The following is a 72,089-nucleotide window of genomic DNA, read 5'->3' as shown; positions in this document are numbered from 1 at the left end:
GGAGATCCTTTGTCCTACCTATCTGAAAGCTGGGAGGTCCAATTCTTTGGAGTGGTAGTAATAAAATGCTTGAATCATTTTGTGCCATGGCGGGGCGGGGGGAATGCTAAAGTTACAAGTCAGTCTCCCAAAGCAATCCACAGGTAACAAGAACAAACGGAAAAAACAAAAATGAAGGAACTAAGTCCAGATCAGTTATGAGAAAAATTAGAAGCAACCCATGCAATAAATGAAGCTTGTAACAGTGAAAATAAATAGAATAACTAAACTAGTTTTTCTCTCACAGAATTGAAATCCAGGCATCTCAGTGGTCCCTGGCTAAGAGAGATGTTATCACTGTGCCACGAAAAAAGAAGGCAGGTCTAAGAGCCCCTCAAGAAGGATGCACAGTCAAGGGACTCTTGAACAGGTTTACCCAAAGGCTGACTCAGTCTGTGTGGCAGTTCAGTCCAGGGTGAAGGAGACATAGTAAGCTACACATCAATTAAAACAGCAAAGCAGCTCACAGCCTCAGCCTCAACATTAGGAAAAGTCAACGTAGCAAAGGTAGCAAGCCACAGAGGGAAGGTGGAAACAGAAAAGGAAAATATAAAAAGGGATGAACTGGATCAAATGGAGAACTGAGACCAAAAGAGAGTGACTTGCCCATGGTCATCTGGTGAGTGGGCAACTTGTGGCTCTCCTGATGCTGTAGCCTGCAACGCCCATCATCCTTCATCACTGGCTATGATGGCTTTGCCTAATGGAAGTTGTAGGCCACAAATTGCCTACTCCTCCTTAATTTAATAACCGAACAGGAAATTTACAACCCTATAGGTGTGAGCTACCTGTTGTTTTTCACATGTTGAGCTGTCATCTGTATCTTCCAGCAAATGCAGAAGATTTCAAGAGGTATGGGCTTCCTGCCCACTTTGTTTCCCTCTCTCCCAAAGCCAGGAAGGGAGAAAACCCAACTGACATTGCCTTTAATACCCCCATGTTTGCTACCTTGCAGTTGCCCACCTGACTCCCAATTTTTATTTTTTACAGGTTTAGATACTGTTTGATGATTTCTTGTCTGTACCTTTGTTACAGTTCCTGAAATCAAACACCTTTCTAGCAGGGAGACAGTGGTGCCAACAGTCCCAGACTAATTTCACTTCAGTGAATTCAAAACCTTGGCTTATAGCTCTCTACACCCACCTTCTGATTCATTGTTTCATTAGGAAAGAAAGCAGCCCATAAAATGCTTTTCAAGCCAAACCAAAACATACGTTAAATTAAAACCACATGAATAAACAGCTGTTCCCTCTGGTTTTTTTATGTGAGGACTGTGGATTAACTCATCTTAAAGCCTGCAGATTGCAAATCGACACACAGCACTGTTGATTTTAGTGGAGCTGCGTCAACTTACACCAGATGAGAGTTGGTAGCCACAAGGAATAAATAATGCTGTGGGGAGAGGAACTATTGACAGTCGATGATTACAAATCCTGTAGACACCTTCACATGGGGACCTATTGATGAGCAAGGTTGTTATCAGTCCCTGGAACCAAGGATCATTCAAAGCTCCGTCTGGCTCAGAAGTGAAGCGCATTCTTTGGCACTGACACAAACACTCGGGGTAGCTCCCCTAATGGGCCATTGATAAGAGGGCGCATGGGAGCAAGGGAGGAAAGTGTCTGACAAGGACAATCAATCCATTTCAGTGGGTATTATTAATTTGCTGCAGAAATTGAGCTTTGATGACAAGGAAGCTGACGGAGCCTCCAATCCAAGCCATCAGTCACCCTGTTCCACAAGATTTTGCCCAGCATCTGATGCATTAATCATATCCTCACTAGCAAAGCTGCCTGCTGGGGGTCAATTTTTAATGCAGCCAGATGATCCAAAAATGCCAGCCACATCTTTGGTGATGCTTTGGTGAGATCCAAAAATGTCGGCCACATCTAGAGGAAAAAGAGCTGGGTTCAGAACCATGTGACGCAAGTGTGGAACTTAAGGCCCGTGGGCTAAAGTAGGCTTATCTCTGGTCCCCATGTCCCCTCCGAGGTTCCCCAAATAGCCACGCCATCTTTTCTTTCCCCACAACCAGTGGTTAGATGGTTGCATGGCTTTCAACCTTAAAACATTAAAATGTCCCTCCTAAGGCTTAGTTGCTAAAATGCATATTTATGCTAAAGTATGCTGGTATCTTTTTTCTATGTTGGCCCTACCCAGTTTGCCTTTGGCCACACACCTCTGGAATGCTGCCCTGAGAGCTTCTCTGGCTTGAAAAAGTCTCGAGCACCTGCTGTTCAGAAGTGAAAATGCGCCAGTGGGGACCACTGTACAAGGAAATGTTTGATGGATTAGAGGAAATGCTTGTAGGGGCAAATCTCTGTGCTCCACTTGAATGGCTAAATTCCTGGATTTGAGGATGCTGCATTTTGATTCTGATATTATCAATATCCTGAAGCGGAAACTGCTTTTATCACAGTAGCAAACTGTCCAATGCAGAGCTGGTTTAGTTGCAGCTTCCAAATGAAGATGATGCAATTCTTGAACTGTTGCCAAACACATGAATGGATGTGATACAGCAATAAATGGAGGCAATTGCAGGTCAGTTGTCCCTTTTGGCATTTTTAAAACAATCTAGTAAGGATTCCAGTGCTCAGCAGTAGAAGCTTTCCCCTCAAGCACAGCCTTATGGCCTATTAATAGCTTCCTATTAATAACTCCAGAGGACTACTGAAGAGCAGTACATCAAATCCAAATGAGTGTGAACTGGAGAAATTATCACTTAGCCTTTAATCAGCAGCAGGCATTGCATGTTTGCACCAGATAATGTAGCAGCCAGTCATCATTACTGAGAACAAAGACATTTCCAAGAAATATGGGAGAGAAACAAGAAAAAAGCCTTTATCCTGTTTTTGTTGAAGCAAGGGGTTGGCAGGAGTCAAGGGACCTCATTGTCCCCCTTGGACCCCATCACGGACTGCACTGCCAAATTTGACGGAGTGGCAAGGGAAGCAGGAAAACAAGGCTCCTTTGAAAAGTGAAAAGCTGTTGGCCACCAAATTTTGGTGTCATCGGGGCAGCTGGAAATGGGGCTATTTTCCTTAAATAGCCTTTGGCAGTGGCACAACACTGAAGGCACAAAACGGCTACATCTTACCCGCCTCTGTTTTAAGGGAATCAGAGAACAAACAAAGGCAGAATTCTTAAGAACATCTATGTATGGAAATCCATTACCATGATCCAAAACAACAGGTGGAGGTCAAGGACCCTGCCCTTTAGGCAAAGGACAGCCGACAGTAGGCCCAATCTGGCCTGCCAGCATCTCCCATCTGTCCCTTCCCATGTCTGACTGCAAAGATCCCCCCATTGTTACAAACCCAGACACCTGAACTGAGGCACAAGCAAGAGGCTTCCTCCTGAACAGTGTCAAGGACCACAGCAGCTCACTGTGTGTGTGAAAAAACGAATGATGCAAATGGGAGCAAGCAGTTGAAATACACAGTATGAGACTCTGCCAAAGCCATTCACTTTGATGAAGAGAGAGGAGCTAAAGACCTGCCAAAGCTGGAATGTCTCATATCTAGATTGGATCAGTACAACATGCCCTACATAAGGCCACCTTTCAAGGGTCTTCAGGAAAGGGTCATGTTATTTCTCTCTTGCAACGGTTAGGATGTGTTGTACAATTGGTTTTAATTGTAAGTTGCCCTAAACAGTGCATAAGGATACTAATGCATCATAATGTAGTGTATAAAAACACTAGGAGAATAGGTGATAAGTACATATAAATATGTAGATGTTATCACACACATGATACACAATGACTGGATTTTGCATGACATGACAACTAACCAATGACAACAGCCAATGGTCGGTTGTTGTGATATACAAACTCACTCATGGTTATTGACAATTTCTTCTTACCATGATTGGCAATTTAAAACAACTTTTAAAGGGTCAGCTATAATCAGCTGATGATTGGAGCAGTCAAAGGATAAGGGACTTGTTGCTCATGCTGTGTTCCCTGGGATACCAAAGGAAGGAACAAAAGCAAAGAAGGGGAGTGAGGAAACCCCCACATTGAACCTGATCAGCTTTGGCAGGTAACGGCAATCCATTCTGGTAAATCACAACAATGAGTTTCCCTTACATGAGAAAAACGCTCTCCCCATGTATGTTGCGACTTGTTGATTAGTGAAGGAAAAAGAGGATACATACAACTTCTCATAATGTGAGTAGATTTTCTATTACAAGAACATTAAACGCTTAAACTCTCTTAAAATACACATACACAGGAACAGATTAAAGAAAAAAATGGAAATGTTGTTGTTGTTGTTATGAAATGCAAGAAATATATTCTGTGGCAATTCTGTTTAAAGCTTGATGAAGTAGACTCTAGTCTAGCCCATGAAAATGTATTCCAAAGTCCCTCTATCAGTGTTAAAGGTTCCACAAGCTTTCTTGTTGCTTTTCGTGTTGTTTTTCCTCTGTATGTTGTGCACTTCAACTGGTTTTGAAAGAAAATTGTGCTCCTTGGCACTAAGATCCACAGAGTATCTTGAAGTGGTATCTTGAATGACATCAGGTACAGATATTCTGGCCAAAGGAGGGAGATGTAAGGAAGCTAGCCACACGGGCCAAGGAAGCTCCCTTAAATCAACAGGCCAAGACATGTCAAGTGAACTCCCAAGACTTCTTCTGATGAGCTGGTTTGGGCAAAGAGGAGACTTGCTGTAATCCATCCACAAGATTAGCCATGGTAACCCATAGCTGCCCAACATTTCTCATCTTTCCCTTCAGTGGGAACGGGGATGAGCCTAGCATGCATGCGCTATAACCTGCTGCTTAAAATTTGTAGCCACATGTGCTCTGCATGTTATCACGGCATGCTATTACTGATCACACCTGAAGACACCTTTTGATGAGAGGCAAGCTTATGCCCGATAACACTTATCACTGGAAACCAGTTATCTCGATTACTGATGTGACTGGGCTCCCGGGTGACTTGCCCAAGGTCATATCAAGCTGATGCCTGGCTGAGCATTCCAAATGACCCCACTGCGTGCCAAGTCACTGCTTTTCATTTTTGTCTCACCTCTCTATCCTCATTGTTTGAAAGTAACGTGAGGCACCGTTGGTTTTTGCTTCCTGTGCCACATGGTGGAAATTGTGGGCACCACATATCGTCACTAATTTATCCTGAAGCATACCAGGGTCAACTAGGGTGCAGTGCTCAAGACCGGAGTGAGAAAAGTTGCTTGACAGGAGCAGAAAGGCTCTGGTTTCCATCAAGCCCTAGCTGAGGTCTCTAGGGCAGCAGCAGTGGCTGGTTTCAGTAACATGGCTACTGCAAGCAGTATGGCACTATATGCTTGGCTGGAGATAATTGATAAAAGCACCGGTAAACAAGAGAGGGCAAAAAGAAAGCAAAAGTTTCACAGCCTGGGATTGTGGGTAATAGGCAGGTTCTTAAAGCAAAGCAAATGACATCCCCCATTTTCAGTTTGATCTGGTTTCCTTTATTTTAAAATATTTTTAGTGACTTCTTTTCTTTTTTCCTTTTTCTTGGAGGACAGATTAATAATTTTAAAGATTTAAAAAAATGTTTACCTTTTCCTAAATTCCAACATCCCAGTCTTCAGAAAAGAACATTTCTTCTACTTTGTGTTTTGAAGATCCTTACCTGATTTGTTCTTATTTTGTGAAGGGGATTCTGGTGATATCCCGCACAGCCAGCATATCGACTGCAGAAATAAACATTACCCAGCATTTAGACTATGTTGACTGGGAAGGGGGGGGGGGGAAAAGGTCCCCTTCTCCTCCTCCACATTTATGATTGTTACATACAAAACGGCTTTGCCAGATTCACAAGCTTTTATTGCTGGGGTATTGCTTTCAGTAAGGGTTTCAACTCCAGGTTAGATTACTGCAATGCACTCTACCTGGAGCTGCCCTTGAAGACTGTTCAGAAGCTGCAGCTTGTGCAAAATGTAGCAGCCAAACAAATAACTGGGACCAGGATGCCTAAGCATACAATGCCAGTTCTGACCAACTTGCATTGGCTGCTTATATGCTTCCAAGACTAATTCAAGGGTCTAGTTCTATAAGGTCTTACACAGCTTGTGATTGTAATACCTGGTAGAGAGCCTCACCTGACCTTACTCTGTCTGGACACTTTTGACCAATCTCTAAGTCCTCTCTCCAAGTGACACTTCCAAGGGAGGCTTAGAGGGTAGTAACAAGCAACTCATCAATGGCCCTTCAATTACGGAATGATCTCCCAAGGCCTACCTGCACCAGCTCTGTTATCCTTCCTGTGCTAGACTGCTCTCTCCTTCCAGGCACTCAGGGGTACTTAATGGCAGGATAAGCCTTTATATTAGCTTATTTTTGACAAACAAGATCGATTATGTAAGGCTCTAAATGCAGACTTTTAAGAACTAAGCAGTCCAAGACTTCTACCAGAATGGATGAATCACTCATTTTTACTTTCTGTCAACTTGTTTAAAAAATACAAAACTCAAGTTCTTTCTGTACTTTTATGATGAAATGTTCAAACTGTGGTAAATTCTTACTTTAAAAAACAATAACAGTGAATAGAATTCTCTCACCCATCCCTGTCTTCAAAAAGGAAAACTGTTTTATCAGACATGTTTTATCAGACATGTACAGTTATCATTCCAATTGTTTATGAACAAATAAGCATTCAATAAAATCATTAATCTGGTTTCTATAATAGTATCTTGAAATTTCCAAAATTCTTTAGAGGATGAGTATTCCTTACTTGTTTCACTCAAGCACAGATCAAATGCACTGTTCTTTATTCTCTCCTTCCACACTGGCTCCCTCTCTCCATGCAAGAGTGAGCTGTCATTTTGAGATTTTTTTTGTCTCTGTCTTCCCTCTAAAAATAAACACAAGAAAAACCTCACTAAAGACCCCGCTACCTGTAGCTAGCCTATATTCTAGGTAGCAAACCTACCTTACCTTGTTCTGTTATTAGTCAGGGAAATCGATAGTCCTCCAGGTCCTTGATGGAGCTACTGCCGGGACAGGGAGAAGAAAGTAAACCCTTTGAAAACAAATTGAACTCTTTATAGAGTTCTCCACAGTCCACATATTGCCCTCCCCTGTTCTAAGGACAACAGAGCTAGGAAGGCTCTCCACATCCAACCTTAGAGAGACACCATCACTAAATGTAGAATAAGCTGGTGCATGTGAATCAATGGCCTCATTCAACATAAGCAGCTATATGCAGCAGGCTCAGCATCTATGGTCAACATTCAGTCTCCATGGTAATGCATCCCTGATATTTTCATTTAGTTTCCTAAGGGTGCACTCCAATGCATGTTTAGACAGAAAAAAAAATCTGGTTGGGAAACGGTGGGGGCTGTAGGACTCTTTCTATCTGAACTTGCATTGGATTGTGTCCTAAATGACAGAAAGCCCTGGAGTGTTTTGTCAGCCTCTGGCTAATAACTTCCTGCAGTACTTTTATGTTTATTTCATCCATAGAACTTTCCTCTGGCAGTAGCTTTCAACAATATTATTTCCACATATGTTCTAAATATTTGCGCAAGTTTATTTTAGCCTTGTTTACTCCATGTTTAGCTTACAAAAGAGGCGAGCAAGGGGAGAAATTGTACAAATGCAGTGTGGAAATAGTGGATAGGGAGACAATTGTTTCCCCTCTACCAAATTATTAGTAACTAGGCTCATCCTGTGAAGCTGACTGGAGGGACATCCAGGAAACAGAAAAGGAAGCCCTTCTTCACATAGCACATAGTTAAACTATGGTAGTCACTTCCACCAGATGTAGTGATGACTACCAAATGGGAAAATTCATGGAGAATAAGGCTACTGGTGGCTGCTAGTCCTGATGGCTCTATGCAACCTCCAAGGCATTATGAGTATGTGCACCTATTGCTGGGAAACTTGCTTGGGAGGGTGTTGTTGCACCCATGTCCTGCTAGTGGGATCACGTAGGCATCTGGCTGGCCACTGTGTGGGGCTGGATGGGCCCCAGGTCTGATCCGGCAGGGCATTTCTTATGTTGCTTGGTGCACCACACCTGCCCCTGTAGGATGGCTACTTGAGGCTCACCAAAAACTGACAGCAATTATTTGCATAAAATTTCCATAAAATATCCATGTGCCAAATGATATAAATGATATAATTGAGAAATAATTACTATAATTTAAATAGAAACGCAGTATATCTCACCACAGCATGGAAGACTGCAGCCAGGAGATTCGTGTGGCTCTCTAGGTCTGTACCAGCATGCTGTTGATGGGCAAGTTCAAAACCCATCTCTTCTTTCCGATGGCTTTTTGATCTTTGAAAAGGCTTTGGACAGGCATTCCCTTTCAGTAGAAGCCACTTTCACATAGACAGCAGTCCTCTGCCTGTTCTGCCCCAGTTGGACTATGTCATTTTGTTTTGTTGCCCCCTAGGCCTTGCATTTATAATTGCTCTTTTTTACTTTCAGTGAATCTGTTAGCAGCTGCTTGGGCCTTGATACCATGCAGTGATTTCTACTCCTTAGGAAAATTTCCTAACCAGTTTGTAGCAGCTCTCCCTCAATTTAGAAGAAACCTCCCTGAGGCTGGTTGTGATGCTGGCTGCTGCAACATGAAGGCCTGGCCTTGCATTATTTTTTCGCCTCATCAATCCACTTGTTTTATCTCATCTGTCCAGCTCATCCATTCATCAACCTCAATTATTAAGTATTGATCTTGTATTTATTAGCTGTTTGTTTTTACACTGGGTTTCAATAAAGATGAAGTTCTGAGTCACAAAGAAGAGGGTTGCTTGTAAGTTTAACGGCCTGGAAATATACACAGCCCAGTGTGTGTTGGGGTCAGAACAGTAGTGACCGCTGAAATAGAGGACTGTCCTCAGTAAAAGAAGGCCCATGGCTGTCAGCTCCTTCTTCTGATCCCACCCAGGCACTCAATATTTTGGAAATCAAAAGTGGGGCTCTCTGTATTTCAAAACCAAAAATAGTTTACAGTGGACAGCCATCTTGTAAGTGAATCAGGGAATTGTTTGCTACTGCCCATTGCCTTACCAAATTTATTGCAAGACTATTTTTCTTTCTTCAAACGAAACAAAAACCAAAGCATCTTTTTTCCCTCTAGGAAGGCCCTGAAAATTCTCTGTCACCCACCCAAGGAGCACCACATTAACCAAAAAAGAACGGGGAGTCAAGGAGTCCCTTATTTCCATTTGACAGAATAATCTTATTTGCCTTGAAGAGAAAGACAGACAGACAGAACATTGCAGTCCTAATGGAAGCCAAATTCAAACTGAGATGCTGGTGGGGGATAAAAGGGCCGCAGCCGTGTTTTGCTGCTGCTTGAAAGTGTAGGCCCTTATTGCTGGTGACATTTGAATTTGGCGTTTGAAATGTTTCAGTTCTTTGTTTTGACACATTGATGTTGAAGCAACTGGGGAGGGGAGTTAACTTTCCCTCCTATAATTGCTGCCAGATTGAAACCCTTTCCCCCCACCCCACTGCCCACACCCCCCAGGGGATCCTGTCATAGGCTCAGCAGAGGTCATTAGCAAGGGATGCAAGAGTGCAGTGCTCTGATACAGTTTTGCTAGGAAAAAAAATAAAGACATTGAGAAAAGGAACACTGAAGGGTTTCTGATTCACACTTTACGTGGATTTGGTCTTGGGACAGCCACTAAACATCAGTGGCAACTCCTTAGTCATAGACAGAGCTATGGGCAAGTTCCAGCAAGCAGAAACTGAAAGTGAGTTTTTATATTGCAGTAATTGCAACCTGGGTCAAGGTAGGCTGAGTCTGCATCCTAGCCAGTGGTGTTGTCATGGCAGGGCTCTGAGCAAAAGACTATGCAAGGTTGTCCTGTGTTCCCTTGTAGAGAGGACAGGCCTCTGTTTGAAGGACTGGCCGGTCCTATTCTGGCTTACGGCTTAAAGATAAAGAGCCATAAGAAGAAAGTTGTCCATCAATAGTTACCACCTGGGTAGCAGATCGAACAAGCAGGTACAGAAATCACCTGGTCACGGCCTTCTACACTATGGAGAAATGCATAGCATCCCTGTTTACCTTATGCCTTAATATCCATCAATTAGTTTATGCAAATTTTATGCAAACCAGTATGCTGGGCCATCAGTATGACACCCAGCTCTAGTTATTGATGTTCCATCACCTGCACTGTACATTTGACAACAGCCAGGCGTAGGGTCCCTTTGGTTGTGACAGCTTACCTTTCGAACTTTCTCTCCCCTACAATACATCGCATTTGAACTTTGATGGTATTTTGGCATCTTCGGCACCTTACTTGTTTATCCAAGCATATGCTGATTATAATGTGTAGCTTAGATAGGGGTGTCTGCATTGTGATTTATTCAGTTTTAACATTTTTTGTAAAAGTTATAGGAATATATTAAAATTCCTATCACTCTTGCAATAATGTTTGCAAGAGCAGTATTTCAGGTGTGAGAGGAAGTAACAGAAAGAGGGATACTTACTCCCCATTAGAAAGATAAGTAAGTGTGTGGGTGGGAGGAAGTAAGGGAGGGCTTTTTATTCTTATTTTTTTTTGAACTAGAGAAGGACAGAGGCAACATGCTCAATTGAAAATATTGTGAATTTCATATTTCCAAGACAGAAAGCACAAAATTTGGCAAGATTGCTGTTTTCCCTTCATGCATGGCATGCCCAATGGCTTTATTTATTTATTTATTATCTAATTTAATAGATGTATGTACTGCTGTCCATAGTTAATAGTATCCCTAAGTCAGTGTTGTGGTTCAGAGAGTGGTACTGGGGATCTAGGAGCTCCAAATTCTAGTTCCCACTCAGTCATGGAACTAAGTGGGTGGCTTTGTGCTAGTCAGACTCTCAGCACAACCTCACATGGTTGTTAAGGATAAGATGAGGGTAAGATTGAGAAGAGGAGGAGGAGAATAATTACGCAAGCTATCCTGAGTTCCTTGGGATATAAATATAATAAATTAATTAAATTATTATATGCATGAAAAATGTAACAATCGCTAAAACATTTGCATATTAGTAAGAACATTAAAGCCACTTAAAACAGCAATGACACATTATGAACAAACAGATTGGGAAACACATTCACTCAGCATGGCCTGAATAATGAAATGCCCTTAAAGCCTTCTAATGTTGCCTGCTAAGTATCTCTGAAGCAGGGCAATGCCAGAGCAAAATCAATCCAGATAGATAAATGAATAGATGCAACAGGAAGGTGTAGGTTTTGAATCTCCCTTAGGCCTTTGGCACATTTGACCTGCTAAGCTGAACACAGTCCGTGCACTGTGCCTTGTCAGGATCTTGACTCCCCACCAAGACCCCCATTTCTGCAGTGCTCAGCATGCGACTGAAAGAGGGTTCATAACAGGGATGAGAAATGTTTTCCGTCCCAAAGGCTGCATTTTCTTGCAGCAACCCACCTAGGTGCCACATACAATATGAGGTGAGGTCTCTGCAAAAAGGGAGAGTTCCCTCTTTGCCACTGTTCAGCTAAGTTGCAGTGGTGGAGGAGGGATGCCGAACCCTCCCCACAATCTCTGTCCCTGCCTTTCTAGAAACAGCTGAGCAGGGCAAAGAGAGGACCACTCAGTTAGAAGACACCTGCAGGTCCTTTAAGGCAGCAGCTTCCAACAAAGCAGGTCTTCCTCTCAAATTGTCTTTCCTGTTGGGAAAGGCACATGGCCAAGGAAAGTCTTCGGAACTGCCACTTCAGGGTGTTCCACACATCTGAGGTGGCAGCTCCTGCAAGAATCAGCTTCCTTCTCCCCTCTGCTTTTCCAAAAGGTGTGGTGGGGCTTTGAGGAAGGAGACAGTTCAACTTGGTAGGCAGGCTGTGTTCAACTTGGTAAGTCACAGGTTGTTCTAGCCTGATCCAAGTATGTGAATAAAATTATTCACTAGCAACTTATACTTTATTTGCTGTATTGGCCTCGTTCAGCACAGAAGTGATTTTCTGAGCTTCTCTACCCAGGCAATAGGCCCAGACATGCTGAACTTCAGATAAGGAATTACCTCAAATGCCTTGTTCAGACTATTATCTAGGCACAATCAACATGGCTGTAGCTTGATTCCCTCAACCATCCCCCTTCAGCTACCCCCCCCCCCCCCACTTCTAGCCCTGTAGAAACTTGCATAGGGTAATCTTAAAGAAGGTACCTCGGCTATACAGAACTGCTTCAGGGAATGCAACTAATAAATTCTGTTTCATTTGTGTATGAGCAAAGAAGAAAGCTTCATTTTTCTCTCCTCAGGCAAGTCTGTTAACGAGAGATTATTTATAAGTATTAAAGGGCAAAGGAACCATGGGGAAGAGAGCCAGTGAAAAGGTTTCAGAAGTAGGTGACCTGTGCACTTCATCCTATAGCTCTGCCAGAAGGCAAAAATAAATAAATATTATTTTTTAAAATAGCAAAAAAACCCATTAGAATTTGCCCTATTATAATGCCCCGGACTGTCAGAACAACATAGAAATCCTTTTAACAAATGCACGCTCACAGTCTCTCCCGCTCCCTCTTACGGGATGACCAAAAGCCATTAAACCCAACAAAAAGTGGTATCTCACAGAAAAAGAATATGCTAAATTAAAAAATGATAGTGATTAAATCCATCTTGTCATTGTTTCTTATTCCTTGTACACATTAAAAAAATTAAAAACATGAGCAAACTTTTAACGTATGTGCTCTAGTTCAAGAAGAATCCTGTAAGAAGGACATTCCACATACAGAAAAGCTCCTTTTGTGCATGGAGCCCAAATGAGCTCCTGCCACATAGGTGAAGGGCTGCAGAACCGAGCAGCTTCCATGCATAGATGCTCACACTGAGTCCCTCTTTGCACTGACACAAACATACATACCCCTGTGCAAATGCCACCTTGTGATGCTTTGTAGAGCCAATCTGGAAATGTTTTATCTAAGAAATTTGGGTCAATATACAGGGTTCTTCCCCAGCACATTTTATCCTCACAACAACCCTGTGAGGTGAGTTAGGCCACACTTAGTGACAGTGTGGGGATCTGAACCTGGCTCTGCTTAATCCCAGCCTGACACTCTAACCCAGCCTTCCTACACTTTGTGCCCATTGAGGCCAGTCAGCACGCCAATAAAGAGCTGATTAAATTTCACACAATCTATTTAAATTCCAGTGGAAGTTTGGATAAGGCTGATACTTAGCCCACCTCATTCTAAAGCACAGTAGTAGAAGCAAGTGTAATTTTTGGAGGGCTAGACTATGAATATATCTCTAATTGGTATTTCCGAGCCTCTTCACACATTACATTTTTTTAGATGTACAGCCAAATTTTCTGTTTTCATGTAATAGTAACAGGGTCGTCCTTTGGCTGGGTAAAGGGCTGTTATAAGCCAGTGGAGAAGGAGGCTCACCAGCAGGACCACACTTACGTTGCGAGAAATCTTGTGGTACAGAGAAAGTTCCACAGGAGATAGATATCCCACTGGCAGCATGTGCAAAATGGGTGATATGTGAGAGCAGCCAAGGAGCTACACTAGTTCTGTAGCTCTAACAACAGAGTTTTGTGGTACCCTTAAGATGAACACATTAATTACAGCATACATGTTTTTGTGGACTATGACTACATCCGTGCAGAGAAAGAGAGATACACAGAAAGAATAAACATGTACACATACACATGCACAGTTTCGAGGTGGGGAGCTATAAACCTGTGAAATCAGAGAGAAATTTAACAAAACAAGTCCTGAGAATGACGATCGCATTATTAATAGCATCCAGTCACAATGGATATTAGCTGATCTCACAAGTAGTTAATAGTGCCCAGTCACAAAGGAATTTTAACTGATAACACTGAGATCTTGGCACTGGGTAAGCCCTTGGTGGTTGGTTAGACTACTGGACTGGGATTTGGGAGATCCAGTTAATCTAACTGTTGCTGGGAGCAAAGGAAATCTGGAAGACCTCCATCAGGGCAGTCGCTGCTCCACTGGAACTTTCACCCCAACTTAGCCTCAGAACAGCTGCTATTTTGAAGGCTGTTTCACTCAATATGGTTTCAGGAAGAGTTGGGGTTATCGTGTTCTATTCCCCTCTCTCATTCCACTGTTGAATTCGGGCCTGGCCCCAATCCAAATGCTTTTGATCACAGCAGCAGGCTGCATGTACAATAATAGTGGGACCAGTGACTGGCATTTGCAGGACCCAGAAGTCAGGATAAACTCTAGCAAGTGGGCACCAGGGACAAATGCAAGACGCTTGAGAAACACACAACGCTTCTGAAAGAGACCCCCAAATGAATCAGAAGGATGAAGCACTGAGAGATGTGCTTCTAACAGAGGTGGCTATTTAAAAAACAACCAGTAAAAATACAACCCACTTTATTGGAAACATATGGAATGTGTTGAGGTGACATCAAAGCTGCGGAGGAGGTTTACAGAAGACCAGGCCAGATTATGAGAGGGCATCTGTTTTGTTGCGCTCGTCTTTCCCTCGTTAAGCAAAAAAGAACCCTGGACATACTGCACCCCTCCACTCCTTCCCCAATTTCATTGCCCCCTTTCAGGAGAGAGCAAACAAAATATAACCACATGGCTGAGCCATGCAAAAATACATCAGGAATGAAGGGGTCAAGTTACAGGCCCCATCTCTCTGCATGACTTGGATTTACCACAGACCTCCATATCCCTGCCCTGTGTCACACAGGCCCAGCTAGATATGATGCTCAGCTGCATTTGTCTTTTCTTTTCTTTTCCTTTCAAAGTGCTGTGTCTTGATATAATTTGTAGTTTCAACCTTCAGCATCCCTGCTTGTTTATAAACCATGAAGCCATCCTTTTAAAGTGTGACTCTTCTAGGGGCAGTGAAGGTGCTTGCCTAGGATGGTGGTTCAGAGGCTCTGTTAAAGTTTCTTCTCCTTCAGCTGTCACCACCAAGAGCTGGAAGAATTAATTCACCCCGCTCCTTTCCCTCTGCATTCCTTTTTCTTTGTGAGTGAAATCTTTTTTAGTTAGTAAGTCTATGGATAGGGACAGTCTTGCTTAACTGATAGTATGTAAGCTGCTCCGGGAGCCATTTTATCTGAAGAGCTGTGTAAAAATACTTGAATGATGAAAATGTTAAGGGCAGCAGATTTGGCTCATGGGGGTGCAGGAGAGAGATTCACTGGCAAATTCTCCTCCACAAGCTGCATTGAAGTGGCCAGGATCTGTGCAGTGGATTGTGGAGCCTGGGCGTGCAGGATAGAAGCATTGGGGGTGGGGTTTAATTAGCAGCACAGGAAGCAGCAGTAAGTGTCACACTATTGATGGAGCCCGAGTCTCTGGGAGGTGATCTGGAATATAGATAACATAGTTAAGACAGATAATACCATCCTGTTATCTATGGGTACTTGCTGAAATATAGCTCCTGAGGATCCTGTTGATCCCTGTCGCCTGTGATCCCCCTGGATTAACTGGCTTTTTGCTGTCATGTGCTTCATCTCCTGTCCCCTCTACCTCCCCAAAGAGCTTTTTTTGCCTTCTTCTTTCCTGTTCATATATGCCTTTTTACAAATAGGGATGCTCTTAGGAGACAAGGTTCTCTCTCTCTCCCTCTCTCCCTCTCTCTCTCTCTCTCTCTCTCTCACACACACACACACACACACACACAGGGCAGAAGGGAGGGGATATGAAAATTAGCAAATTTGTAAATACATAGGTTTATGCTTTTTAAAACTGTATGCCTGAGCTTCAGATTCTTTCAGTATGTAGCAGAATCCCTGATTAGCAGAGATGATGAGGTCATCTGCCACCCCCATGCCTTAGCCTTCCTTCCCTGTTCCCTTGCAGCCTTAGGTGTGATCCTGACAGTAGGTGGTGGAAAATCTTGAGCTGGTGGCCTTACGGTGTTTGGAGACATGTTGTGTCTCTGTTTCCTTTTCTCAAGCAATCTCAGTCTATTTTGTGATTTTCAGGTGACCATAATAAAGTGTGTGCTGTGCTGTTTGTTATTGTTCTTGGTGGTGTGTGTACCTACATACAGATTGTTACAGATCAACATAACTGCCTGCATTATTTGGACTCTTGCTGGGGGCACAGCTAGAGAACCAGTCGTGATGAGCACCTGCACTTTAAAATTACCACCACAAGACATGTACGAAACACTGCAAATTATGTGTCGGGTCCCATGTTAATTAGTGTAGGGGGCCGTCAACTGGATTTTCCATCACAGGCACCAAGCTGTCATGGGCCAGTCCTGATGGTATCCATTGAATGACATATACTAAAAACATCAGACACGTAAAAGAGCAAGGGAGCCCCAAGGACCAATTTGCAAGCATATTCTGAGACTTCTTTTTAAATAAATACTGACTCTTTCCCCTGTACACATTGAACGAATGCATGATGACCTGATTGTATGACTCAGAAAATCATACAGCTTCCTTGCATGATTGAGTGTACAGATATTTTACATACCTGTCACAACATGCAAACCAAAAATGTGCATTTGTGAAGCCTGTGTCACATTTAGACAATGATGTAGCTAGGGGTGGACTTCCACTCCAAAGTCCGGGATGCTGGAGTCAAGTGCAGGCCCAAATGACCACCCAGAAAGCAACAGCTGATGGGATATCAGGGCAGCATCAGCAAACAGAATTTTATTCCTGCAGTTATAATGGTGCCATGGTCCAAGTGACCCCATAAGCTGCTAGGTATTGTTTAAATATCAGGGTTGAGAGACTGTTTTGTTGTTCTAATGTAGTGGAAAGGTAGAAACAATTGTATGGCATGAAATGCTGGAGGAGAAAGGAGAAAGAGAAATGTTGGTTGTGTGGCCATCTAAAATGGAGTGGGGATGGGGAACACAGAAAAGCAGCTCATGCAGGGTCTAAAATTGCTAAGCAGCACCACCACATTCATGTACAGTGAATCCACAACATACTGTTCCTTTAAGGACAGCTCACCCTCCTACCTCCTCCATCCCCAACTTTTTGCAGACCAGTGGAAATCCTGCAGCAAGTCTCTGATTAGAGCTCTTCCAAGAAGTTGTAGTCATCTAGTGTTAAACATAAATCCTATAATCAGGATTGACACTCCAAGCCACATGACTAGCATGCTATATTTCCATGATTCAAGACATCTAGAAATGCAATGCAGTCTGGTGTAAATCAGTGAACCTGGTATAATGCCATCTCAAATTCAAAACCTTGCCAAGCTGTGAAGGTTGCTGGTTGACCTTGGGCCAATCACTACTCTCAACTTCATGATCTTGCACCAAACTCCACCATGTCTGGGGCTGAATTGTGCTGGATACTGGTTCTAGTGAAGGTCTGGAAAGTATGGGATGGCAGGCCACTCACTGTAAAGCTAAAAAAAAAAAGAAAGGTGGGGAATATGTGTCTATAGTAATTCTATCTCCACATGTTCCTGCCTGATCACTGAGATCTTTGTCAGAAGCCTTCCTCAGGTGCAACCTCCCAATGAAGTGTGTGGGGAGGAAATGGCCAAGAGAAGGGCCTTCTCTGGAGTAGCACCCCACCTTTGGAACTCACTTCCCAAGGAGATATGCCAGGCGCTGTCACTCCTCTCCTTCTGGAGCCAGGTGAAAACTTGTTTATTCCATAGATGCTTTGGTGACTAATTGGTTTCAAAGTGTTTTATTGATCTTGCTGCTGCCGTTTGTGATCCTTTAACTGCCAGATTGTATTCAATTATCTTAATTGTCCTTAATTCCTTGTTTAAAAAGTTTTGAATGGATTGTTTTAGATTTTTTAAAATGTTTTTTATTTTGTTTTAATTGGATTTTATCTTTTCATTGTTGTTTTACTTATTGTAAGCTGCCTAGAGAGCCTTGCCAGCTATGGATGTGGCATATGAGTATAATAAATAACTAAATAAATAAAATCACTGCCCCAACATGAAGAAAGTCCAAAAAGAGCAATGCTTATTTCAGGCCAGCAAAGTGGCTCTGAAGATGGAGTAGGAGAAAATCCTTCAGCTTCTTTTGCACTGGAAGAATGAAGTGCCTGTATAAAGAATTAGAGGTGCTATACAATGAAAGAGGCAGACATGAACAATGTTTCTGAAGATGAGGCATATTTTGTTTTAAGAGGGTGTACACACACATATTTAAAATATTTGAGCAGATCCAAAAAATTCAGTGATACATATTATTTTATTTCTAGAGGGTACATTTTTTCATACGCATACTTACAAAAGTTGTGGGATGCGGTGATGCCAGTAGGGCACGATGTTGCAGCAGAATTCCCAGGCCCCACTCAACAGAATCACCAGGAGGGTCCCCAAACGTGGCATCAGGATTGCTTTACTACATTTTGAATCAAACAAATAACACGCATGACCATCGAAAAAGATGTGTGTGGGAGGGGGGTACATCTATCAGGTCCAGAGTAACAAATACCCAAGTGCACCATTATGCAAGTGGTAGGGCCTGTCATAAAAGAGGCATTCCCTGCTGTGTGACAAAGAAGGCAGAATGCCTCTTCCTAAACATTAGTTCTGGTCTCAGGAAAAAAGACAGTACAGAGAGCCGTTCTCCATGGATTTTTCAGTAATGAATTCTGTCCCCTTGGAGACTGATCCAAGTCAGAATGAGTGTAGAGATTCTCTTTGTACAAAAATGGACACATTTTCACATGTATTTTCCCTTCACAGTTGTGCATATATTTGAAATATGTACATTCCCCACCACTGATTAATGTGCATTTGTACACATCTTTCAGAAGTACTCACTTTTTCAAGGAACATGTTTCAAATGTACTCATTTTGTTGAACACGTTTTTGGGTATCCACAAATCTCAATGGCTCAGAAATCTACAGACTTCAACCACAGATTGCATGCAAGTCCATTAACTAGGTCTGGGAGATGTGAATTTGGGTAAATTCTGGTCAAAAACCAGCTTGTAAGTAAGTTCTAGTCTGAAACCAATTTATCATAAAGCATGAATGCAAACTTGAACTTCCTTTGTACGTGTTGGAGGATCTTTCTGTTCAGCCTGTTTGTCGTAATCAAAGTTGGGGCAATAGAGGGTTGGGAACTTAAAGGAAACAAACAAATATGCAAAATATAAAATCCCAGATTCATGCATTAATGTATAAGCTACTTAATGGAATTCATAATAAAACAATACACACAATTGCTTAACATCTGGAAACATACAGACCTGGTTCGTATTGCACAGCAGCAAACCCTAATCTACAATTCGTAGGGATGCTCTCCACTTGTGAGCTGCTTCTGGTTCCTGTAAACAACCTCCAGTCAGAGGTTTTCAGCATGATAAGTGACCCTAGACAGACCAATGGGTTGTTTAAGGGCTAAATAACTGGGCAGCCAATCCATGGTTTGTTGTTGGGTTAATCACTGTGTTGCTTAGCTCACAATTTGCTGCCAAATGCACTGTGATGTGCGAACAAATCCACTGAAACAAAATCCACTTTTTTCATAAATGTATCGGTATCAGCATTCACTTCCTCTTTTCAAAAAATCTCCGTGGGAATACTAGTAATTTGCCATAGTTTCAAATACCAATATGAAATTGGTGAAGTGCTATCCTTCCGGTCACTTGTAATGCAGATCTTCAGCATTTAATAATTTAATTACCAATTCTATATCAGTTTCTAATGCCATATATTTTAGATAGCATAAAATGAAATCACCTTAGGATCAGCTGGTAATAGATATCCTATAAATTGATCCACTTTCCTAATAATAATGCTCCATTATTCACTGATAACTGGATAGGTCCAGAATGTGTGTGTACTTGGGTCTGGGGGTGTATCAGCTGAATCCACCAGTTATAAAGAGCATCACCAGCAGATGACATGACCTGAATTATTGATTTAGGAATTAGGAATTTTAATATGATTTAGGGAAGCTGAATTTTAGTCTGCTTCAATGAGATATTCCAATGGAATTATGTGCATTGTACAATAGAATACATAGATCCATGTGCAGTTTGCGTTTTTCTTTTTCCTTCTGCCAGTCTCATCTGCAAATGCCACACATGAATGTTACCAGTGCACCAGTGGTTTTGTTAGTTTTTATGAAGAGTACTGGATAGCTGACCGACAAATTTAAGCAACTATGTGCGATATATGCCTGGGTGAGCATAAAATATGAAGCACTAATAACACAGTACACGTGCTGTGGAAGAACACAGATGTGATGCGTTCCCTGCCCAGAGGGCTTACAGTGTAGTAAGACAGGCAGGACAAAGGTGAAAGGAGAATGACGGCATTTGATAAAGGAGCAGTGCAAATGGGGGGAGGGAGGGGTTAATTGGTAGCCAGCAGTGCAGAAAGGATGAGGCTATGATAGCCCAGCAAAGGCGTTGCATAAGATGTGGGCTTGAAGGAGAGATTTGGAGGAGGAGGTGGAGGAGGAGGAGAGGAGGAGGAAAGAGCGCGCCGGATGGACAAAGAGCGGGACAGAGGCTGTTCCAGGCATAAGTAGCAGCACAATAGAAGACACAAAGGCAGGAGTGGGTGGATGGAACAAAGACAGAATCAAGGGCCCAATGGCTGGTGTGGGTCCGAAAGAAACTGCCACTTCAGTCAAAATTTCAGTTTTGTTTGAAAATATGCATGCACTCAAAGGGCTGAAAGCTCCTTTGAAATTGGGATGATGAGCAAACATACCTCTGCTTGGAAATGGTTTCATGGAACTGCACCAAAATGTCCACAGATGGCTCTGAGACTCATACTGGAACAGCCTCATGCAGGAAGTCAACCAGCTGTTGAGGGGGAGGGCTGGTGTCCCAGAAGCCCATGGGACACGTGCCAGAGGTTGATAGGACCTGTGCTGACTTGCCCAGGGGAAGTGGAATGGTATGATGGAAACAGGAAGAACATACCAGTCACTTCCATTTTTTAGCAAAAGCCAATAGACTTCCATGTTAGATTTGGGACTTCTCAAATAGTACGCTTGAAACTCAAGAGTGGAGGCTTCTCTTGAAAATCTTTTATCTTGCTAACTGTGCTCTTGGTGAAAAAAACCCTGCTGCCTATCCAGCAGAATCTGCTCAGATGTGCTCATTTCTGGACCAAGTTATTTATTTAGTCATGATAAAGTAAGGGCTTTGCCTCAAGCAGAAGTGCTTAGCATGCAATGGCAGACATCAGAGATAATAGTTAGCAGTACAACTGCTCCCATCACACCACCCAGAGTGCTTATTAATAATGCTTAGCATTTATATATCACTTGAGCAAGTTCAAAGGATTTCATAAATATTAATACAGCAGCCTTCACCACAGCAGTATAGTAGGCCTTTTACTCCAAATGTTAAGGCCCAAGACAATAGTATAGGCTTTCCCAACTTGGTGCCTTCCAAATGGGCTGGAATGCAATTGCTAGCATTCCCAGCCAACATAGCCAATGTTGGCCATGATCAGGCTGGGTAGAAATGGTAGGACTTGCAGTCCAACACTGAAGGATACCAAGTTTGTAAAGGCAGGAACAACAGCTTGGCAAAGGCCACCTAGTATTCTCCTTTCAGAAAAGAAGGGAGAGGAACCATCAATTTCTCAGCTCACAACACACATTCACAGCCAGCTACTAGTTTACACTGGCCCACAAAACTGCTTGCTCCCATCAGAAATAACTGAGGGGTTCCAATAGTGAGGGTGATGACCCATTAGATAACTTGTCCAGAATTAAAGGGATTGGGAGATTCTCAGTCATTTGCACCCTTCAAATCGAGACTAGATGCTCCTCTAAAAGATACTCTAGCAATTAATGAAAGGAAATTAATGGCCTGTATCAAGCAGGGGTGCAGACCAGCCTTCTGCATGCACACTGCTGAGTTTTGTGTTTCTGAATATCTACATCAATGGTACTGCATTGCTATGTTCTCTCAGTGTGTCTGTCACAGCAAGGGTACAAAATCTGGTGAGTCACAGATATTCATGTGCAACTGTGAATGCTGACATTCATAATAGGAATTTTATTTAGTGAATGCCCCAATCTATCTGTATCTCCTTCTGCATTTTTCAGGGGTACACAAGTAAACACTGACACAACCACCTTTAAATGACTTGTGATATTTACTACTGTCATCTTGGAAGTCAGATAAAACTATTTGTTTTCAGATGTTCATGTAAAATTGTCTGGATTCTCTGAGACTGTCAGCATTGAGCATATTTCTGTATAGTTGCTGTACAGTTACATTTTCATATACATGCATTTCATATGTATTCCTTGCTATCGATATATACAAATCTATAAAAAAATGAGAGGGGAACATTGACCACATTCAGATATTACTGTCACATCTGCATTCCAGATGAATGGGAAGGTTTCACAATGAAATTGGAGCACATAACAACTTAAATAATATATAGTGAGTGTTGTGTGTGGTGCCATGTTGGAAAACCCAAAAGGCCTAATAATTAAACAAGAATTAGAACAATGATTCATAGCATAAATGCAAAAAGGTTTATCATATAGTTCTATATAACTGTTTTACAGCAGCCAGCAAAACTCTCTGTGATCCTATTCCAGAGTAAAATATTTGCCTAGCTCCCATGTAAATACCGCATTATTAGATTTGGCAAAATATCATGCCTGTGTTTGGAAGGTTAATTAACACAAGGCATTACAGCCTGGGAACCTGACATCACAAATTCATTACCCAGGCACAGTTCACCCTTGCCCAGCTGAAAGAAAATCTTCAATGGCGTGATACACTGATGACCTGCCGACCTACAAAGGCCACCCTTTTCAAGGGTGAGTGGTAATTAATTTTTAGTCTCCCAATGGGCTCTAGTCTAGAATCGGAAAATCCCAAAGAGGTTGACCCAGTATGCATTATTGTTTTAGGTGTGGAAACCAAATGTAGAGCGCAGAATGAATATGAGAAATTGCTGGTGAAAGTGGGGATTTCGCAAGGGACCAACATATGATCAATCCAGGTCACCTAAATGCAGAAAACCTTCACATTAACCCCAATGTAAGACTCTGAACCTTAAATTAGGGAAAGCAAGTCCAATCTTCATGAAACTCCATTGGAATGTACGAAAGCTATGATGGCTTGGGCATGCTGGGAATTGTAGGCCCTTTTCTGTCTAATTTTGGAGAAGGTTACACCCCAAATGGCTTTAATATCAGAGTTAAGGTTACAGTCCATAAGGACTGCTTTACACACATGATAGGATAAGAGGGGATAGGATAGAAGACTGACATGAGGTTGTAGAATGGCTTGTATCACTTCCAATTGCAGGTGTGCAAACAGTGATTGCTTCCTTGCATTAAAAAAGCCTTTGCAACTAGATAACTAGCACCATGAAGGGGGGGGGGGGGGCGCTAGAGCATCTACCTCTGATATGCCCCAGCCTTTCACATATATGAAAGTTTTAAAAGTATCCTCCCTCTGTAATCTAAAATTATACTATTCCCTCTACCACCTCGGGAAACTACCATCTCTTTCTACTGCCTGCATTTATTAGGTCTTTTCCTGGGAGCATTGTCTTCATAATGGAAGTAGAGTACAAGAGATAGTTCCCTTTCTACACTTAAACACTCAGGTATGCAGAGAATCATCTCATCGACTATCTTAGAAATGGCAACTTTTGACATTAAACATATCCATTAATTTCTGGAAAATACTGATATGGAAGTGAGAGTGTTGGACTGGGGACCTGGGAGGTCTGGATTCTAGTCCCCACTCAGCCATGAAACTGACTGGGTGACTTTGGGCCTGTCTCTCACCCTCAGCCTAACCTATCTCACAGGGTTATCATTTTATGAGGATAAAATGGAGCTATGTAAGCTCCCATAGGTTCTTCACAAGAAGAAAAAAGGCAACATATAAATTAAATGACATAATAATGATGACGACGATGACGATGCATTTTTGGTATCTTTTCCAACAGATCTATTACTGGATATTTTGGGCACAGGCATACAAGAGTTTTTGCAAGCAAGCTGAGTAAACCTGGCATACCTGCAGTGCCCTCATGAAGTTCGGTTTCACCTTTAAACAGCCCATGGTTCGAGATGCCAGTTTGCTTTGGAGGAGTTGTTGAAACAAACCACAGTTCACACAGCTATTGTGTTCTCTGTTATATAACACAGCTTCCAATCCCATCCTCACAGCTCAGCATTTCCCCGCCCAAGCCCCAGGCCCAATGATCACAGAACAAAAAGAAAGCTCTTCTCTCCAATGTGAATCTGATTAAAGGAAGTTGCAGTGTAATACAATTCCTCTTCAGTCTCAGTAATCATGCGATGTCATTGTTATGCTTACTTCTGAGTGTCTAAGAAATGTTTCTGGCTTCCTTCTGAAGGGGATGTAGAAGCTCGGTGCTTGGAGCCTCTTTCAGAACGCTGCCGACTTTGCTGAGGATGCTTCCTGAGAATCGTGGCCTGTGTCAGAAATATTCCTAAGAAGGCATGCAGAACCTTGCCTTGTATATTTGCAAGCCGACACACTGCTCATGTCTAGTCCTGAGCAGACATGCTTTGTACTATGAATTGGGAACCAGGGAGCAGGAGGTGGGGTTGAGCTTTGGACACAGTCCTGGAGTGCTTCTCCAAGATGGAGCTGGTCTTCAGGCCAAAGAATTTTCCCATCCTGCTCTGCAGGTGGTGTGGCAGCCACACAGGCAGCTCGTCCCATCACATAACTAAGCAGACACTTTTGCTCACAAGGTAGAGGTATATTGTCTTTCTGGACAAATTACAGTAATAATTTCTAAATGTCCATCTTTACATAAACATCTGCACATGCATGTTTAATGTAAGCCCGAGTCCTCCTTTTTGGGTAATGCATTTCCTCTCTTGTGTGAGTGGCCACCCTGGAATCCCCATCTTCTTTTGCCCTCTTTATTTATCTGTAAATGCAGCTGAATTAATAATACTGGCCTGGGCTAATCCACAACCATTCTATCAGTTTAACAAAAGCCATGAGCTATATTACACACCCTGAGTGCCACCACTGATTTTTTGTTTATTGCTGCCTATTAACAATGATGCATATGGAACAGATTGTAACCATTGCTAATATTCATAGCCAGATGTTCTCTATTAGATATTGGTATTAGCAATAGCCATTGTTAATATGCACAGCCAGGAAACCAGGCCATGATGGAATCCTGCAAAGAATGGCGTGCCTTAAATGGAACAATATGACTCCATTTGGTTCTCTGCTCCATTTATCCAGAAACTTAAGTGGCCTAAAGAGTGATGTATAGCCATAGATATAGATACAAGTTCTTTAGAATTTTTATTAGACAAATCACCTCCAATTCATACCCATTCCTCTCATTTTATAAGAATCCTGATGAGTACAGGGCATAATGAAAACTGGGGAACATATCCCCCACCCCACCCCATTCCTGGCTAGCCACTGATCTGTGATTGCCTCTCTCTGCAAAAGGCGATCCATCTTCTTTATAGGGACTATCTGCAGCTGGCCCCATCTGCGACATCAAAAATACAATTATTGTAGCCAGAGTCCCCCTTCTCGTTCTAAATTTCACCACGGCTTTTACACTGCTCTTCTAAATTACTTGCCCTTCCCCCATCATGCACACACATGGGACCTTGTGAGCTATCCTGCTTCCCATAGTATAATCACGGCTTCAGAATTAGCAAGGGTAATTTGGTACCACTACCCTCTTGCCCACCCCAGAATGGAGAGAAATTGAAATTGATCATTTGCCTTTGTTGGCGAGGCAGTTGGAATTTAATCAGAAAAACATATGAAAATTCCATTCACTGAAAAAAATTAGAACGCTGAGACTATTATTCTATTATAGACATTTTTATATTGCCCTTCAATCAAATTCCCTCAGCAGGAAAACAGGAACAAATTTATAACTGCTAAGGATGCCATGGGAAGAAAAATTAATGAAGTCAGTTTAGCACATAGAAATGTGGAAAAGTGCTCAGCTGCAAATGTATAAGCAGCTTCACAAGCCACAATTTGTGACTTCAGTAACTAGGCAAAACCACTTAAGCTGCAATTCTCTGTGCATTTTGTGTGTGTGTGTGGGGGGGGGGGTAAAAAGTCCTAAAACTCCCAACATTCCCCAGCCAGCTATGCTGTAGGTTGTGTGACTTTTTTCTGTCTAAACATGCATAGTATTCTCTCCTAAGTCAGGCCTGCATGCTTTGGCTGTCCTGTTTATGGATACTGTGCTTTTCTATAGAAGGCTGTTAAGTGCCTATTAATCCACTGTATTTCCTTCTGGCTGGACCCTGTACAATGAACATTTTCCTGCTTTTTCCTGCTAGGGGGCACTGTGGTATAGCAGAGTAGAATATAAGAGGAAATTGTGCCTTCTTTTGCTTTTGCAGTTAAACGCCACTTTGCTAAAGTCTAGGTAGATTATATGCACAGTGTTCCCTCTGTCCATTTGGGAAGTTACCCAGTCAAAAAATGAGATTCAATTAGCCTGACAGGAATTATTTTTGATAAATCCATGTTGGCTTTTATTGATCACTGCATTTTCTTCAAGATGTTTGCAGACAAATTTTTTAAAATAATTTGCTTCAGAATTTTTTCCAGGGATTGATACAGACTAACTGGTCTGTAGTTCCCAGGTTCATCTTTTTCACCTTTCTTGAAGATAGGAACAATGTTAGCCCTTCTCCAGTTATCTGGCACTTCTCCTGTTTTGAAGATAATAGCCGGTGGTTCTGAGAGCTCCTCTGCTAGTGCTTTTATGACTCTGGGATCAGGCCCTGGAGCTTTGAACATGTTTATTCCATCTAGGTATTCCTTGACCATTTCTCTGTCGAACTTGGGCTGCCATCTCTCACTTTCAACTTATACTTCCTCTTGGTTGTAGATTTTCTTGTGGGAGAAGACTGAGGCAAAGTAGCAGTTGAACGTCTCTGCCTTTTCCCTGTCAGCTGTCATCTGCATCTTCCTCCTCTGGGGCTTATCCAATTCTTTGATACCATTTCTTTGCCTTTTTTTGTTTAAAGATTGTGTACATTTCAACAGTATTTGTCCATGGTGGCAGAAAAACTTCTTGTATCTGTACAGCTGTGCTATACCTCAGCACCACCTGATGCTTCTGTAATGGAATACATGGAAAAACAGAGGGGAAAAAAACAGGAAAAAACCATGTGCAAAGCAGCAAATCTTAACTCTGCAAAGAATTTAGAAGCAAAAGTAGTGGGTTAAAAGCCTTATATAGAAAAGCTCTTTGCTTATTTATTCTAGACCAGTGGTGGCAAACCTATGGCATGTGTGCCACAGCAGGCACGCAGAGCCCTCTCTGTCGGCACACTAGCCAAGTCACCCCAGCATCGCCCCAGCAGCCGCAGTGGACATAGGGGCCATGCACATGCTTGGAAAGGAGCAGCGGCACCGGGCAATGACGTCATGAGCCGCAACTCATTAGTCATGACTCGTCCGAGTGTTCGCATAGCCGGTCAGTGTGCTGCCAAGGATGTACATATTTGCTTGGACTGGCTGTTTTCAGGTTTTATTGCAGTTTTGGCACTTTGCGATAAATAAGTGGGTTTTGGAGTGCAGTTTGGGCACTTTGTCTCTAAAAGATTAATCATCAGTGGGTTAGGGTTAGAAAAACGAGGTGTCCTGTCATGATTTTGATGGCTGGAATATGTTTAGAATGGGCAGAAATGTTGAGCTGTGCGGAAAAAGGTACTCAAGGAAGGCTTTTTCAAAATCGCATTATTTTCAAAGTTATTTAACTCCTATATTAGGATTAGGGAGTGCATCAGGGTAGGGTTAGGGCAGTGGTGGTGAATCTATGGCAGGTGTGCCACAGCAGGCACGCAGAACCATCTCTGTCAGCACACAGACCAAGTCACCCCAGCATTGCCCCAGCAGCCGAGCATCAGATAACAGTGCACATTTGGGCCATGCGCATGCTCAGGAAGGAGTTGCAGCGCCAGGTGATGACGTCACAAGCCAGGACTCATTAGCCATGACTCATCCGAGCTTTTGCATGGCCAGTCAGTGCACTGCCAAGGTTATATATATATTTGCTTGGACTGGCTGTGAGGTGTTTTTTTCCAAACTAAATTCTCTGGTTTCAGGTTTTATTGAAGTGTTGGCACTTTGCAAAAATAAGTGGATTTTGGGTTGCAGTTTGGGCATTCGGTCCCTAAAAGGTTTGCCATCACTGTTCTAGACCTAATTATTTTAGGGTGGGACAGACTTCAGATGGCAATTTTTAAAAATGACTTTACTTTCTTCAAAAATAAGATAAGCCAGCACCATGTTGGGATGCCCTCTTGCTAATGCACATGGACCTATAACCTGAACAAAAGCAACCCACATGGACCTACAGCTATACTTGCTGCTACAAGCTCTGGTTATGAGACTCAAGACCTCCTACAAGGCCACATGGAAATGCACATTATGTTGGATTGAGGATCTGCCCTCCATGAACAGAAGGCAAAGTGCCTTCACCATTTTTGTGGGTTCACCATTCCTGAGGTCACCAACCATCTGTATAGCAATTTTCAGGGGGCTCTATGGAGCTGTGGTGGAGAGGAGACGGCAGTCATCGTTTTCTGCCAGCCTGATTGCACACTCCTAAATCTGGATCCACTGTGGATCTGCAGCCCTTGGCCCTAATTGGTCAGATGAACACTCCTCTGAGAAAATCAAATTGAGAAGTAACTAATTCCTCGCCTTTCCAATTCCCAGTAAAATCCATCAGCTGATTGGCTGGCTTTTGAGACAATAACGGAGCCAGTCTCCTCTGCTATTGCTCACATTATTTCAAGTTATTAAAAACTGACTAGCTCTAAAAAGAAAAAGAAAAAAGACACTGAAGCAGCAGTCATATGCTCCAAGGATCTCTAATTCTTTTGGACCTGTGGACACATCTGGGAATTTAAGAAACTGTTGTCGGCACCATCATAAAATGCCTAATCATTAGATTGCCACATTGGTATTTACCTGTAGCATTTATGGATCTTAGACTGTACATTATTCGGTAAAAATATGTTTCTTGTCTAGTGGACACTTCAACAACTCTTTTAGAAGGGATTGTCTAATGCAGATAATTCCTGGTGGTGCAATCCAGCTAATGCTTCTTTTAAATATATGCTTTGGCCGTTCAATAACTGTTTTGCTTTGGAAAGACATTCTTACATAAATTGTGTAGTTGAACAGCCTCTAATGTACAGGTTCTTTTAAGTTATTTACCTGTTTCATGGAAATTAACAAATGGAAATTAATTCTCTGAAGCCTTTTAAGAGCTAAAAGACTGACATTTTTTTTAATTAGAAGGATAAACCATTGCCTTTATAATACAATGGATTGAGGATCTTACACTGCTTGCAATATCTGGTGACATATAAACACCACCTTCAAATGGATCCCTATTTGAATATTTGGTTTACTTTTGTTAAGGACTGTAGAATTACTAGAATGTTGTATGCATTTCCTACAAAACTATGTACATATAGTTAAAGTAGGGGGAGGAGTTGGGTGCCCATGGGTATGGCACTGGGGATCCCTGCTGTGGTTTCTGCAAGGGTATCCCGGGGCCACAAGGTACTGTGGACCTATGAGAGTAGACTGCCGTGACTGCTCAGCTAACAGGGTCAGATGTGGAATGGTCCATCTGTTCAAGAAGTTACCTGGAGAAAATATACTTCTAGGTTTTAAAAAGGTGTATTTAAGAAAACAGCTGCAGAGGGCTACAAATGAATACAGAGCATAAATTGGAAGGTAAGGTACTCAACTTAATTTCCATACCATATCAACAGTGTTTGTTTGTTTGTTTATGCTTTTATTGGCATTTGTCACATGGCTCTCTGGAAGATTTACACAGATCAACAAAACATTAAAAACATATTAACCAATTCAATAATAAAACATCAGTATCAATAAAGCATCCATTCCAACAGGAGCACAAACCATGTTGACATCATACACTAACAGATTGGACAACATCTTATAATTAACAGTTAAAATATTAAAACTCATCTATTAAAAATAAATACCTAAAATTAAAATTAAGTTAAAGCTAGAACTATCAGCAATTAAAATATCCCAGAATTTAAAAAGTCTTAGCCTGATGCCTAAATGTATATAAAGAAAGCTCTTGGTGCACATCTCTGGGAGCTGATTCCAGAGATGGGGTGCCACAACTGAAAAGGCCCTACCCTGATTAGCCACCTTCCTAGCATCCTTTAAAGGCAGCTCCTGGAGCAGGACCTCCAATGAAGATCTTAGGGTCTGGGTAGGCTTATATGGATGGAGACATTATTTCAGATATTCAGGTCCTAAACTGTTTGGGGCTTTATACATTAAGACAAGCACCTTGAAGTGGGCCTGAACCTCAACTAGCAGCCAATGCAACTGGTAAACGACTGGTGTTGTATGTTTACTGCTAACAGTCCTTGCCAGCAATCTTGCCACTCTTTTGCACCACCTGAAGTTTCTGGACTGATTCAGGAGCAGCCCCATGTAAAGCTCATTGCAGTAGTCCAGCTGAGTGGTTACCAGGGCATGGATTACTATTGCTAGATTCTGCCTGTCCAGATAAGGTCGATGAGTTAACCATAGCAGATACAAGGCACTCCTGGCCACACAGCCCATCTGGTACTCCAGAGACAGCTCAGGATCCAGAAGTAACCCCAAGCTCTGGATCTTGTCCAGAAGAGAGACAGTAAATATATTTTACACACTCACATATTCAGCTCACGTACAATTTAGTCTCTGTGAACTCAGACTATCCATTTGCCTTTCAGCATCAATCCTGTTCTGCTGTGCCCTGAAAGAACACTGAAGCTGGGATCTGTTTTATGCTAAACTTTAGCAGGATATATACTTCTACATTCTAAACTCTTAATTCTAACAACCAATCTTTTGCATACCTTTTGTCAGGGTTGGACAGAAAGTAGACCACCAGATGTTTTGGACTTTAGTTCCCAGAAACCCATGCTGATAAGTCTCATAATCAGGAATGCTGTCCAAAAGATCTAGAAAACTAACTACTTTCTCCCTATCCTTTGGCTTACCTGAAGTTGCATTTGATGGAAATACGAAAGAAAGCTTCCTTGAGCAGCTGCCTCCAGGACCTGAAGCGCCCTGCCATGAAAGGCCAAGTAGCTTCATCTTTGATGTCCTTTTGCCAGCAGACCTTTTTTAATTATTCAGGCAGCCTTTTGATCTTTAAGATAAACTTAAGTTTAAGTTTTGCTGAAATAGGTGTGCGCCGTTTAAACACTGGGTGCTTTTTATTACTTAGAATTATTGCTGTGTTTTTAATTGATTTGTGTTTCTTGTTTATCTTTTATTATGTTACCTTGAATCTGATTGTTAGCCACCTTGAGCAGCATTTGTACTAGAAAGGTGGGACCAGCAAGCAGTGACAGTGGAACAGGCTGTAGAAAAAGGCTGGCAGCTTTGCATTGGCCAAGAAAGGCCATCTCAGCAGCTGATAGTATCTCTGGCACTGATAAGAATGTGGGGACTTCAAAAGAAGAGGGACAAGGCAGTGAACTGGAAAAACCTCCTTCTCCATCTCTTTCCTTTGAATGCAGAGAGGTAGCACCTGATTTCCCTTTTCATGAAACTGGCCATGTCTGTGATCCCCCCACAGGCAGGGTAAAGCTGGAAACAACTCATGTGGCTCTGTTTTCCTGCTGAAACCTGGAAATCACTACTGCTGCTTGTAGAAAAATACAGATAGCTGTATCTTATCCTCCCCAGAAATGCTTATTCACACAAAACCAAGCACAGATAAACCCAAACCACCCTTATTCTGTCTCCCCACACACAGTGAATAACCTCCCTATCAGAGGAAAGATGTAATAATATAAATGAAGATCACACTCCCCCTTAGGAGACTGAGTGGGGAACCATTTTCTGTTAAAGGCATTTATAATCTTTAAGATACATGAGTTGCTGCGATTGGAGGAAAGAGAGTCTGCACATATACATTGCAAATTTATCAATTTTAAAATGTATATAAATTTCCAAACAGGTGTAACATGGAAGAGAAGCAGTGGTTTTGATGTGTTGGTTTCTCCCCACCCCACAAAACCTTCATTTCTGCTTTCTGCAGGATTGTCCAATAAAAAAGAAGGCATGAGAAATGGCTTGGCAATCTTGGTGATAGGCTATTGCATATGAGAAGACAAAGACGACACATGCAGCCATATTAAATAAGTACAGATCAGGATCCTTTTGTTCAAACGTTTACTGCTTCAGAAAAGCATAAAGCACTAAGTGTCATGGGATTGGAGGTTTGTATTTCAACTACATGAAAGCAACACAATTCCCATAAAATAAGGATACACAGATTGAAGATTCAAAAAACCAGGCTGGCAAAAGGATCCATTCCAGGACATCAGTCTTACCTGCATATTTTTCCACAGTTACCATTGAGAATGCCTTACTCACGGTATTGAGCTTTGCGTCTACGAGGCAAGGTGGTGCACTTCCCATTCCAAAGCACTGGCAAGAGAACCTATAGCCAGGGCTGGCTGAAGAGGAGTACATTCCATATACAGAAGCAAACCAGACTAGCAGTGAATCTTACTTCAGTACTGGTGATGGGACAGTGTCCTCCACCATGCCTAAGGACAGCAAGCTAACATAGGGAAGGCACAGCAGGCCCCCAGTGTCACACCACTGACCCCCAGCATCCAACATGGCTGCCTCCTTACTGCTGGATACCAACCTATCGCAACAAATACATCAAGAGAAGGGGGCTATTATTGGATGGGAGACCTGTGCCTAGAGCTCAGTGTATGTAATGCTTTGTGACTGGATCACATGAGGGTTATATAGGATTTGGTATAAGGTACAGCATTCACCTTCAAAAAGTCTCTGTTTCATTTTCAAAAAGAGCAAGTTCCTAGTCCTTTGGGTTGCAAAAATACCCTTGGAAGGCAGTGCTTGATAACATCTCAGAAGCTAGGACAAGAGTGAATATGACTTCCATCAGTGGTGATCATGTTCTCTATAACTTATTACTGCTTCACAGGATTAGCAAAAATATAATGAATTTGGCAAAACAAGCACATGCATTAAGATTTGAATAATTTGCATCTGTTATCAAAGTCAACAAATTATTTATATAATTTATCGATGTTATTCATGCCCTGCCTTTCTATCAAAAATGGCCCTCAAGGCAGCTTCCCGAGCCAATTGAAATTGCTTAAAACAAAGTATTTAAATACAATAAAAAGTAACAATTACAAATAAATAAATTCAAACCTCGCCCATTAGACTCAGCATCTTATCAGACAAGGCAGAGCTTGCCCGTCATCAGGACAGCAGAGAGAGCCAACCAGGCCTCTCTTGGGAGGAGTTCCATAGCCTAGGCGTGGCCACTCTGGGGGTGGCTTTTAAACATGCCTGTTTGCAGTGACCTTGAAAAGAGGGTCTCTCCTGAAACTCCCAGAACTCAGGCAGCTCTTTAAGTCTCCCTTCTCTTGGTGCAGAACATCCTGACTGTGCCACTTACCTTATTCTGCAATCCAGCTTCTTAACCCAAAGGTTCTCAATTTGTCAAGCAGCACCTATTAATTAACAGGTTAGTCCGTTTACCAAAACTGAATCAAGCCCAGAAGCAGTTATTTTAGTTGTTAGAACCGGTTAAATAATATTAAATTGTAATTATTAAAACCTGTGAGTTTGCCATCTTTTAACGGTATAAGTCTAATGAGAACACAACACATACTGAGAGCAAGTGGTGCAGAGGTTAGATTGCTAAATGGGGCCTCAGAAAATCTGGATTCTAGTTCCTACTTGGCCATGAAGTTCACTAAGTGATTTTGGACTGGTCACTTAGTCTCAGCCTTGCCTACCTCTCAGGGTGGTTGTTGGGAGGATAAAGTGGACCAGTGTAAGCTGCTTTGAGTTCTTCCCAAGAAGAAAAAGGCAGGATGCAAATATGCTGTAATAATAAATAATAATCTTGTGCAGGCTTATGCAGAAGTTACATGAGTTCCATAGGACTTACTTCCAGGTAACTGTGTAGAGCAGGAGTCCTGAACCTGAGGCCCTGGGCCCAAATCTGGCCCTTCTACTGTCCCAATCAGGCCTTCCAAGGCTCTCCTGGCTCCACTGCTGTTCTCATTAATTGCCAATTATTTGGCAGTTTCCTGGCTTTTGTGCACTGTCCCCCCCATTAGAGAAGGTTGAAATGCCTTGGGTTTGGCATTGGCAGTAAGAGGTTTAAGCTTAAATGTGTTGGTATTTTTGGCCCTGCACTTTTTTCCTTCATCCCCTGGAAAGCTGCTCTGAAGTCGAGTTTGGTCTTCAGGCTGAAAGAGATTCTACATTTGGGGCATACAGGATTGCAGCCCGCTGTGACTCTAGCCTCATTTACTTAGGAGTAGGCCCCAGTGAATTACTCCTAAGTAGCCACATGTACCATTGCACTGTTAATCTCTTTAACATTTAAATGAAGGCTAGAAGGTTTCAGCTTTATCAGTTTTCACAAGTTTATCCCAATTTTATCCCAAGTTTAAAGAGGTTTCAAACAAAAAAGCTCTTATTTTCCTGACTGAACAGGCCCATTAGAAAACTGTTTCAGCAAAACCTAGAAGCTTTCAAGTTCCTTACTCCCTATATTTAAGGAGTTATAAAATGCAATGTATCTTTGTAAAGAGCCCGATTATTATTTTTTAATGGGCATTTTTAAGTTGACAGTCTATTTCCAGCGTGTGGGAAGTGCTTGAAAGTTGATTTTTGCCACTTCATCACAGCTGTTATAGTGAGGCACAATACTACCTGATTTCATGTCAAAATGAAGAAACTAGCATGTTGATGAATCACAAACCTCCCTAATTCTGCATAGCTAGGAAGTGTATCCTGGCATCAGAATGGCTCGCATCTGTATTGAAGGTTACCCCGATAAAACTTACCTTGGGGTGAAATTGTCAGTCACAATTTTAAAAGGAAGAACAGGGAGGGAGAGCGCTAAGTCAGCATAACACTACCTTGCAGGCCTGCACAAAAGGATTATTGTCCCTGCCTGCCCAAATCCTTCAGCAAGGCAGCCTCTCCGCTCCATGGCCCCATTGTTGCTGGAAGGTGATTGCCCAAGTGTGACAGATGTTTGGACTCCATTGTTATTTTCACCCCTCCTCACAGGGCAGCTCGCCTGCCTCATGATTTTGGGAAACTTTCCATCCTCAGCCTGCGGTTGAGCTCTGTCACCAGAAGGACTTTGGGTACAGGCCAACAAGATTATTCCCTTGGGCTCTTAGTAGGCTAAAGCCGTAATCAGGGTTTTGTGAATGGGGAAATCAAAAGGACAAGTTGCTTCTTCATCCTGCAAAGTTAGACAAAGCCATAATCTGAGGCCTTATGCTTGCAAGAGAGTTGCTACTTCTGGTTATAGCCATAGGCCCCTTTCAGAGAAATTATTTTTTAAAGATGAGGATGGGCCACTTTCAGCATCGCCTACTTCACAGGGTTGTTGTGAGGAGAATCTTGTGAAGGGGAGCCATAGAGAGAATTTGTGATATAACTGTGTGTGTGTGTAATATATAGCACAAACAAATGATCCTACAGAGGGCTTTGATGTACCTCCATGCACAAGAATGTTCAGAGATATGCTGCACACCCACAGATCCTCACACACAAGGAGAGATAATTTTTTTAAATGTTTAATTTATATTCCACCTTTTTGCAAAAAAGGTGGAGACACAAAAACACTTGTATGTGCTAGCAAAATGGCTATCATAGAGGGCAGGTTTGCACATCATAGTTACCCACCCTGGAAATAAGCTACAGCAGTTGTGCAAACAACCAACAGTGTGCTTGACAGGTGTTCTCCCACTCCTTTTCTCTCAGTCTTCCAGACAGTATCCCATGGAACTCAGCGGCTAAAGTACCTTGTCTCCTTTTCCTGCCACAATTGAAAGATCTTTTTGCTTCCTGGAGTTTCTTCCCCAGTTTGCTTGCTTGCTTGCTTTCAACGAGCCAGTGTGGTGTAGTGGTTAAGAGCATGGGACTGGGACTCAGACGACCTGGATTCTAGTCCCCGCTCGGCCATGGAGCCAACTGGGTGACCTTGGGCCAGTCACAGACTCTCAGCCCAACCTACCTTACAGGGTTGTTGTTGTGGGGATAAGATGGAGGAGCAGAATGATGTAAGCTGCCTTGAGCCCTTTGTAGGAAAAAGGCAGGATATAAATCCATAAATAAATAAATGAAGATTGTGAGCGGCAACCTCCAAGTTGCCAGCCGATGACAGTTCCTGCAAAGTGTGCAAGCAGCACATCAGAGGGACTGTCACTGGTTGCTACCGCTTTCATTTTTTATTTTTGTCCCCTGAATGAGTATATTTTTTTCAAAAGATGATGATGGTGATTGTGATTATTTAAATTGGACTTGTACAGCTGTGAAGGTGCACAGTTCAGTGGGTCTGAAAATGGGAAGCCTCATCTGGGCTACGCAATGTCCTGGGAAGTACCGCTGCCAAAGTGCTGCAGCTGCCAGCCCTAGACTTTCACCTAAAGGGGTTCCAAATACGTTTTTTTTTTTTGGGGGGGGGGGTCACTTTGCTTTCTCAGATGGCTGTCAAAAGGTGAGCTGTCAAGTCAAAGCAAGGTGTGAGTTTTTGCTTGCAAAAGGGGGTAGGTTCCTTTCCCTCCTGCTGTCACAGCAAGCTTCTCAGATTGTTGCGTGCCTCCCACAGATCCCTGTGCCCCATTCCCAAGACTCTAGATAATTGGGAAGGTGGGAAAATACACTCCATCCCCTTTACATTAACACTTGCTTTTGGCACCCGTCACACATAGGGGGTTCCTTCAAACCTGGGACCCTACCTCTGGCATTGATGACTTTAAAAGAGGGTCCAACCAACTCATTAGTTCCTGCCTTTTTTCTTTTAAAAAACTCAGAGCAGCTTACATCATTCTCCTCTTCCTCCTCCTCTCAGTCTTATCCCCACAGCAACAACCCTGTGAGGTAGGTTTGGCTAACCCAGTTGGCCCCAAGGCTTAGCAGGGACTAGAACCAAGATTGCCGGAGTGCCAGCCCTGTACTCTTAACCACTGCACCACACACAAGCGTTCTCAAGGTACCCTCTCCCTCTTCAGAGGCACGGTGTCTAGTGGGGAGCAAAGAACGGCAAGTGCCCCTTGCTGTCTCGCCCTGCTTGCGGCTCCCTGGAAACAGCTGGCCGCAGACTGCTGCAACAGAGGGTGCTGAGCAAAATGTCTCTGCTGCTCAGTCTGACCCAGTGAGCATGTTCTCTCGTCGTTGCCTCCATCTCTGTGTGTGCATGCATGTGTGCAAGGATATAAAACACTTCCAGATTGTATTAGCCCTGTGATCCATTGAGCCTTGCCTTTTGTCTCCTACAAGCACCAGCTCCGTAACCTTTAATCTCTCCCTGCCCTTGGACTGCCTCGCCTTGCCCTGTCCCGTGGGCCCTTGGCCTTTCCCCCTCACCACCGTGATCTCTGGTGAGGAGAACGCCCCCTGAACAGCATCCCCTTATCCTCCAGAGGCCTGTCCATCAGAAGCCACAAATCAGGCATGGCAACACCTGTAGGGGGAGGATACTCAGAGAGGCCGCGCTGGATGGGTGGGGCAACCAGACCCAGCATCCTGCAACTCCCCGGAAGAGAGTAGGGAAATATTGATGGGGGGCAAGGTCTGGCCCTTGCTCCCTCCCTCCTGGCTGCAGTATAAGGGTGCAAAGATGAACAATGTGGGCTCAGAGATCGACCTAGCCAATTTTCAGAACCGTACCATCAATACCCCTCCAAAAATTTATGTCCACAGACCACTACATTGTCCTCTACAAAGAGGCTACTGTATGGGCTGGAGAGCTCATTAAAAAGGCAAGGCAGTGCAGCCACTGGGCTCCCCTCCCCATCGTAAATCTGTTAGTCACGCTAAATGCTTGCAGCCTCTGTGTCACTCTCTCCGCTGCACACCCTTCCCTCCTCCTCCTCCTCCTCCTCCTTCTCCTGAAGCAACTAGGCCATGGGACTTTGATTCATAGCAGAGGGAGGCCAGAATAAACCACTTTTGTTATATTATTCATGAGCAGGGCATATCCCGCAAGAGCATGTGTGCGTATGTGGATTTGGGGAGATGAGAGGGGACATTTCCAGTCAATACATGTTGCTTTTCTGCTTGGCAGACTCCGTCCCTTCTCCTGGTTTTTCAGGGAGATTGTTAGGGGGTTCAGCTGCTCGGTTCTGGAGCAAAAGTTTCTTTGGGTAAAGAAAGCAGATACATCAGACTGCAGCTGCTTAGGCACACTGCAGCCCTTCAAAAAGATAATAGCATTACCTTAGAACAAAACTAAAGGGGCACGCATTGATAGAGATTTAGCTATAATTATGGATGGTGTGGCATGGTTTTGCCTTGATTTATCCTACTGAATGGACATTTTACTGCAACGTCGGCAATGGATGTTGCATTCCTTGGTTCCTTGATCGTTCTAAAGTCAGTGCCAGGGATTGCAATGTATCCTACAAACCACTGCAAAGGCACATTCAGTGAATGCTCAATAACGTGGCTGTGCCAAAACCATGTGACAATCATTGAAAAACATTTTTAAAGTCTTGAGGTAGCATTCCTATTGTGAACAGGTTGCAAGGTCTATTGCTAGTCCTGCAGTCGCTACTGTTCATGGTAGAATTAAGTAGAAACATGTGAAGTAGGGGAGGATGCAGTATAGAGCTGGCCTGCAGGGTCTGGGTACAAACTGGGCAGGGCTGGCATTGGTACCTGATATCCTTGGGCAGCCTCCAGTGCCCCATCACCCTGGCAGGGCCAACCCTGGGTCACCTTTAAACAAAAAGAAAGCAGCAGCCTGATGCTTCAAGCATCACTGGGCATCTGGGTTGAGCTGGCATTTTAATTGCTCACAAACGCTTGCATCGTGGGACTTTTAAATGGTGACTATAACCCACTGACTGGCATCACTTAGTTCTGCTGCAACCAGGCTGCCGTTTCCAGCACAAATAAGCCTGCCAGGGGCTGCCAATGAAGGAGGGGTCTCCTTCCCCAGGGACAAGCAGTGGTGCTGCTTGGCCGTGTGTCCCCTTTCAGAACCTCTATTCAACAAGTTCTGGGATAGTCAAACCAGCAGTAGGAGATAATCTGTAAAGATATTATGTCTGTGTCTCAGAAAAGTGAGCCAAAGGAAGAGTCTGTGAGTTATCTGTGATAGAGGAACAAACTGGTATTCTTATATCACTGCCTTCAGGCTACAGAAGGCATAGCCAGAGCAACAAACAGGGTGATTGCATGAGCGGAGACTGGAAAAATAGGAGACAAGGCTCTTTGGGCCACTTCCTCTGGGCTTAGTGACTCAGCTGGAAGAGATGCTGTCTCATGATTGGGGAAGGGAGATACGGTGATAGTCACCCTATTTCCCTAGAGATGGAGCGATGGAGTTTTGTGCATCCAGCTGTTGCCAACATTTTTCTTTTATTTTTGAGCATAGTTCGCTTGGGTAGTTGCCAGCACTTTCAGTGTATGCAACTCATGAGCCTTCCTGCAAGAGGGAAGCATCTGATCTTACAGACTTGGCACCGTTACGGGTTGTTTCACACTTTAAGTCTTCACATGGATGCTTTTGTAAGTAGCTCCTTTAACTATCTGAATCCTTTTGATACAGCTCTGTTTACCTTTTGATTATATAAAACATTTAAAACATACTTATAAGGTATATAAATTGTATGCCTTCTAGGAAAGTAAAGGGGGCAAAAATATTAGATAAGGGATCCTGTTTAGCAAAATAATATTGAGCTTAATAAAGGAAATTTGGAAATTTATATTTGGATATCAAATCAACAAAAATGACTTCGTTGTTTTTAACCTAGCCAACATTATTTTATGATACGTCAATTCATACATCAGTGCTGCCTGCAACCATTTCCTCAGTCATTCTGCTCTTGAAGGAAGTTTCCAGTGTCTTGCTGCTACCAAAATTCTTTATTGTCAGTAACTTTCTCCCCCCACCACCATATACATATGCAAACTGAATACATCTTTATCAAGCAGCAATACTGAGGTTTAGGTAATATGCAGCCTCTTGTCTCCTTAATACATTCCTGAAACAAGATCAGCTGATTCACCGAATAAGCTTAAAAGTCCACTCTGCTTTTATTACAACAAGTCACCTGCACAGTTGCAGACATTCCCTGAATCTTAGCTGCCATGTGCTGCCAATGGAATAACATCTCACAAACAGATCTTTAAACTGCTTCATCTACAGCAGCAGGACCATTCTATGCAAAACAAATGTCACCATCTATCTGTGCTGGCTGTTCATTTTTAACTTATTATATACTTATATGTCTAATCCACTTTTCAGTGGGTGCTTCTTACATAATTTACAAGCTGCTTTGACAGCTCCTTTGGCTGCAAAGGAGTTAAAAAGTAATCAATAAATGTGTGATCAAACAATAATAATGGTAGTGGCGGCGGCGGCAGTGGTGATGATGCCACAAAGGAAAGATTCCCTGCCAGTGCTTTTTCCAGTTCCAGTTCGTTGTGCCAGTGGTCACTGAATATGCTTGGAGGAGGATGAGTCGTTCACAGAGAAGCATGGGAGCTTTGGTATTCACACACCAGCTGCAGGAAGGTGAATGGTAGGACCCCCATCCAGGCTGCTGCACTTTGCCCATAACCCAGCCCTGACCTGGTGCTAAGAGGAATGAGGTTAGAGGAGACACCTCCGGGGATCTAAATCAATCCCCCAACTTCCCTTCCCTGCCTGAGTTATGGTGCCCTTTTTGTGATGGTGATGACCAAGCGCTGAAGGGTGGCTGACCTCAGAGTAGACCACCAGATTCGCTTTTTCCACCACACCCTGATCAGAAGGTGAAAGATCAGGTCTTAATTCCTGCACAAGGCTGGCTATGATTCAGTATGTGCACCCCAGGCTCTGTCTGGAGACAGTGTCATCTTGCATCTTCAGCAGGTGGATGTGTGTGTTGGGGGTGGGGGGCAGAATTTGGGATCTAGAGAGACCTTTTCTTTCTAAGTTCCTGAACTTGGTCACTGGGTCAACATCACCTCTGATATCTGAGTTCTTTTCTTACAGAGGATCTGTCCCTTTCTGAGCACAGCATACACTGGTACAAAGAAACAGTGACTATAAGAAAGGGAAGCTATACAGTGGCGGTGGTTATGGTTGCAACTTTTCACTGATCTTCAAAGATGCAGGCTTTGAAATATCTCTGAATTCTTGGCAAGATATTATACACTGAAAGTTTGTATACCTCCACACAGGAGGCAGGTGGTGATAGGAAAACTAGCTCACAGTGGCAGACCACTGGCCACATCCAGCATCGGAAGTAAATATATTTGTTTCTGGCTATATAGTGAAAAAAGCTTGGCTCACCATTTCACTGGTAAAGAACAAAAGCTATGAGATTCCGTAAGTATTGGATATTCATGCTGTTGTTCTCCCCCCCCACACACACACAAGCATGCACACACTGTGGAAAGATAAAGAACTACTGTCAGCCCACTTTGGCTGGGGGTTGGGGATGGTATCTATCAGGAAACACATTTAGATCTCCCCACAGAATATCCAAGCATATTTTCTCTCTATCCATGCATAAAACCTGAAAACAGCTGACTCATCAGCAGGCTGTTCACACCATGGCCCTTAATTGCCAGGTGGTTAAACAGAATCAGAAATCCTTTTGTGAGCAGGGTGGACATTTACACAGTGCCAAAAAAATGATGAAATGCATCACCTCAAAGAGGACACTGATTTGCATAACATTTACATGAGCTTATCTATGGAAACAGATGCAAAATCAGAAATAGTTAGTGAAATGCATCTCCCCACAGTGAAAAGACTGGCCAGGTGACCTTCGCGGCTGCCTGCTGGGTCTACAGTCCCAGTTGGGGTGACCAGTCTTGGTGGGCAACTGCAGCTCCTCTTCCTGAAGGTTCCTTATCTTTGCCGGGTGAGGGCAGCTGGCATGGTGGGTGCTGTGATGCCAGGGTGTGGGAGGCTGGGGTGGTTCAGAAAGCACCCTTAGACTGAGAATGCATAAACCACCCCAACGCTCACCCTGGCCAGGTTTGGGCATCAAAGCAGTCCACGCCTAGCAAAGGTACTCGTGCTTACTAGGTAGCTTGCAACCAGCCTGTGAGGGGAGGGAGAACAAAACATTGTGGCTTATTTTCTCTCTGTGATCACTTGAACCCAGTCTGACACGTAGCGACTCTCCTTCCTCACAAAGCCAGGTGCTAGTGCAGCATTAGGCTGTGTGGGAGATAGGGCATCCTCTTTTAAGTTGCCAAAAATGAGGGCATGCATCACATGAGGTAGCTACTTGGCTTTTCATCTACTGTATCTACAATGGTGCCCATGGTCAGCTTCAAGGCCCTGCTCTTTCTTCTGCTAATTGTATTTCTCAGAACCAGACATAAACTGCAGAGAAGCTGGTAAAACCAGGAAAAGGGTAAAATAGGAGTGGAAAACATGGCAGTGCTGGCTGCATCTCAGAACTCAGTTTGCAGGTGCAATGTAAGGGAGAGACGGAAGGAAGGAACAGGCGGGGAAGCAGATGCCTGGAAACAAAATGGCATCAAGAGAGAAGGTGTCCTGGGAGCCATGACAAAATGGCTGCAAAGAAGTCATCTGCCCAAAAGACAGTACAAAACAGAAGTGGCCTCTGAGCCCCAACACAACTCCTTGGAACCCACAGTTTTCAGCACCAATAGAAACTTTGGTCACAGCAACCTAGGTCCCAGCTGTTGGTAAATTGTTTTTAAAGGGTGTTTTAAAAGGTGTTCAGGGGCACTGCATTGCCTGTCCATGATCCAGAGTGTCCCATCAATGTGTGGACTGCCATTCCTATCATGCCAAGTGGAAATGATGGGAGTTGCAGTCTGACACATCTGGAGGATGCCAGGTTGGAGAATGCTTCTCTAGAAGCAGTTGGCATGCCTGAGGCAGTGGTAGATAACCATCGCTGAACTGCTCGGCCTTCAGAAACAGCATCAAGACATGTTTTTTCAACTTGCCTTTTGAGATTTTTGTTATGGCTATAATGACTTTTTGAAGCTGTGTGTGTTTTTGTAATGTGTTACTCTGTTCTTATTTTATTGTGGTTTTTAATGGTCTGACATTTTGACAGACCACACGTGGCCCCAGAGTTCCCTCTACTGAGAACAGGGAACTGATGTGAGAAGACAGGCAGCTGGGGCCACCACAGACATGATGAGTATGACTCACATGCATTTGGCCACAGTGGTTGGTGCTCTTGATTTGATCCGTCTGGGCAAGCGTAACGGTTTGGTCCGCAGCACCCTAAAACAGCCACATGGGGCAGGCGCCAGCAGTGATCTCTGGGCAGGAGCTGTGAGATCACGTTGTGAGGTTTCACTGACCTCACAGGGGCCCAGAGGAGAGGCTGCAGGAAGAGGTGTGTGCAAGGAAGAGAGCAGGAGCTGGGCAACATGACTAGTCCAGCAGCCACCGAGGGTGCTAAATGTCGGAGGCTAGGGCTGATCTTGAGACACAGCTGTACGTCCTGCCTCTCTCGCCATGTTGGCACTTTTGGGAGCCCCCCTCCTGCTGCTGGCATCACACCTCTCCTACATTAAGGCAGCCGCTAACAATCTGGAGGCCGCAACGTTAGGCAGCATCTCAATGCTGCTGAGCCCAGATGAATGCCACGAGCTCTACATTCGGATTGCCATCCCCCAGAAGGAGTCAGAGATGGATGGTCTCGACCCTCCAAGCCAGTGGCAGGACATTGTCACCACGGACCAGTGCAAAGAAAGCTTAGGTCACTGGCTGGAGATGCAGGGAAGGGCCATTGACTGGGACCGCCTGGCTCGCGCTCTCCGGCAAATTGGGCGCCCTGACATCTCTAGGGAGCTCAAGAAAAGTCTCAATAAGAACAGAAGCTTGGAACCCAAATGGAACCTGGACGACAATCAGACTATGGGAGGGACCCCAAAGTCAGCTCTGCTCGTTGAAGATGAGGTGCCCAGCCAGAGAAGCCGTTACGGTCCTCTCCAGAGGCATAGAAAGGCCCCTCTGAAGGAGAGCAACTTGGACTTAAGGTCATTCTTCCTGCAGTTGTTACCCAGCCCTTTGCACAACTTCAGTCTGCAGCAGCACCTCGTCCCAGTGATTCAGCTGCTTATTGCAAGCTTTCTCTCGGGCCTGGTCCTCTGGCTGGCTTCTCTGTGTTACATCATTTGCTGGAGTTTGTGGCAGTGCCTCTTTGCCAATGGGATACGCTACAGTGCGACCCCAGGAAATCAGAACATGAACTTGACTCTGATTTGGAATCACACACCTGGAGAAGGCTCTTTGGATTATAGGGAAGACTGGGGGACATCGGAGGATGAGAACAGTACTGAGGAAGAGCGCTGACCCAGGTGGCTTCCAGGGAACTGCAGGAAATTTGATCTTGCTAAATAAATCCACTTGTGAATCTTTTGTTTTGAGGTGCAGAATTACTATTCACCCTGAGCATATTTCCGTTTGGAATAACTATGCATATTTATTTAAGATGGTAGTCACACCGAGAGCCAGTAAGTCGGGCAGAGTGGGTTTGTTGCCACAGTCCCATTGGTCCTGTGCCTGCAGCCTGACACAGCAAAGCATGTCCAGCTATTAACCATTGCTGGCAGGTGGCAGAAGGAGAAAATCAGATGCAGGTAAGAATGGATAACAGAGAAGAGATAATATTTTGCATAGCTATCACATACATTTAAGGAGGATTAGTCTGTCTGAGTAATGAGAGTCTTGAATTTCAGCTGAAGAACCTGGAAAGCTCCACAACTATTTTTAACTCATGCCAGTGCCTGTTCCTTAGTTTCAATGTCTTATGCAGAGGTTTGAGACAACAATAAGTATGAGTATAATAACCAAGGACAGGTTCAAACTGATTGAAAAGTTGTGGTATGTTGACAATCAGGACATTTAAATCAGAAGCCTGAAAGTTGTTTGCAAAAGCCATGACTGGGTCTCCCCCCGCCCCACCCATTATGTTGTAGGGACAGGTTGGGACAGGGGTCGGCAACCTTAAACACTCAAAGAGCCATTTGGACCCGTTTCCCACAGAAAATAAAACACTGGGAGCCACAAAACCCTTTTGACATCTAAAATGAAAATAACACTGCATCTATCAGTCCCTGAGTGTCAAGTGCCAGAGTGAGTTCTCACACTGTGGCTGCTGAGAAGCATTTCCACTTGGCATATTCCTCATGCCAAAATAGCAGAAATCCAGTGATGCTGCTGGTAACATGGATGCCCACCCACTGGAGAAACGCCAGAGACAGGCAATAGCCTGCAGGGCAAAATCACTGAAACAAGGGGCTTGTTCAGCACATCATTTCCCTTGTACTTGACTTTTGCATTGCATTGTTACACCAGAAATGGAGGAAAGAGGCCCAAACCAATTTGCATCGAGAGCTTGTGCAACAGTTACTTTCTTTTCCACACAGAAGCTGCTTTGGAGTTTCCATGCTATGACGCAGGATGGAAATACTGCCAAACTTGCTCTCAACCAGGTTATTCTTTCCCCATTGCTAGGGTCATTTCTACTTGGTTCCACATCTGATCGCAAGCAACTTGTTCTTCCCACACAAAAATTCATTTGTATTTTGTGGACATTTTTCAAAAATTGCTTTTTTGCACACACTCTTCAAATGTGCATTTACATTCACATGAATTTATTGATGACAGTGTGTTTTGTAGTTTTTGAATGTATGTATGTTGGGCAATGGGTGTTACGGCGTTGGGGGTCTAATGGGTCAGCATAGAAGAAGGAGGGACAGATGGTTAACACCTGTCCCTCTTTCTGGTTATTCCCCCAGCTGGCGGGTTCCAGGTAGACTTGTCAACTGCCCTCCGGGCCTGTCGGTGCTGCTGCTTAATGTCAGGTCGGTCCAAAATAAGGCAACACTCATCCATGATTTGATCATGGATGAGAGGGCCGACCTGGCGTGTATCACAGAGTCCTGGGCAGGTGAGGGGGGATGTTTCCCTCTCACAATTGTGCCCACCCGGGTACCTGGTCCAGCACCGACCACGCCTGGAGGGGAGGGGAGGGGGAGTCGCTCTGGTTTATCGAGCTTCTATTTCCCTTGTGGGGCTTCCTGTCCTCTCGAGGCCGGGGCTGGAGTGCCTCCACTTGGTGTTGGGCGACTGAGACAGATTGAGGATTCTGTTGGTGTACCATGCACCCTTCTGCCCAACAGACTCCCTGCCTGAGCTGATGGAGATCATCTCGGACCTGGTGTTGAAGACTCCTAGGATGTTGGTCCTGGGGGACTTCAATCTCCATGCCGAGACGGTTCTAACTGGGGCAGCTCAGGACTTCATGGCCTCCATGGCAGCCATGGGGCTGTCTCAACACGTCATTGGCCCGACCCATGAACGTGGACACACTCTGGACCTGGTTTTCTCGACGGGGCAGGAAGAAGGTGATCTGAGAGTGAGGAATTTAAGCTTGACGCCCTTGTCAGGGTCAGATCACTTCCTCATAAGGTTTGAGCTCGAGAGCGGCCTTTCCCTCTGCAAGGGTGTGGACCCGATTGTATTGGTCCGCCCCCAGAGCCGGATGGATCCTGATGGATTCCTGGAAGCTCTGGGGGATTTTCCTGTTGACAAGGCTGGTGATCCTGTCAATGCCTTGGTTGAACTGTGGAATGAGGAGATGACCAGGGCTATTGACACGATCACTCCCAAGCGTCCTCTCCCACCTGGCAGAGCCCGTTCATCTCCTTGGTATACACCTGAATTACGAGTGATGAAGCAGGTTGGGAGACGTCTAGAGCGTAGGTGGAGGAGATCACAGGGTGATTCTGACCAAACACACTTAAGAGTCCATTATCGGGCCTATGCTGTGGCGGTGAGGATGGCGAAGAAGAAATTCTTCTCCGTTTCCATTGCCTCCTCACAATGCCCTCTGGCGGAGCTTTTTCAGGTGGTGCAGGGGCTGATACATCCGGGCCCGAAGAAAGATCTTGTGCCACCCTCGAAGGCCCGCTGTGATGACTTTGCCAAGCATTTCAGGGAGAAAATTGCTCAGATTCGCCACGAGCTTGACTCTGCTATTGAATCAGATTCTACTGAGGAGATGCCATCGACACCGTCGAGTCCACAATTAATGGATGAATTTCAGTTGTTGCGGCCTGATGATGTGGACAAGGTGCTTGGACAAGTACATCCTACCACTTGCTTACTAGACCCATGCCCATCTTGGCTACTTACGAAAGCCAAGGACGGGATTGGGACCTGGATCCTGGAGGTGGTCAACGCCTCTTTAAGAGACGGCCGGGTACCTGCCCCTTTAAAGGAGGCGGTAGTCCAGCCAGTCCTAAAAAAGGCATCCCTGGATCCAGCGGTGGCCGCCAATTATAGACCGGTGGCCAACATCCCATTTCTGGGCAAGGTGCTAGAGCGGGTGGTGGCAGGACAACTCCAAGCACTCTTGGATGAAACTGATTATCTGGACCCATTTCAGTCCGGCTTCAGACCCGGGTATGGCACTGAATCTGCCTTGGTCGCCCTGTATGATGACCTGTGCAGGGAGAGAGACAGGGGGAGTGCGTCCCTGTTAGTTCTCCTGGACCTCTCAGTGGCTTTCGATACCATCGACCATGATATCCTTCTGGATAGGCTAGCGGGATTGGGAGTTGGAGGCACCGCGTGGCGGTGGTTCCACTCCTATTTCAATGGCCGATTTCAGAAGGTGGTGCTGGGGGACTATGGCTCTGCGCCATGGCAGTTATGCCATGGAGTTCCGCAGGGGTCCATTTTGTCCCCTTTGCTATTTAACATCTACATGAAACCGCTGGGAGAGGTCATCAGGAGATGTGGGCTGCGGAATCATCAGTACGCTGATGATACCCAGCTCTACCTCTCGTTTTCCACCAATCCAGGTGAGGCAGTGGCTGTGCTGAACCGGTGCCTGGCCAAGGTAATGGGCTGAATGAGAGCCAATAAAGTGAAGCTCAATCCAGACAAGACGGAGGTCCTGTTGGTGGGTGGCTCGGGCCTCGGGATGGGGGACTTGGGCCTTGTCCTAAATGGGGTTGCACTCCCTCTGAGGGACAGGGTTCGCAGCTTGGGAGTGCTCCTCGACCCTGAGCTGTCTCTAGAAGCTCAGGTGACGGCGGTGGCGAGGAGCACCTTCCTTCAGCTTCAGCTGATACATCAGCTGCATCCCTTCCTGGAGAACGACTGCCTGGCGACAGTGACACACGCGCTGGTAACTTCCCGATTAGATTTCTGTAACGCGCTCTACGTGGGGCTACCCTTGGAGACGGTCCGGATATTTCAATTGGTGCAGAATAGAGGTGCCAGGTTGCTGGCGGGGACTGGGTGTTGTTCTCATATAACCCCAGTTCTCCGTCAGCTCCACTGGCTTCCGATTGAAGTCCGGGCCCAATTCAAGGTGTTGGTTATGACTTATAAAGCCCTAAATGGCTTGGGACCTGGATATCTAAAGGAACGCTTGCGCTCATATATGCCCTCCCACCCTTTGAGATCAGCAATGGATGCCCTTCTCCGGGAACCCTCTGTGAATGATATTAGGAGGGTGAGTACCCAGAGGAGGGCTTTCTCTGCAGTGGCGCCCCATCTATGGAATGCGCTCCCCAGAGAGGTTCGCCTGGCGCCATTGTTATTTGTTTTTCAGCGCCAGGCTAAGACCTTTTTATTTAAAACTTATTTTAATTGCTAAATTATTGAATTAATTAGGATTTTAAAATTAGCCAAGAATGCACCGGGGGTTTTTTAATGTTTTTTTCTTTTAAATTATTATATCACTATTATTTATGCATGTTTTTATGTATTTTTTGTGAGCCACCCCGAGGCTTTGTTGCGATGAGGGCAGCATAGAAATGTTCTAAATAAATAAATAATGTTTTCCTGCATGCATTTTTCAGATGTGTCTGTCTTTTTCACATGAGAAGACTTCTGTCCTCAAATTCTGTCCTTCCATCCTTCTCTCCCTCATTCCCTAAATGAATCAAAACCTTGGATTTCCAAACACAAGTTGTATTCGGGAACAGACTTTATTCCACAAGGTGTGAATTGAGTAATCTTTCACATAAAAATATAAACAGAGCAAATTTTTCAGCCGCCATTTGAAAGGCTGTCTCTATGAGATTTCTAGTCAACCAACTCCACCTTGTGGCTTCTTTTGAGAGAGAGAAAGAGAGAGATGAATGATGCCAGAACAGTGGACTTCAGTTAAATACAACCTTCTAGCAGGTGTACAACCTTTGGCAGGTAATTTGAAGTACATCTGCACAGACACACGTTTGGCTTGATATTTGGGGGATGCAGGCAGTCTTTAGTGTTCATTGGTGTATTTTTGGAAGCTACATCTATTTGGAAGCTATATGGGCGCTCTGAGGTTTTAGATCTTGATATATTTTTAGAATAATGCTCGTTGGGATTTATGTGACACATCCTGAAAGTGCCAAGTGCGTCACATATTTTATCAGGAGTCCCTACAACAGTCTTGTGAAGTAGGCCATTGTGAGGACTGAGGAAATAGCAGCCTACTCATGGCTGTTTAATGAGTTCATCACCCAGGTGAGATTTCAACTAGAGGCTTTGCAGCCCAGGCTCTTGGCCAGGACACTTCTGATTGGCTCCCTAAAAGCACCTGGCTGCTGCGAAGTGGAGATAGGATTGTAGTTTTACTGTGTACCTGACAAAGGGGAGATTTAAGCTGATTTGCACTTCATGCAGCCCAGCATGTTTGCCCAGACATAATCCCCACTGAGTTCAACAGGGTTTATTTCCAGTCAAGTGGGTAAAGAATTGCATCCTCAGCCATTACACCACTCCAAAAAGAAGTTCCAAGGATCGTGAATGTCCACATAGGTGCATGCATGCAGGTTGTACAATCCTCATGGGGTTTATCTTGACACCGGTTATTGCAACTTTGAAAACCTTCAGGACAGCCTTCCATGACCTGGTGCTTTTTGGATGGGTGGGACTACAACAGCCATAATTCTCTGCCAGGCTGTGCTTAACCAGGGAGTTAAGAATGCCTTATGTTCATTGATTTCTTCAGTGGGGCATAGCCAAGGCTTACAATTGCTGCCTTTTATCCTCTTGCTTATCTTCGTCTCTGAAATTGGAATAATCTTTGGCTTGGTCTGAACTGGTGGTGGTACACTGCACACTATCCACGTTGTTTCATTTCATGCAACAGGCAGGTAAATGATTATCCCAAGTTCAGTGGCAATTTACTTTGGGTACCAGTGGCTTCCAAGGGAGAACAAACCTTTATAAGAAGGATAAGCACATTCATTTTGAAAGCACCATGTAGGAATGGCTTTCTTTCAAGAGGGAGGTTCTGAATAACTTTTTAAAATATATTTGCCATTGGTCACTGGTTTTGTCTTTGGTTGCCTTATTTTTGTGCTGCTTTTCTGGCCATTTATGAGTCCTGTGTTAGAATCCATCATCTGTAGTAACTCAGATGTATGTTTGTACTAGTTTGTAATCCTTATGCTGTGATGTTAAAAGTCTTGGGTGGGCAGATCTCTAGACGATTTAGATTTTGATTTCCCATGCTGATAGGGACTTCTGGAAATCGAAGTACAAAGCATCTAGAGCTCTACCCTCTGTTCCACCCATTAATCTACCTTCTTGCATCTACCTCCACCCCCTCCACACTGCTGTTTTTGCACATGGCTCTACTTGGTTAGCCTCAGGTATCTAGTAAAACTTAAAGTGATCCCCAGAAGCTGGCGAAGGAAGGGCCGAAAAGGGGCATTTGAAGGATGCCCCTTTTGTTACATAAGTGCATACACCTCAGAACAGAAGGGTCTGTGAAGTTTGTGGCAGCATTTTGCGCCATGGCAATGTTATGGTATAGTTTGGGTCTGTCGGATGATAGGCTGTCCTAGTTTTGAAGGGACACCCCTTGAATACTTACAGGTGTTCCCCCACTATGTGAAAAAGCATCCTATATACAAAGGGTGCACTTGTTCTCTGAATGCAGGTGTATGCACTTATGTAACAAAACCACCATCAACCACACAAAGAAGGAGGTATCAGCGGGCTACTGGCGAGCTCTTTAGCAAACCCTTAGTGGGAGAGGAACCCCAAACATTCAGTGATTGCTCAGCATGCTCTGTGGGTACTGAATGCTGACGGATGGGACAGGACAAAAAACTTGGGATGAGAGAATGGAATGGAGTATCCTGGGAAAAGCCATTGCCATGTAGAACCCTTAAGGGAAGCGCTCCACAAGGCAACCTTTGCAGGACCCTTTTGTCTGGCCTGTCGATAATAAACACAGGCATGGTGCAGAGGTGTTGGGGCTCTGCAGAAATGCACCTGCAGGTGCAGGGAGAAAAAGAGAAAATGCCACAGCGTGCTAAGGTTACAGAAGTGGCATAACCCACTCCAAACCCGCTGAGCCCAAAGGGAGAAGATTATAATGGATGGCTCCCTGAGATAACCCCCTTAAGCCCTAAAGCTGCTCCAGGCCCGTTCCTTGTGATAAGAGGACAAGAAGGTTAGCTAATTGTCCGTCCTGGCAGCATGTGCATGACATGGCACAAGGGCAGACGTCATTCTGTCTCTTGGATCCATTCCCTGCCATGGGATTGGCTAGGTGAGGGGAGGGATGGCAAGTTAGATGTTACTTTTCTAAGGAGGTTATGCAATATTGGCTAGAGAGAACTTGTCCTCCAGCCAGAGACCATGTGACTTGGGGAAAGGATCAGGCCAAGACAAACCCATAGCAGCAGCTGAACCATGCAGCTCTATACAGTGAGCTTAGTCAGACTTACTCCTGACCTGAGAAACTGTTTAGGAGTGCATACTTGATATACTATGCCTGTTCAGACAGAAAAATGTTCTACAATTCTGAGCATTCCCTGGCCAGCCAGAGTTGTAATATGTTTTAGGTCATCTTTTATGCACAGGATGGTGCCTCGAGGGCATGATCATGTGGCCCCCAGGCACCACTGGAGGCTGGGGCATAGGATACTTCAAATTCCTGGATAAGAGGTCAGAGATAAAGCTCCAGCCTCAAAGCAGAGAATCCGCCCTCTCTGATTCTCCTGGTCTTCTACAGCAGGTGAAGGAAGAACTGTTTCTCTGAGGCTGGGAACTCAACTTTGGTGAGCTGTAAAGCTGGAGGGGACTGTAAAGTTCAGGATACAACGTTTCCTGTGTCCTCTGTGCTCTCCTTCTGCCCCCCCCCCCGCCCCCAAAATGCCCCAGCTGGACAGCTGAAATCAGAGATCTACTAAAATACAGAATGAGAGGTGTGGGGAAACAAAACTCATAACTCTCCAAGGTTGGGAGATTATGGGCATTGAGGGTACAATCCCTACAATTTCACCCTTAATGACTTGGAATATTTGTTTTCAGATTTTTTCCAACTTGCTTTCAAGATTTGATTGCTCTGACAAGTGTGGCAGTCTTTTTGTATCGTTCCTCAAAGCCTTGTTGTTTCTTTCTTTAAATGTATTTGTTTCCCTTGGTGAAACTCAAAATCCGGAGCTCTGGAAAATAAGCAATAATTTCTGAAAAATGTTGTAAAGAAGCTTATTCTATGGGGGAAGGGGCAGCAGGCCCTCTTAGAGATTGAGAGAGGCCCAGGCCATTTCCATTTTTTGAGATCCTCCCAGTATGTTTAAAAAAAATGAGGGCAGGCCAAAACAGAGTTTTAAAATTGGTGTATTTAAAATATTTATATTTAACAAATTAATATTTTATCACAAATATATACATTGCAATAATTTGTCATAAATGTTCCTTTTTATTTTAAAGTGCTTTTCTAGCTCTTTTTCCCTGTGCAAATTCACCAGTGTAGTAAAAAATAGCTTTCTTGCAATGTCACAATGTATGTTAAGCATCACAAGACCACTCAAATAGTCATATTGCTTGGTTGCACAGTAGTGATTCTTGGCCTGCTTCAGCACATTGACATTTGAGATCCTCTACAAATGTGAGATCCAGGCCAAACAGCCCTCCCGGTCCCTCCAGGGCAGATCTGGGAGAAACCACGGGGAAAATCTGTAATTATTTTTTAAATCACATGAAATTTCATATGTCTATGTATATTTAAACATGCCAGTTTTATCCTATTTTCCTACAAAGTACATATTTCTAGTTTTGTTCTCTCAAAATGTTTTTTTAATTCTAAAATACATTTTATATGCATTTTTTTAGCCAAGAACTATGTCAAAAGGTTCAGAGAAACACAAAATACCAAGAATAACTACGCTCATTAATCCAGGAGGCCTGCAGCAGCTTGCTTCACTTTGTAATGCAGACCAAACAAAATCCTTGAGCATCCCCAGGCACTCTCCTATGCTATCTAGCTGCTAACAGAACCAGCCACTACAGGATGAGAAATTGCCATTTCAGAAACCACTGGAAACTAGGGAGAGTACTCATTTCTGAAATAGGGCAGGTTGCAAAGTAGATTAGGCTTACTATCCCAGGGTTTACCTAGTGTGCTTCATGGGGATTGAACCAAGGTCTCCGCAGTCCTAGTTTAACTGCTATATTACACCATATTGGGGGTGCAGGGATCCCTATTATCTCCTTGCAAGGTAAAATAGGGGTAGTGTTCTACCAGGGACAGTTCCCAGGAAGCGGGGATGGTTGTCGCATGGATTTGGTGTGGACAGAATAGTGCTTGCCATTTCCATTCTGGCTAAACCTCTCATCCTGTCCTCTCCTGCTCCTGAATACATCCCTGCTCTGCCTGCATACGAGTTTTCCGCGTGTTTGTGCACGCACAATTACACAGCCCTGAATTGCTTCCCAGGTGAAATAACCTCAGTGCTTTGCTGCTCATGAGCTGATGCATTCATTTTCTCACTCGGCTAATCTCAAAGCAAGCTCAATTCAGGAGTAAACGCCACTGAATTCAGCAATAAATCCCGAGAGAGACAAGAATGGGTGAGTTGAGGCTGGCAGCCTTCAGTGGGGCCATAGCAATTTATGTGTAAAATGACAGCACAGCAGCAGCGGTGATGTACCTTTTCCTGGTTGCATCTAGTATGCCTTTGCTTAGTGAAGGAAGTTCTGGCTTCATGCAATTCATGTAATGCATGCCTTAATCATCTTGTCTTTGGATTACTATGGAATGCAGGAGGCTGCCCTTGAAAAGTACTCAGAAACATCTAGGGAAGGAAGAGGTATACATTACGATTGCTGTTTTAATGTAAGATCACCTAATTTCATACTTTTGAGGCAACACAGTTATTCCTTCAAATTCATACTTGTCCAAATTTTGCAATGAAGTTCTCCAATTTAATAAATGTGTATGCAAATGCATATATTAGGGCAAACTGCACCAAAAATGTTTATATTTGAAAAAAAAATAAAAAATAAAAATGCATTATATTAAGATAATTGCTTCCCAAAAGGTATATACAGTGGCACCTTGGTTCATGAATTTAATCCGTTCCAGGACTCTGGTCGTGACCCAAATTGGTTGTGAGCCAAGTTAAATTTCCCCATAAGTTTCAATGTAAATAAGGTTAATCCGTTCTGTAACTATTTTTTAATCAGAAAAATGTGAAGCAACGTGACAAAGAACAAGAAAGATCGCGGCCATCTCCCCACCCCCACCCTGAGCACAAGTGTGGCCATCTCCTCGCCCCCCGCAGAACGACTGAGATCGTGCCTGTCATCCCTGCATGTGCCTGTGATCCTGGCACATGGGTGGGAGGGGGGAGATGGGAGCGAATGGGGCACACTGGGGGAGGGAGAGATGGGTGTGATCTCAGCCATCTCTCCCCCCTCCCTCTGCATGATTGCAGCCATCTCCCCACTCAGGGGGGTGGGGAGATGGCCACAATCGTGCTGGTTGAGGGGGGGAATGGCCGAGATTGCACCCGTCTTCTCTGCAGGAGCACACCCGTGATCATGCACGTCTTCTCAGCACGAACGCAACTGCAATCAAGACCATCTCCCCACTCGGGGGGGAGGGGAGAGGCTGTGATCTTGGTCACTACCCAATGTGGAGTTCGCAACCCAAGTCAAAATTTTCATGAAATTTTTGTTCGCAACCCGATTTAGTCACGAACCAAGGCGTTCGTGAGCTGAGGTACCACTGCAAAATGCATATAGGATACATGCACAAAGATTGGTATGAATTTTCATGCAAACTTTTACAAACCTAAAATACTCAAGATTTGGGAACTTAAGAATAGCAGAGGAAATCTCGAAGTACAGGCTACACTGAATTTAGGATGGGATAAAATAGAAACTGAAAGAAACCAGGTCACGTCAGCCTCGGAACAACTTTACTGCCTTTGGGCACAATCCTGTGGCCTGCTGACATAGGGGAGAGACCTAGCTGCAGCCTTGAAAAAACTCCAAGGTCAGAGCTGGAACGTTGACCTTGCAAAGCCCTCACTCATGCCTCCAAACTGTCTTTTGGAGGGGGCATTCTGGGGACAGGAAGAAGAGGAGCAAGAACTGCTGTCCTCAAAGATATCTCAGTGGTGCCTGAACCTCTCCTCCTTGCAAGGAATGGCAAAATAGGCGGCTGAAAGGAGCTGTCAGTATCTTGGTGGCCAAAGGAAGCACAGAAGAGATCCTACCCTCCGTGCTGTCTCCACTGGATACCCCAAATCCTCTGAGTTTGGATGGTTATGGGGAGCCACAATAGATGGTTGTGCTCCATTGTACTGGGTACCATTCAAGGTGTTGATTTTGATCTACACAGCAATAATGGTCTGGGGCCTGGATATCCGAAGCACTGTCTCCTTGCATATGAATCTGCCCAGAATGTACAGTCATCATCAGAAACCCTGTTATATATCCCACCATGCAGAAAGGCTAGGTAGGTAAGTATTCAAGCCAGGGCCTTCTTCTGAGCAACACCCCCAGTTGTGGAACTCTCTCCCTTAACCCCTTCTTTATTTTGTTTAGGTACTTGCAGTAAAGAGGATTTTTTTTGTTGGGCTTTTCATGTCATTTAATGTTCTGTCAGCCTTTTAATTCTTCTCTTAAATTGTGTGTGTTATTGTTTGCTCCTGTCTTTGTTTTCTGTGAACTTCTAGTGAGTTCATTGCACGTCACCTTAGGCTCCTGTAAGGTAGATGATATGATTTATAAATATAATAAAAACACAACAGGTATTATAGTATTATGGAAACCTGTGTGCAGGATTTGGAGGAACTTGCTGCTATTATCTACCTTCAGGCCAGCTCTTGCTATTTATAAAGCAGCAATTTATCTGTCGTTGATACAGCCCTGGCAATCGTCCAGTTCTGCTGTTCACTACTAGATGAGAATGCATTGCCTTGCAGTAAACATACGCATCAACTTGCATGTGCAAAGTGGACACCAGGCATGATGGATCAGCAACCACAGAGCACTTTCTTCCTCTGGGATCCAGTAGCTTCTCTCCTCCAAGCCAAAGTAGCTTCATTCTGCTTGTTACACCCAGGATTCCCATGTGCAAATACACAAATAAGAATCTGAGGTGCAGGAGAAGGGGCTAAAATTAACTCCTGACTTAAACACTCCAAATCTGCTCAATGCCGTTTTAAGCAACATCGCAAATTAAGACGTCTTCCCTGACTAAGCCTGTGGCAACGTGCAAGCTGTCACAGCTCTGGAGTCCAAATCCCCATCTCAGGCCCAAGGCTGAATCTTCTTTCATCCTGGGCTGGGGGTGGGAGACTGTGTCAGAAAGGTCCACCTGTCTTAGCATCTTGTAACAATGCTCCACCCAGCACACCCTGGGTGAAAACCGAAGCGGGAGGCACAATAGCACAACACTTGAGTACTTCAGGGAAACTCTTGGCTCAGAGATAGGGATAAGTGTTAAGATCGGCAGCCTGAAAGATTACCTCCCAAGACAAGCAAAGGTATTGAATCTCAAAGCAGAAGCTGAACCTGGCTTAGAATACATTCCACAGGCATCTCCTTCAGTTAATGAACCAAGCTTGGGTGCGTTCTGGCAAACTCTGAGACTAGAAGGACAGTATTCTTAAAGACAACAGACAATGGAGAATCCCTGTAATCCTCAGGTATGCGTTTCCAATTATTCGTTCACCATGCTATGATTGTGATGACAATGTGGGTCTTTATTGTGTGGCCTTGATAGTTAGTTTTGGTGACACCTTATTCTGGAAATACAGAGAAACCAGATTTAGCTGTGTATAAACTATATAAAGCAGCAACTGATAATGGAGAGATTGTGTTTTAATTGCTAAAATAAGGCCAGAATGGGATGTTTTGTATGTGTGCAAGTGCATACATGTATGTGTGTAACATGCGTCATTTGTATGTCTTGCCATTTGTATTTTCAAAGTTGTGCCCATATTTGAGGACAGCAATTTTGCCTCTTTGGACAACACTTTGCGATGAGTGTTCCGTGTCTGAATTTTATTTTGCAGCCATTATGCTCTTAACTAGAAAAGTACATACTACTAGTTGGGCCTTTCCCCTTGGAGCATTCAATAAGCCATCAGAGGCAGGGAGGGGTGAGCATATTATTATGAGGCCTATGACAATCTGCACAGATTGAATAATTTGCAGTCTACAGATATTAAAAGCAAAATTATGATCTGCCAGAACCTCGGGAAACAAAGTTTCTCAAATGGGGTCAAAGTAGGGTAGAATTGATGCCTTGAACACAGCAAGCTGGAAGATAGGAAGCAGCCTTAGACAGAGTCAGAGCCTTGCTCCATATAGCCCGATATTGCCAACACTGGCTGGCAGCAATGGCTTTCCAGGGTTCCAGGCAGGATATTTTTTCCAGCCCAATCTGGACATGCCATGGAGGGAAGATGGGACCTTCTGCACAATGAGCAGGTACTCCAGCACTGACCCATAGTGGCCTAACACCTGGTCAGATCCCAGTTGACTGTGGCTTCTCAAGGTCTTACAGGCCTTGTCTGAGCATAAAACACAATGGGTGCAGCCTTTTGGCAACTCCAGAGTAGGACATTTGGCCTTTGAGCCACTCTGAGTTGAATATGTAGGTGGTGGAGTGGAAAAACCCGGGGAGGCTAGTATCAAGTAGGCACGTCATAACAGCAAAATCCTCCTTGAGTATCCTTACAAGTAAGTCCCATTGGTTTCAGTATGATGTACTCCCAGATGCTTTGGCCTACACTCCCAGCATGCCTCATATCACCAGTTGTCCTGGCTGGGGCTGAAGGAATTGTAGGCCAGAACATCTGGCTGCTCACCCCGAACTAGAAGTTTTGAAAGCAACTGCACTAAATGGAGCCAAATCCTTGATTTCCCTCAGTTGTTCACTTTGTTCATATGGTGATTATCAATCTGCGTGGGCGATCTTCTGAGTAATTGTAACCTCACCAGATAACCCATTCCCACCACATTGCTCTCACAAATAGCTTACTATTTCATATTATATATGCCAGACTCTTGTTTTTAGTTTATGGCTAACCCAGAGAATTCTGACTAGTGGCTTTGATCAAGGAACAAATCTGTCTCAAGTACTGCAGACCTTTAAAAAGCTGACTGCAGTTTGACATACTCCTTCTGGAGCTCCAGTGAACACAGCACTGGCCATTGGCTTCCCAAGTTGATTTGCCAGCCCAGCCCTAACTTTTGGCAGAGTAAAGAGACTTCCGCAGGCAGGAGATGCCTCAGCCCTCTGGCCTCTCTCCCGAGCCCCCTCTTCATTCTCCTCTGTTGAGGGACAGGGCTTTGTGTGCTGTGCCTAGGGGAACCGAACCAGGGCTGGCCAAAGACACTATACTTCCCGAGGCAAAAAGGGAAATGCTGCTCTCCTCCCATCCACCCCCACTCCCAGTTTCAGATACAGAGGCCAGCAAGCCTGGAATTTGGATCTTACTGCAACATCGGTGAGGGAACAGTGTCCCTCATTGCACCAGAGGGTGCCACACACCTTCTGAGGGAGTGTGGGGCAGGCTGTGCACTACACAGCATTGTCCTCCAACAGAGGAGTGTGGCTGGGAGAGGGACTGGGGAGGAATAGCTCGGAGGCTACTGCCACTTCCTCAGCACACCACTCACAGGAACTCAGGCCTTGCTGGATTTCACCAACACCCTGTGTGCATTAAAAGTTTACCCCAGAGCATTCCTAAGACAGCACTCTTAGTAAATGGTCAAAGGCGATCAGTTTGGATGTTCAGGTTGTTTTTCAAAGAACCCTGACTGCCCTTGCTGATTCCTCAAAGACAATACCGGATAACCTTCAAGGAACCCTTTGGCTCCTTGGAAAACACACTAAAATCCATTGGGATGCAGGAAATCTAGGCTTTTATCTAGTCCCCACTGAGCCATTGAGTTGACTTTGGGCCAATCATTCACTCTCAGCCAAACCTACTCCACAGGGTTGTTGTTGTACAGATAAAATGGAGCTATGCAAACCACCCTGAGTTCTTTGCAAGAAGAAAAAAAGCAGATGATGATGATGGATAATGGTAGTAGCAGCAGCAGCTTCGTTTAGTAGGAATTCCTATTTTGAAGAGGGAATCTGTCTTCTGAAGGGAGAAGGAGAACAAATAGTGCCTATTCATGGCAAGCAGTACTCAGGATTGTTCCTTTGCTTTGCAGATCCCTTGTGTGTGACTGAGAAAGACAGTAGAACATAAGGGAAACCAGCATGGGTGGCCAAAAGAAGAGCAAAGACTGCTTGCTGTGAGCGGGCTGGATGACCGATGCCAGCAGTGAAGGAGAGCGAGAAGCATCACCCACCCTAGATGAGTCCGATCCAGACCTATATTATGAGGAAAGTGAAGAGAATGAAGAGGGAGATAATGAGAGCAACTTCTCATGCTCAGAGACCAGCAGCATCCTCTCCGATGACTCTGTCTATCCTGTCTATGAACATGCTGCATCCGACAATGTTGATGGCGCACAGCTCACGCTCTACCAGTGCTGTATCAAGAATGATGCACGGCTCTTACAGGAGAAACTGGGCAGTGGGGTGACCCAGGAGGAGGTCATGGAGCTTGACATCAATGGACGGGTAACTGGAAGCCCACTCACCCTGGCCCTGATGCAGCACATAAGAGCTGGCGACAAAATGGCACCCCAGCAGGACACAAATCCTGCTCCTGGGCATCCTGTGTCCTGTGGGTTCTGCGTGCAATGTCACTGGGCCATGGCAGGCTCTGATAGGGCTGGTGCTGCCCACCATTCATGGCAGAACTGTGGAGTATTCTGTGTGGGAAGAGGGGCAGGCTTGGTTCTGCGATGATTTTCATGGCACTCTGCCCTCCACCACTTCCCATGCATGGTTAGAAACATCATCCTCAGTACGCAGTGGCAGAACACAGCATAACTCTGGAGTCACCAGGGATGCTGCTGGAGCCACTGTTATTGCTGCAATACAGCTGCTTTCTGAAAGGCATCAATGTGCTTTTGACTAGGCTGCTGGGAGACCCTAGGAGTCTGACCACATGATGGCGTTACATTTATGTAACATTTATTATTTACATGTATGATGTAAATAATAAATTTATTAATTTATTATTAATTTATATTAATAAATCATTAAATTATAATAAATTTATAAAATTTATTAATAAAATGTAAATATTATTTACATTTATGATGGTGTTACATGATGGCTTGCAGAGTTCTCCTCTCCATTACATCCTCACAACAAGTCTGTGAGATGGGTTGGGTGGAGAGGTGAAGACTGGGCTTCTTGGCTAAGTGGGGACTAGAACCCAGATCTCCTTTGTCCCAGATCAGCCTTCTTAACCGCTACACCACACTGGCTCTCCCACATGACCTTTGTGTTCAGGGCTAGCCCTGCCACTAAACAAGGTGAGGCAGTTGCCTCTGGTGGCAGGTGCTTGGGGGCAGCCCCTTGGCTGTTCCTCAGGAAGACTCTGGCTGGAGGACGGAGCTGTGCATGTCACGCAATCTGTCCTGTGTCCCCAGTATAACTGTTGTCTCTGTTATTGGAGCACATTAATTATCGCCCTGGTCAGCCTCTGTACATGGACTGGAGAGGAGAATCCATCTTGTCCCTTGCCTCAGGTGGCAAAATGTCTTGGACCAGCCCTGCAGGAGCAATACCTGGCAGATCTCAGGGACCACTAGACTGAGCTACCTGAAGTAGTGGCTGGGAAGGGAATATGTGGGAGTGGATATCATTGCTTTCTTGACAGAATCTTCACACCTGTTCCCTTTTTCTGCACAGAATGGTCTGTTGGTGGCATGTTTCAAGGGCTTTGTAGACATTGTCTCTGCGCTCAGCAAATGCCCCTACCTGGACGTCAATCATCAGGATAACGATGGAAACACGGCACTCATGATAGCTGCTCAGGCAGGTGGGATATATTCCACTTTCATACAAGGGATAGTGGTGGTGTCCAGGAAGGTGGAAGATTCCAACACTGATGGGCATCTGACCAAAATCTGAATGCAGCAAAGGGGTGAATGCTGTTTCCTGTTGTGTGCAAATGGCCTGTGACATTTGGTGGTGACAATTATTATACAGAGTAATATCAAATTTGAAATAATAAACTGGTTTGGTAGAAGAAGCACCACTTAGATACAATAAGATGCCAGCGAGAAGATTAATACAGGTTATCTGCTCTATAATATACTAGCATTGTGTGATACCAGTGTTAATCATTTTTCCAGATCAATACATTCCAGCCTTGCAAGCTAGTTGGTTAAAAAGCGAGGATCATTAGTTACATTTATGCTGATGTCACAAAGGGCAAGATTCAGAATGGCTTGAATAGCCTGCACCTGAAAATAATATTGGTAGCTGAATTTTTCATTTCTCTTCTCAGTATGTGATAGAAATGGGTGGGCAGCTTGTTTGCCATCCAGATACTTTGGCCTACAACTCCCATGATGCTTCACCATTGCCTATGCTGGGATGGAGGGAAATTGTAAATTTCCAAATCATCTGGAAAGCCTTGTGTTGCCTACTTATGTGATAGCTAGATAGTAACCTAATTTATCTATTGTGTGCTGGCATGCGGTTTGCACGTCCCATCTGCCCAATGGCCCTTAGCCAAAGAAGGAGTTCTTGCTGAGGCAGAAGATGCAACTAACTCTGAAGATCTAATGAACTGTATTTAAAAGTGACCACTCTCCTTCAACTGAACTGGCAAAGTATCATTAGTGCTTCTCTGTGCCAGTCTGAAAATATGTTTGTGGGCAAAAGTGGCATTGGTGCCTGCCTAACCTCAACAGGCATGGAGTTCCATCAAGAGGGAGCCAATACACTGAAGATCTACTCCAGTTGGATTGCAAATGGACTGTAGATCTGTGTGAAACAATCAGGAGTACTTCATCCAATGACCTCAGTGACTGAGCAAGCTAATGTGGGAGAAGGCACTCTCAGATCAAGTTCTCTGTTATGATTCTTCTGGCCAGACAGATGTGTGGAACATCACCCATTCCATTCCATTCTATTCCATTCCACGCAATAGATAACGTTGCCTACTACCCAGAGGTCTCATGGTGGCTTACAGAATATGGGAAAGAGCTAACAGGATATATAAAGAGAAAGGCCTGGCTGAGACTGGTTCTTGCTCTGTATGTAGCAATTATGAGTGAGGTCTCTAAAATTCAGAAGCAGATTAATAATAGTACATATTTATACAAAGGTGAAATGAGTGTATTGAAAGGTAGTGGTGGGTATGGTGCTCCTCCATGCCAGTTAAGGCTGCCAAACCGTATCATCACAGTGAATATCAGATTTAATTAACGTACTGAAGTTGCACAGTTCACATTTTAATTCAGGTCTATTTTGGTATTCTGAAGGCACAGAAGTGTCATCCCTTCACACTTCCTTCCCTTCCTATTTATTTATCTTTTTAGTGTTCTGTAATTTATTTCTGTGGAATGTGATTAATAGGCTGCACGACTACACAGTAGAGCCAACAGTCAAAATGGCGGGGGGTGGTTGCCAATTCTATCTCTCCCTGAAGTCCTCCGTGTCCCCCCAAATCTGCAGTGATAGCTTGCAAGGCAGTTTATGAGATGGCACTGGGGCCTGCAGCGGGGAGGAGGAGGAACTGGTGAAAATCAGCACCCTACCCCTTCCTCTAGTAGGGAGGCTCTGCTGGATCCTGGTTCCCTTTGCCAGCGAAGAAGCCCTTCATTTGCACGGAATGAACTCTGGCTGCAACCCATTAGACGCAGAGCAGTATGACCCCTTTGAAATCACCCCCCTCCCAATTGTGTTCAGGCTGAATATATCTTTCCCTCTCCAGGCCTGAGCTCTGGAAAATAGCCAAACATGCAGAAGTTCTATTTGTACAAACAGCTAGTTGTGCACAGCACTGATTGGCTGATGCCCATGTCATTACCAAGTAACCTCCTCCTTATCAGGAAATTTGCATTTCCTTAAAGTTTTCTTTAGAAAAGGAAAAGTGCTTTGAAAAACAATTGAACAGCCCTTCTAAAACTCTATCAAAGTTAAGAATGTCTCCTGAATCAGTGAATCATTGTTTGATTTGCTGATACATATACTTGCCATATACAATGTGAGGTGAAGTGGAAGTTGGACTCACACCATAGAAGAAGAATTTGGGTTTTTTTAAAGCCACATGTTTATTCAAAATTCAGCAGAATGCTGAACAAAGTGAATTCACATTAGTGGGCAATCTCTGTTATTTCAAAGCCTGTATTGAAATAACCAAAGTCACATGTAAAGAATTTATTGAATCAGAGTTGCAATGGCAACACTTCACAGAGGCATGGAACTGGGGAAGTCATGTTTTTGGTTAACTGTGTATAAACTGGAATGTAAGAGTGGTGATTTTCAAAGGGGGAATTCTAATATTTACGGAATGTGAAAATAGTAAATAGAAGATTTATTTCCATTTAAATGGGTCTGGAACAAGTCACAAAGCCCACAAGCATTCGTGTTAAGTACCAGTTTACACAATCAGATTTGGGAACTTAATCTGGACAAGGACTGAGCAGAGGGGCAGAGCACGTGCTTTTCAGGCAGAAGGTCCCAGGCCCACCTCCTGGCATCTCCAGCTAAAGCCAGAAGAGCGCCTGCTGAGAGCCCTGGAGGCTGCTGCTGTCAATCAAGGTCACCAATACTGAGCTGGATATACCAAAGCCAGGACTCAGTCAAAGGCCGCTTCGCAGGTTCCTGCCTTCCTGTTCCTCGTCAAGGGCAAAGAGGTTATGAATGTGTCTGCTCCATTTCTATCCTGCCCTCCCTCTAAAATTTCAGATTTCTATCCTGCCCTCGCTCTAAAATTTCAGATATCCTGAAATCAGGATATCAGATCTAGTTCCCCACCCTCCCCCTCCCCTTTTCTCCTTGCCACAAGACTACGAGTGAGTTTAGATCCAGAGAGTGATTGCACCAGGGGTGTACCGGTGAACTATTTGGTTGCGTGGCAATTTGACCAAGGTCTGCCTGCTCCCAGTTGGTGACGCCAACCATTGCACCACACTGGCTCTCAACTGCCATTAACTGGTTGAATCTCTAGATTTCCATGTGGCTATGCCAGTGATTTGTGTTTGGGTTAGATTGATAGTCTTGATCTGTCTGCTCCCCTCATGTCCAGTGGAAAAAAGCAAATAATCAGCCCCCAAAAGTGGACTTACCAAGACAATTAATTGACCATAGAATCAGAGTGAGTCAGAAGGGGCCTCCCGGGCCATCTAGTCTGGCCCCCGGCTCCAGCCGGCTCCGCTCACGACATGCCCACCATGTGGACGTCCAGCCTATCCTTGAACACCCGCACCGATGGGGCCTCAACGACCTCTCGGGGTCCTGACTGTCAGGAAGTGCTTCCTGGCATTGAACCTTGGTTCCCTGAGCTTTGCTCCGTTGGAGTGCGTCCTGCCTTCCTCTGCAGGGGAGAACAGGTCTCTACCCATCTCCATGTGACATCCCCTCACATTCCTGTATGTCACCAACAGATCCCCTCTGAGTCTCCTCTTCTCTTTCATTAACAATTATAGTCTTTAGTTCAGCCTTTCCCAACCTGATGTTCCCCAGATGTACTGGAGTCCCATTCCCCAAAGGGTACCAGGTTCTGGAAACCTAAATTGGAGGATGCAAAACAACTTTTGCCAGAGGGGGGTTGCATTCCTAACACTGTTTCCTTTCTCCCTTTTGTCATGAAGGACACATCACGATTCTTAACTATCTTCTAAACTACTATCCAGAGCTAGAGATTGAGAAGCGAGACTACAGGGGACTGACAGCACTCATGAAGGCAGCAGTACAAGGAAGAAATGACTGTGTTGCAGCCTTGCTCCTGGCAGGTATATTATTCCTCATTAGCCAGTTCAGGGTCAGGTTTGGGGTTAGGGCTAAGGTTGGATTCAGGGCGGGCTGTTTTTTACACGGGGGTCAAGTTGGGCAGCAACAACAGGCCCTACCAGGGGGCTGTGGTGCCAGGTGCTGCCACTGGTCTGGCACATAAGCAAAGGCAGGTGTGTAACACACCATGGAAAGCCCTTCCTATGTAGACAAATAAGAGCTATACAAATAATAGTATTCTGTTATTTGCCTACTAATTAATCTCAGAAGCAAATACAATTGCCCTGGCTGAGCAAAAATGTTGGGAAGAAAGGGCTGGATTGGTTTAAAAGCAGGAGAAAAGGGTGGTCCAGGTCTGAGTTCTAAAGAGTCAGTGGGCTTTCCACTTCCCTCAACAGTGGGTAACGCAAAACCTCTGGCGAGTGAAGGATGAAAACCAGAACCTCTGGCTGCTCCATTCTTGATGCTTCCCTATAGATGTCATTCTGATTGGCATCTACAGCCATCTGCTGGCCATTAGGATGCACAACAGTCTCTTGCTGCCATCTTTATCATGACCGTGGACTGTGCCATATAATGACGGCCTTTCCACTGCAACCAGCGTGGAAACACAGCAGGCCAGCTAAGGAGAACAGATGGCACATTCTCTCCCTCCTCCAGCAGCCCATTCACTCCCCAGCAGGGAATTCCTGGTTATCCCATGGTCACCAGGCAGGTTGTGAAATATGATGCTCACTTAAGTCAAGTTCACATCACTGTCCTCTGTGTAGCCCAGTGCTTTTCCCATGAATGTGGCAGAGAAATTATCCTGATGGCTTTTGCAACAAGCACCTCTGTTACCGCAATTCTTCCTAAAGTAGGTTTTGTTCAGCCTTTCCCAAACTCTTGCCCTCCAGGTGTCCTAGATTACAACTTCAGGAATTCCTGACCCCTTGGCCAGGCTGACTGGAGTCCAAAGTACCTGGCAAGCACCAGGTTGGAAACACTGGCTTAATCACTGTTGCTGCCAACTTAAAGTAGAGTTTGTATTCAATGATAAACTGGATAGCCAATTTGCCATACCTCGATACTACGCGAGCTAGGGGTGAAACATGGCCACCCACACACAGAAGAACCACATATATTAAAACTTATTGAGCTGTATTTTCCTTGTCTATCAAATTTGAACCCATATCCTGCTATATATAAAGCAGACACAAGTTGTAGTTGTGGAAATATGTTGGTGGATATGGAAGGAAGGAAATAGGATAGGGTGGAATAAGCAGGAGTTTTGGTAACCATACTACGGTGGTACCTTGGCTCACAAATTTAATCCATTCCAGGACTCTGGTTGTGACCCAAATTGGTTGTGAGCCAAGTTAAATTTCCCCATAAGGTTCAATGTAAATAAGGTTAATCCATTCTGTAACTATTTTTTAATCAGAAAAATGTGAAGCAAAGTGACAACAGCAAAGATCGCTGCCATCTCCCCACCACCCCCAGCACGACCGCCGTTGTGCCCGTCATCCCGGTGCGCTGGGTGGGGGGAGAGATGGGCGTGATCACGGGTGCGCTGGCGGGGAGAGATGGGTGCGAACGTGGGCGCGTTTGGAGGGGGGAGATGGGTGCAATCATGCTGGTGGCGGGGAGATGGCCAAGATTGAGCCCGTCTTTCCTGCAGGAGCGCAACTGCGATCTCGGCCATCTCCTCCTTCCCAGCACAATTGTAGCCATCTCCCCACTCAGGGGGGTGGGGAGACGGCTGCGATCATGGTTGCCACCCAGTGCAGCTCTCTCTGCAGTTCTGATGATACAACAACTGGAGCAGAGGTCTGGCCACTTTGGACTCTTCATCCCTCTTGATGTGCACAGTGACTTTTAAATGGTGAGAGAGGAAAAGAGGAAATTCAGCCACCATGATGAGCTGCTGGCCCTCCACCCCCAAAATAGTATGAACTGCTTCACGCCACCCACCTAGGAACTGCTTTCACCAGGTTTTGGGGTGCCCCTGCCACCCATGCATCAGGCAAGTCACAACATGGGGCAGAGGGGATCCATCTGGCCCATTAAAGCCGGTCCACTCTGAGGCTTCTTTGACTACCATTTTGAAACACAGGGCACAAAGGGACCAGAGATGGATTCCTAACAATGTGGGCTTTTTCCTAGGTGCTGACCTGGCTGCTGTGGACCCTGTCAAAGGAAAGACAGCATGGGAATGGGCCGCCCTGACTGGGCGCTTTGAAACCATTGTCCGCATCCGGACCCTTCTGCAGCGCCCTTGCGCTGAGCAGTTTTCTAGCAAGTACTTGCCCCAGTGGCCTGCTTTGCCAGAGTTGGTAGCAGAAGCTGTAAGCACAAAATCCAGAGCCAAACGCCTGTCGGATAAAATCTGCTCCACATTCACAATCAACTTTCCACATGACCCTGAGCCAGATGGTGTGATGGATCACATGGTGCGCATGACCACTTGCTTGGCCAGCCCGTTTGTGGTCACTGCTTGCCAAACTATCTGTCCCGACAGCCCACCGGAAGTAGGCAAGCACAGACTCTCAGTGCCAGAAATCCTCCACGAATACATACCAGACCCTGATGCCAAATCCACAATCAGCGACTCATCCTGCAATGGCCAGCTCACGACGCCAACCCGGGTCCTGGTACCCTACAAATCCCCCAGCACCATTGTGAAGCTCCTGTCCTTTCCCCTGCGCATGCGCCACAACAGCATCTTCCCTGGGGGTGTCCCGAAAATCCAACTCACCAAGTCGCCTGCCCAGTCAGCTCCCAAAGAAAACAAGCCACCCCGCTCCAAGAATAAGAATAAGAACAAGAACATGCTGGAGTTGCCCAAGTGGCGATACAAGGAGCTCAAAGAAGAGAAGAGGAAAGCAGAAGAAGAAGCAGGGAAGCCCAAGAAGGACAAGGGCAAGGGCAAAGGCAAAAAGTCATAACTAGAGGGGATGTGGGGAGAAAAAGAAATCCCTGCTCTGAAGTGGAAACCTCCCCTTGCTTTAGAGAATGTCACTGTTGTCTGTGCATCATTTTTGAACAGCAGAGGAGCTAACTGTATGGGATGTGGCACTGTGGAGGTGGAGCAAAAAGAAAGTATAAGCATGCCAGTCTCCCTCTTGGCTCTGCCAGCTTGGTGCATCAGTAGGAGCTAAAATGACCAAGGCCAGCCTTTGCTCCTATTGCCTTGCCACCAAAGCCTGCAGCTTTAAAATGTTTTAAAGGGGGGAGTAGAAGGGACGGAGAATTGCTAACTCTCACTTGTTCTCTTCAGAGAAATGAGCAAGGACTGTACAGGAGCTGTGCAGCAAGCTCAGTCCCTGCTCATTTCTCTGCCTCTCCTTCCATAAGGGAGCCAAGATGCTCTGTGAGGAGGGAGTACAGAGCAAAGAAGTGGCCGAGGAGGGGTGGGGGTACTGAGCCCATATTGTGCCTGCAGGTTCTCTGCTCAGATCCATCATCCTGCCCTGCCCCACCCCAAAAGGGGATTTGCCCTTGTAGGCAAGAAGCCTCTTGGTGGGGACTTGGAGGTGGCAAATGACATGGGTGGGAAAGGGCTGGCATTCCCTCCCTTTCTTTACACATCTTTAAATTAAATTCTATCTAACCAACATAATTATAAAGGCCATAGGGCACTGTTTCATGCATTAGCATGTAATATATAGTTTACCCCTCAGGTTCATCCTAATCTGTTGTGGCTTCCACAGCTCGATCCTGCAGCTTTTCCCCTGTCAAGGTGCAGACAGACATCCACAGAGCAGTGGGTTTGGCTTGAAAGTGCTCTTGCCACATTTAGTGTGAAGTAGTATAAACTGTTCCTTTTCCCAGCTCAGGCTCTGTGTGTGTGTATGAAAAATGGTGGGCAACAAAAATCAGTTGTTGACTGTATCAGTTGTCTAGCAGCCATGACTTCACCAGGACACCTTCTTCCTCCACCTCCAGAGCAATTTTGTAGCTGTGTTTTGTTTCTTTTATAACAATTTACCATACAAATTATGAAGTGAGGAAGAAGCTAAACTCATGGTGTGGATAACAATCCCCTGTGAGGATTGTTTGGTAGACTTTGATTCTCTTTAAATCTTATTTCTTTCTTTACCCTATTAGCTGGGTCTTAATTATTCTCCCAGTCTTCTCAAAATATGCCCAGATCTTGCACAGTTCTAAAGACATGTATGTGTCAGTACCTCTGAATCACACAGTTAATGCCTGTTTCATTTTATTTTTGTTCGCCTGGGGGCAGGGTTACTGCCAAATCCTGGCTTTCAGAAGGAGCACCGATTTCAGAACACAGCAGCTCCTGGAGGCACAGAAGCTCCACAGACAACAATGTTGTTCAGAAGATTTGAAATGTTGATAAGGTTCCTTCTTCCTCCGAAATGATACATCCGCATAGTAACTTCCCTTCTTGTGGTATGGTACTTTTGGAACCAAGAAGAAGTACTTAAAATTTACTTCAAAGGGGAGAGTACAGGAAAGTCCCACAGTTTGTCATATCTTGGGGAAATATGAACTAAGTAGCCCATCCTAACCCCTGTTAGGCACACAAACTATTCAGAAATGAGCCATAGGCAATTACTAGTAGCAGTGAGGTCTGAACAAGAGAATATCCAAAAAGCCAGTAAGCACTACTATTGTGCAGGAAAAGATCTAGCCTAGAAAGCAAGCCTTTATAGCCCTTCCTGTTAAGAACAGCTAATAGCCAGCCAGGTGCCCTCTTTTAGAGAGGACAGCCCTCTGAAAGACTGTCCTGCTGCATTTGGGTTTAGGGATCCATCAGGTTTGTTGCCCATCACCTGTTAGCCCCTGAACAGAGCACTCAGCGGACAAGCACCCAGGTCACCTGGGCACAGTCCTCACTAGGATAAGATTTCCTGTATTTTACTCGAGTGATTGTGATGGTTTCTAAATTTGTATGTATACACTGGGAAATGCAAATGTTACAACACAAAGCGCTGTTTGCTTTTAGCCACTGTGGGAAACAGGATGCTGAACTGGAGAGGCCTTTTCTTATGTTCCTAGACGTCTCCATTCGGTCTCTTTCCGTCTTCTGGGGAATCAGATGTCCTGTATGAACAGCTTTGAGTATTTCAAAAGAAACAGCTCTGTGCAAGTGTGCATGTACAGCTAAGCTAGCAAAACAGGTAAAGATTGCTAGGTAGGCCCTGCACAATTTGCTCTATGATCCTTAGGTTTTCTGGCCACTTTGCTCCTTGATCTTAGGTTTCCCTAGCATTGTAGAACTAATGTGGAGTGTTGGACCAGAGGAGCCTGGGCCTTCAATTCCCATTTCAGCCTCACCAACAAACTCACTGGGGTAAGCAAAGTCACCATTGCTCACAGAGAACAAAACGTGAGAACTCCCTCTGAATGCTGTCTCTACCACTCCTTCCTGACAGGAAGAGTGGGATATACATACAATAAATTATGCAATTGAAAACACACATTCTTTTCCTTCGGGTTGTTTCCAGATTTAGGGTGCTAAGCCTGGGCTTAAATTCCCACACAGTGGTGCAGTTACATTCTGTGTGACCTGCTTCAGAGGGAGGGAAGGAGGGAGCCAAGCAGAGAGCCAGGGTGTTATTTCATCCACAGTGTTCGTTGTGTGTATACTGGGTATACAAAGGTTAAGGAGAAAGGCTCCATTGATCTTTCCCCCCTTATACTTTTCTTTCATGACTGTGATTTTGGAACACGCTATTTAACTAAAACAGAAGGTGATTGTTATATGCCCATATATTAACAAGTCCTTGGGGAAGTCCTTGTTAGTTGCGATTTTCCCCCCTCTGCTCACATAAGGCACTAACAGGGGATCTATCTTCCTGTCCTGTCCTGTCCTGTCCTGTCCTGTCCTAAACATGTCTTTTCAGCCTTACATTAAAATGCAATTGAAAGGCCATTAAAACAATTCCATGATAACACTTGGAATGGCAATGAGAAAGGGGAGGTGTCTTTAAATGAGCACAGCACCCAACGCTTTGCCCAGGCTGCTTCTGTTTTCATTACAGGTTGATTAGGGCCTCCTTCGCATGAGGGTCCTTCCCTAGGTTTGTACATGTTCCTACATGTTTGTGTTGCACAAACACAAGGTGGCGCTGTGATATGGAGTGGAACTTCAACTTCCAACAAGGCTTCTCTACCAAATTTAGTTATATATTTTATACTTCTATTTATATGCTTGCTGCCTACTACCAAAGTCTTAAATGATGGCAACATCTACGAATGCAAGACTTCATTACCAGATTGAAATACCTGACTTCACTCTAAAAAAAAAGCCACAAAAATGGCTGGAAAATTTGGGAGAGGCCCTGGAGGAAAGACCCTATAATTGTCTGTGAGTGAGAGATCACAAGCAGACAATCAATGCCTCATGTAGAGAAGCCTTGGGTTGACCAGATGCATCTGAGAGCGAAGCTCCTCGGCACGCAGTCGCCATGTGACTGAGGACTGCTTCCTTCCTAAGGTAAATGGTCACTGGGCAGAGATAATTTCACTTAGGGCTTGGTCCTTAACAAAACACCTCCCTGTAGACTGGTCCTGCTCCTGATCCAGTGAGGCAAACATGTTTAACATTTCATACAGTTCGGCCTTGTAACAGTTCATACAGCTGTTCCTGTGTCCACAACTTCTGTGGCCTTTTAACCACAACGTTTAAATCTAACCACCTCTTTTTGTTTTCTACTCCCCATGATGCACATAAGGACATTACTCCTCCGTGCCATTCCCCAGCCAGTGAGTATTTTGAGGGATACTAATATTAGAAGGCAATTATGACTGCAGGGCTGCTTTGGTCTTTGCTCTAGAGCAGCCTTCCTCAACGTGGGACACTGGGAGGCACACGGAGAGAGAGCCTTTCTCCTGTAAGGAACCTAGAGTGACTTATATAATCCTCCTCCTCCTCCCCACTTCATCCCCACAACCACCCTGTGAGGTAGCTGAGGCTGAGAGCCTGCAGCTGGCCCCAAGGCATGGCTCAGCAGGGACTAGAATCCAGGCCTGGCCGGCTCCAGTCCAACATCCTAAGGGGTTGTACTCTGGACACTCGGGACTGAGTTT

The 72,089-nt window shown here is 44.6% G+C and overlaps 1 protein-coding gene across 1 annotated transcript; it reads left to right on the top strand.

Annotated features, from left to right (window-relative positions):
- The first annotated feature begins 59,453 nt into the window (after positions 1-59,453).
- Positions 59,454-67,978, top strand: ANKRD33 (ankyrin repeat domain 33). The gene is made up of 4 exons (XM_044421476.1): positions 59,454-59,810; positions 60,996-61,125; positions 64,913-65,053; positions 67,197-67,978. Exons 1-4 carry the CDS (start codon positions 59,493-59,495, stop codon positions 67,976-67,978), a joined length of 1,371 nt encoding a protein of 456 aa, XP_044277411.1. The 5' UTR covers positions 59,454-59,492.
- The last annotated feature ends 4,111 nt before the right edge of the window (positions 67,979-72,089 follow it).

The sequence above is a fragment of the Varanus komodoensis genome, unplaced genomic scaffold (assembly GCF_004798865.1).
Source record: "Varanus komodoensis strain SLA01 unplaced genomic scaffold, ASM479886v1 scaffold12, whole genome shotgun sequence".
NCBI lineage: Eukaryota > Metazoa > Chordata > Lepidosauria > Squamata > Varanidae > Varanus > Varanus komodoensis.
This window is presented reverse-complemented; position numbering and strand designations above follow the sequence as displayed.

Coding starts and splice junctions, on each gene's coding strand:
- ANKRD33 (XM_044421476.1), top strand. CDS start 59,493: ATGACCGATGCCAGCAGTGAAGGAGAGCGAGAAGCATCACCCACCCTA. Junction 59,811..60,995: donor AGCTTGACATCAATGGACGG/GTAACTGGAAGC, acceptor TTTTCTGCACAG/AATGGTCTGTTGGTGGCATG. Junction 61,126..64,912: donor CATGATAGCTGCTCAGGCAG/GTGGGATATATT, acceptor TTTGTCATGAAG/GACACATCACGATTCTTAAC.